This window comes from Pinus tabuliformis, chromosome 8, assembly GCF_031772625.1.
Source record: "Pinus tabuliformis cultivar Carrire ecotype Pingquan chromosome 8, CPIR1, whole genome shotgun sequence".
Classification (NCBI taxonomy): Eukaryota; Viridiplantae; Streptophyta; class Pinopsida; order Pinales; family Pinaceae; genus Pinus; species Pinus tabuliformis.
Genome location: NC_142294.1, coordinates 49,667,890 through 49,739,978, shown reverse-complemented (window position 1 = coordinate 49,739,978; position 72,089 = coordinate 49,667,890). Strand labels below are relative to the sequence as shown.

General features: G+C 39.6%; 1 protein-coding gene across 1 annotated transcript; it reads right to left on the bottom strand.

Moving 5' to 3' along the window:
- Positions 1 to 47,626: 47,626 nt before the first annotated feature.
- Positions 47,627 to 53,671, bottom strand: LOC149234088 (uncharacterized). The gene is made up of 6 exons (XM_089371738.1): positions 53,349 to 53,671; positions 52,995 to 53,127; positions 50,563 to 50,666; positions 50,248 to 50,419; positions 49,968 to 50,108; positions 47,627 to 49,818 (listed from the first exon to the last, which is right to left on the bottom strand). The coding sequence occupies exons 1-6, from the start codon at positions 53,399 to 53,401 to the stop codon at positions 47,977 to 47,979; spliced, it is 2,445 nt and encodes an 814-aa protein (XP_089227864.1). The 5' UTR covers positions 53,402 to 53,671; the 3' UTR covers positions 47,627 to 47,976.
- Positions 53,672 to 72,089: the final 18,418 nt, after the last annotated feature.

Here is a 72,089-nt window from a genome sequence, read left to right as displayed (position 1 = left end):
GCCAGAGCCAGAGCTAAAGCTGAGAGACAGAGCCAGAGCCAAAGCCAGAGCCATAAAGTCGGAGAGCTTCAAAGCCATGGATAAGATGGTGTTCTAAACCCATTGTGTTCAGTATAAACTAGTGGAGTTGAGCGTGGAGCTTGTAAAAGGACTTTTCCATAATCCCAAAGAGCCTAGTCGAGTTGCCTAGAGCTCAAGGAGACATAGCCTAAGAGTTTTAGGTGAACTCCATATTATATTGTTGTTATGTGTGATTGCATGTCGCTGCATTCTATTTGCTACTTTATTTGTTGTTATATGTTTTATATCAGTTTAAGCAAATAAACTTAAGGCACATAAACAGTTTAAAGACAAAAACAAGCATATACCTATTTTCAGGCACTTTTTAATTCCGCAATTGGTAATCATAAGATCTTGGGAATATTTAAGCTTTGGAAGTGGGAGAGTTTCTTGTAAGCTTGACAAGAAGCCTTTAGTGCCCCATTTTCAGATCAGGTGGTATCAGAGCCTGAGATTGATTAAACCCACCTTCAAAGAAGGTTATATCAGAATGCTTGATTGACAAAGCAAAGATTGCTTGTCTGAAAGGTGTTTGGGCAGTCAAGGATTGATTGTCTGATTGATTGTATGCTTGTTTGCAGACTAACTATCATTTGAGTTTGCAGAGGTGAAGGGAAAGCTATTGATAGCTCAGTCCAGGAAGGACAATAAGGAAGAAGGGTTAAAGGCATTCTTCTTATCCCAAAGGACCTCAAAGCAATCCTTGAAGCACAAGAGGTTTGTTGCAAAAGATTGCTTGAATAAGCTCTTTATTAATCTTGTTTGAAGTTCTTTTGTTCTTTGGCATAATGACAACTTCTATAAGTGAGTCCTCAAATTCTGCTTTCTTCACAAGATTCTTTGATGAAGACAAGAAGAAAGACTTGTTCACCATGATGGATATGGTGAGGGAAATGTATGAGGATGGAAGAAAGAGCAGCATACTTAGAGAGCAGTTGAATTTCGTGGAGGAAGAGAAGCAGATGCTTTCTGACAAATTGCAGGAAATGGAGAGGCAACTTCATATTGCAAATATGAACCTGAAAAGGATGCATGAGTTGGAGTCATAGATCTCTGTTGCCAAAGAATCCTTAGTCAAGTATCAGCATGAATAAGAAGTAAACCATTCCTGTTTGTCTTCAAATTCTTCTAAGAATGTTTGTATTGGTTCTTTTGAAAAACATACCAGAGGCATAGGTTCCAAGCTAATGTCCAAGATGGGCTATGAAGGAAAAGGCTTGGGTAAATGTGCACAAGGTATTGTTGAACCAATAATGGTTGAGGAAAGACCTAAGTATTTGGGTCTTGGATATGGACAGTCTTATGGAGAAAGTTCCAAAGCTGCCATGAAGGCCATTGAAACAGATCCAAGAAGGAGTTGCATTGCAGGTCTTCTACCTCAAGAGTGTGAAGATTGTGTTAAGGAGGAATGCAATAGCTTGAAACATCGTTTTCCGGATGCAAGTGTTCAGAAGCATGCACTTGAACCAGAGAGTTGTGGAAACTCTGACAGCCTTGAAGAGATTGATGGTTTCCAAGGGAGCTGCTTCTTCATTTGATTCACCTCCTCATGAAGGTAATAAAGGTGAAAGAGAAAGGTATAAATCTGGTTCTTATCATATTCCTTTTGATTCTATTCAACATGATAAATTTCCACATAGATATGGGAAAAGAATTGCATGTTCCTTTTGTGGTTTGGATACCATAATGTTTCTAGATGTTGGAAGAGAATGGCCACATACATGAAACTTTTGAAGGAAAAAAAGCAAGAATCCAAAGGTCCATTAGACAAAGCAAATCATGCAGTCAAGATGATGCACATGTGTTTCACTTACTGCCATAAGCAAGGACATCTTGTTGCAAAATGTTGGACTCTGAATCCAGAAATGCTTCCACAAAACTTGAAGAAGGTGGAAAGAGAAAATGGCAGAAATGGAAAGGAAGTTTCCATGAATGATGTGTTTCAGGATGATTCACATGTTGATGATGATGTGCAGACAAAGGTAGTACCTTTGAAATGGATTGGTAAGAAATGGTTAGAGTTCTTATCCAATTAAGATTGCATGTATATTGATGCATCTATTTGCATTTCTTTGTTAATGAGATGCAAGTTGCAGGGTTTTACCAAGAAGGTGAATGGAAAAAGTTGAGTAGGAGACTCACTTTGTTGTTGCAACATTATATTTCATTTCAGCTTCGAAAGTATAGTGTGCTTAAGCGAAAGTTGAAGGATGAAATGCATGCATGAGAATGATATTCATGAACACAGGGATGTTGATTATTTACTTGTATTTAAACATGTATGTGTAATTAATTTGAAGGGTTGGTTGCTTTGGCATGCATGTAATGCAATATTGACTTGAGAAAAGTTGATTTGGTCTCCAAGATGGAGATAATGATGAAGTGTTTCATCTTTTGAAAAGAATCCTTGAGTTATTTTCCACATCCTTTACTTGAAGGGTCATTTGTTCTAAAGGCATGTTTTGTGGGCTTGTTATCTAGTCCATCATTTGTATGCAGATGTAAGACATGGAGGTGTTCACTAGATGTGAAATATGTTTCTTTTGTTGAAGCAGGAGTTTAGGCCATCTAGTTGTTGTCTGTATTTCTGTTGTTGTTGTTGGCAGCTTTTCAAACAAGTACAAATGATAATTTTGTGAAGCAGATGTAACTTCACATTTGTTTGAGCCACCTTGGATCAATGATCAAGGCAGAGAACTTCAAATTACCTTCTGTGACCATCTCACCAGGAGTTCTACATGAAGTCAAGGAGGAAAACAGTTCTTCCCAGGAGGACCAGCAAATCAAGGAAGGAAAGTGGTCAAAAGCTTTGATTTAGAGACACTATGCAAGGCAAGTGTGTGGAGGCTAAAAGAAGAGGGTGTTGTTACTCTCATTTACTGTTCAGATCAGTATATCAGTCTTTTGGAGACCAACTTTTAGTGGGAGGCGTGATCCAAAATGGATATTGGATAGACTTCTAAGTCTAAAGTGTTCCTCACGGAGGAAAATGAAAGTCCAAGGATTCTCTTAGAAATAGCCCATTGCGTAGATCTTTTCATTTTGAATCTACTGCAACCTGAATGGGCTAAAATGGACTTCGAATGAAGGAGTTATCGCAAAAAGAAGTTTTCCTTTGTCCTTTGAAAAGGAGGAAAATTCTTATATAAATAGGAATTAAGGGAAAATGTGTTTTTAAACATAAAAACCCTTAGAACCCATCACATCGCATTATTTTATCGCATCGCAATAAACCCAGGTTGAAGGACTTAAAATAGGAACAAAGGCCTTCAGCGGACCCGACGGATTTATAAGTCAAATAGGGAAACCTTTTGAGTTCCGAAAGGAAGAGGCAGTAAGCGATATTTCGGGCGGGCTCCAAGAAGTAAGCGGTAATGGACGAGCTCCACCCGAATCCATACATCGACTGACGTGTGGCATGGCGAAGGAGAGAGGAAACCGCTTTTTCGGGCGGTTAATCCCCATGTAAGTTACGCGCCCGAAACGAACTGTCAACTGTTGGATTAGCGGTCACAGATCAACGATTAGGATCTAATCAGCGGATCAGCGATCAGCATGACCAAAGGGAAGACACCTGGGGCCGTTGCAATAGCGATATGCAATATGCCGATGTTCCGATGGGCCAATCAGCGATCGGCAAACCCCCGATACCAGGGCCAATGCAAATTGCAATTGCGACTTGCGATATGTCGAGTCTGAAGTTTAGGGAATAGATTTTGCCTTAGTTGTTTCCGTTTCACTGTAATCGCGTGCGCGTGTGGCAATGTCGACATGAGAGTTCATCATATACACATTTGAGGAATTTTCCCCTTCCTGGTTGCCCCCTGCAGAGGTACTAGTGTTCAAATTCAGGCCAACAAGTAATTGCTGCCCTTTGGGAAAAGTGTTAATCAGAACAGCTTGGGAGCTAAAGGACCCTTGTTGCACTAACAAGCGCTGAGCATCCTAAATCTTGGGGTAGAGGTGAGTCAAATGATCTCCATTGCATAACTTGCATGGAAATTTAACCTTCTTCTTAGACTCTTTTCTACCCTCACCGGCACCATTGCCAGGCTTGTTCGCATTACCCTTCCCTTCCCGATTCTTCTTCTTACCTCGTCTCTTCTTCTTCCCATCAGATTTTTGATTTCATTTGGGGTTAGAAGCCTGGACGGCGTTAATGGAGGTAGGCTGGGAGGGCGAAGGTGTAGATGGTGTTGCTTGATTAGAAGAAGCAGTTTGTAGAGACAACTGCTGCAATTGGTTCAAAAGGTTCACAGTATTTACGTCAATTGATCCAACTATACCTTTGGCATGAGGGTCGGGCTTCGATTTGGCTAAATCAACCTTAGATCTAGGAGCTTCAAGAAGGATTTTCTGAAGAGTCCCACACTGATAATATATCAATTCTAATCGCTGGGCTCGAAAAATAGCCTGCTCTTCCAAATAAACACCAGAAAGAGAAACATCCTTAAATATTTTCAGGTTGTAAAGATTTTAGAAACCATTCGAGATGGAACTCTGGTGGAATTTCAACTTTGATAAGCCTCTTTCTCCGTCTCCATTCCTGGATTTGATCCGAAATGTGCATTGTCGTGTCTTGATTGAAATTAGCCAGAAACTCAGTTCCGGTTTCATACAAGACAGGCAACTGAAAATGGTTTAAGAAAATATTATCCAAATCAGTGAAAGAAGTAAAGGTGCCCCTTGGCAACTCTATATACCACTTGGCCACATTCCTAGTTAGGGTGCACTGAAATAACCTCAAACTGATTGAATCATTTATCAGGGAGTTCGATGAGCACCATAAGTGGAATGTGGTCACATGGTCTCCCGGGTCTTCACCATTCTTCCCTTCGAATTTTAGAATATCCAATGGAAGTTTAGTTAGGACCGGATACCAAGCTGGATTGTAACTAATTGGATCATTCGTCAATTTAGTCAAGTCTAGCAGATTAAGCGTAGCCAAAAAAGGAAGTCGTGGAGTACCTTGGGAATTCCATCTGGACTAGGCAGGTTTCCCATACATCTGAAAAGAATGACGTAGATTTTGAAAGGCACCAGGTTGCCCGAAGTAACTTGTAGAACCTACTAAACCAAAGGGTGATCCTTGTGGTCTAGTAAAACTCGGAGTTTGACCAACTCGAGCCAAAAATCCTCCATAACCGATAAAGTTACCCCCTAACAAAGTATTGAAAGGCGCTGACAGCCCCTGATAAGGGTTCCAAGCGTTAGCAAAGGGTGAAAAACTTTGAAATGAATTAACTGAGGAATACGGCACATTCCCTTGTTGGCCAAAAAACGGATTCGCAGCTCCTATCCCACTAACCACAGGGTTTGTCCAACTCTAAAAGGGGTTACCACCTTAACTTGTGAAAGGAAAAGGCATAGACCCTACTGTCGGATTGAAATGTGGTATATGACCACTTCCAAATGGGAAACCCTGAAAAGAATCCGATCCACTCATCATGGATGTGGAGGCGGTTGATGGTATATTCAACAGAACTGAAGGAATACCTTGAGAGGGCATTCCAAAAGGGAAAAATCCAAAACTAGATGCATTAGCTTGAGAACTTCCACTCGTTGATGGAATGGAAGCAGACCTAAATAAGGAAGTGCTAAGAGTGTTAGAAGGGATGGAAATAGTTCCTCCCCCTTGCACAGATATGGGAGTCTGGATGCTCGCAACACTCGTGGTGGATGCCATGCTTCCAACAGTGGTCATCAAAGGGATAGATGTGTGTGGACCTGGGCTCGAAGGCCTATGAGTCGGAGTTCCAAAGTATAACAATACATCTAGATGATCAGGAGGGAGATGAGAATTCGGAGCCGCAACCGACTCTAAAAGTTCTTCTACTTCAATACTATATTCCGACTAGAAGAGTACTCGAGAAATAACTGGTGTGTTCCTCTCCAACTTTGTAGTAATACCAGGTCTATCTTGTGAACTAATACCCCCAAGCGGAGGATCAATCCCTGATGCACCTACTGCCACTGGTTGAAAACCATTAGAAAAATCGCTCCTACGACTTCTAGGAGAAGGCTCTGGACTCGTAGGTGAAAGCCCACGAAGTCTCCGAGACTGTCGAGATGGTCAATCAGCCACTTTGAATTATTTTTATAAGATCTACTTAAAGACTCAAGAAAATTAAAAGTTAGGCTGACTAGGAGCACAGAACACACACTAAAAATGTCCCTAAAGAGTTCAGCAATCAAACAACTTCCAAGTATTTCCGCTCCGGGTGATTAGGACCGGACACCAAAATACAAGAAAGTTAATAATAAGGGCCTTCTGAAAATAGACTAGGGTAATTATGCCCCAGGTCTACTAGCGAAGGTATCAGAGGTAGTTACGCTGACCTCCAGACAACAACCTTTTCCGATGTAAGCCCCCAAGCTTCGCAAGGGTGCCCTCCAAAAGTATTGCTAAACGTGATGCAACATCAACCTCAAGTGCCACGGGATTCCCCTCCGCAACCACCTGTGTGGATCCCTAGGATAGGCAACTAAAGACACCAACTTGTATCAAAAGCCGAGCGGAAGAGTCGTGAGGTACGATCCGACAAGTAAGAGAGGGGTATCTCTCGTCCTTATCTTCACGAACCCTCGTGCTTAACTCCCAGTCACGGAGCTTTCCTGGTCTCCATAACGCTATTAGATTTCACTCTTTAATCAGACTTCTATGTTTTACAAATTAGAGTGGCCTTTGAGAGTTTACTCTCCTCTCGCCTAATCCAAGGCCTTAAATAAACCTAAAACTTGTTGGTGTATTTTGATGACAATACAAAAAGTTCTAATTTATTTTATTAAGCGCTTGATTTTAAATAGTTGTTCTTTTAAGTCAAAGGGATACATGGAAATGAAACCAATGGTGTTTGTATGACGCAAAAGAAATTAATGAAAAACTAACTTATATGAAATGCAATCGTTTGTTTTTCGATGAAAAGAAATTTCTACTTGGGTTCTAAAAAATTTCTATAAAGCAAAATTTTTTTATTTTTTTTTCTTATAGCACACTTCACACTCACAAAAAACTAAAAAGACTATTGATACTTTAATAATGAAAAACTACCCTAATGCAAGGTGTACATGATAATGCAAGATCCTAGACTACTCTAAAAAGAACGAAAGCAATTGTTTATAACTTATTAATAAGCCAACTTAAGTGTTTGAAAAGAATACAAATTTCGAATACAAAATCTTCTCCAAACAAGAAGGACTAATCAAAAAGATCACAAATCACTTTCAAAAAATCAAAAGAAACCAAAATCAAACTTGGAAAAAGAAGACAAAAACAATGTTTTTTAAGGACTTTTATTTTTCAAGAAGCAATGAAAACAACCTTTTGAAAGCACTCAAAATGCCACTTAAAACTCAAAGACCAAAAGCAAAGCACAAGGAAACTTTGCAAGTTATCAATTCGACAACGAATGAAAACTTGAACAAAAAGAGTTTCAACTTGCATTAAACGACCCAAAAGGTAGCAAAAGAGCTTTGAGACACTGACCAAGAAGTCGGGAAAGAACCACTTTCAAATTCATCAAAAATAAACTTTCAAAAAGCAAGAAAAGGTGTAAGGCCACGAAATGACAGAAAGCAAAGCAAGTAGACCAATAATCAAGCTTGACACAAAGATTGAAAACAATCTGTTGTTCCAGAGGACCAGAACAATCAAGAACCTCTATAAGAAGTCTTGTTTGTCACAACACAAATCATAAAACTCACTCAAAAGCAAACCTAGGCCAAAATCTTTTCAAAGTAGAAGAGAATCCAAAACAGTAAGCTCACTGAATAATTAAATTCTAAAGACAAAAACTGACCTCTCAGAAACGAAACAGACCAAGAAACAAATATTTTTGGGCAGAAAGATTTGAAAAAAGCATGCAAAAAATGGTATACGCGACTGTGTTCAAGCACAGAGGCGTGTACACACGCTTCTGACAAAGGAAACTCGCGTATACGCGGGTTCACTTCACAGAAACGAGCATGTGTACGCTACTGTAAACAAACAAAAGTGCGTATACAAAGCTTTGCAAGAAAAATAAAAAATGAAGCCTGATAAAAAAGATCAGACTTAAGGTCTGAGATTCTACTGGACCAAACAATACTGTCACTACAAGCAAACCAAGAACTAAGCCTTGATTGACATTGAACAACCCAAACCAGGAATAACAAGATTGTTATCGCCAGTGGAGTCACCAATTTTGTTACAGGAATAAGTACCTGTTAAGTTATGGTATGTTCTATGCTTATAACAGTTTACTTCTTTTTCTTATTATATTCCACCGATTAGCAATCACATGTACATAAAGTAAAGTGCAGATCGAACATTAAACGATCGACATAAAACAAGCCAAGACAAGAGACACAAGATGTGGCAGCTAGCCAGGGACAAACCCCACAATGTGTGGGGAAACCCTTTGATCAAATCTTCTTTTATCTTCAATAATTCAGCAGAGAGAAATAGTACAATAAATCTGATTCATATCAGCAGTAGCAAACCCTAGATCAGTAGCATCAGCATTAGTGGCTTCATTATCAAACTAGGGCAGACGATATCTCACAAACCGACCGTCGGATTGACTTCATTCCACCACCAAAAGTTTCGGCTTTCATAGGAGGTTCAGATGAACCTACAGTGCAATTCAGATGAGGATATCTTCTAGGCCACGCAAGTCAATCTTTACTTCTACAGTTGCAGCTTCAGTTTCAGGAGTTTCCGCTTCAAACTAGGGCAGTCGATATCTTGCAAACCGTTCGTTGGATTGACTTCATTCCACCACCAAAAGTTGCGGCTTTCAAAGGAGATTCAGATGAACCTACAGCGCAGTTCCAAAGAGGAGATCTTCTAGGCCACGCAAGTCAATCTTTACTTCTGCAGTTGCAGCTTCAAATTCAACAGCTTCCGGCTTCACATGTGTGAGAGAGAGAGACCCATTTCAGCGCAGTAGAGAAGAGACTCATATCTGCGCAGTACAAAGAGAGAGATGTGATGAGATGAGTGAGTCTAAATGAGGAAAAGTCCTCTTATATTTATACACAACGTTGGTGGGTGAATAGATGCGACTGTTGGGCTTCTGAGCCTACATGAGTTGTAGGTCGGCTTGATAATAATTCCATAATCAAAATAAATTCATATCTCCATGAATACTTATCGGAATTAGATGATCTTTATATCAATCTTACACCTCTTGACGAGAGGAATCTAATAAAAATATTATCAGCCATGAATAAGATGACCCACATGAAGTTTTTCCCTGGCTGCCAATTTTAACACTCCCTCTCAACCATGGAGAACTTCATCTGCAATCTGTCTATCGGTTGTGACTATTCATCCATCAAATGCACTGCCTTGTATAGCCTGACCCTTGCCCTGCTCTGCTCTATTCTTCTGTGTCTTGTTCTGCCTGCACTGATTTGTACTATTTTGCTCTGTTCTGCTCTGCTCTTGCATTGTTATGTTCTGCTCTGCTTTTGTCTGAATTATGAAGAAGAAGAAATGATCGAGGATGTATCATACTGACTCAAAGTCAGTCTCAGAGTATGTACCACTGGTCCCAGACCAGTCTCAACCAACCCAAAGTCACCGTCATAGTGAGTACAACTCCAATGGTCCCAGACCAATATCATCCTACACTGACTCAAAGTCAGTCTCAGAGTATGTACCACTGATCCCAAACCAGTCTCAACCGACCCGAAGTCAGTGTCATAGTATAGTACAACTCCTACCACTGGTCCCAGACCAGTATCATTGATCCCAGATCAATGGAGGTCATCCTAGCGTAGGGAGTACAGTAGTTACAACGATGCGTCCATTGGTACTACTATGGTCCCTAACTTCATTTCCCTGCTCATTGATCAGATGAGAGGTACTTCCCATGAGTCCTAGACTGCATGGGTAGGATGCCTCGACAGGAGAACTAATCAATCTTGTCCTCACAGGAGAACACATCAATCCTGCTACAATTGCCATGGAGAACACATCAATCCAGGCCTCACAGGAGAACACATCAATCCTGCTACAATTGCCATGGAGAGCACATCAATCCAGGCCTCACAGGAGAACTAATCATCCTGCTACATAGGAGAGCGAATCATCTTGTTCCACAAGAGAGTGAATCATCTTGTCCCACAAGAGAGCGAATCATCTTGTTCCAGCGTGCACCACCAGGGGAGGGTGAGTCACCCTGTGGTCATATGTTGCTCCAGTAGGAACCGCAAGCCCTCGGAGCTCCTAGAGCTCAATGTATGTAACATGCAGGACCCTTGTACAAAGGTTTCTTGCTGACTTCAAGTCGTTTGGGAAAATCACAGATTAGATCTTTCCTCGGGGCTTTGATAAGGTGTATCAACCTGTACATCATCTTAATGTGATGGAGCTTCATTGCTCATTGACTTATCATATCCCAGATCATGTCTATCTGCTGGAGCAATTGACGAATACGGGATTCCTCAATAATCGAATCCCACCTCTGGTTGTTACAGAGAATCACAGTGGTATCCAATGTAAATCCAAACAGCTCACTGAAGAGCTTTCGCAACCAGACTGCCTCACACGAGGTTATGCTAGCAACAATATATCTTGCTTCGGCGGTGCTCAAAGCCACCGACTTCTGCTTCCTGCTCATCCAAGATATCGAAGAAGATCCCAAGGTGAAATAGTACCCGGAAGTGCTCTTACGGTCCACCACACTGCCTGCCCAATCAACATCAGTATATCCAAGTAGTCTCACATCTCCGATAGTGTATCTTAATCGATGAGAGATTGTGTCCTAAAGACATCTCAGAAGATTCTTGGCATCAATATAGTGAGGCTCAACCAAATATGAGCTCACAATGCTAACTGCAAAACATATGTTCGGACGGAGGTTCACCAAGAACATCAATGCGAATGAGTTTTTGAAACTCAGAGGCATTTCCCAAGTCTGGTCTGACATCACTACCATATAACTTCTAAAAGTTAAGATCCTCGAGGTAGTCACAGGCTTGCAGTCCATCATACCGAATCTTTCCAATATATTTACCACATATTTTCCTTGAGATAGGAAAATTTCCCTTGGCTTCTGCCACACTTCAAGTCCTTGGTCCTTCATTTCAAATTCAGAAGCCATCTCCCTCTTACATTTGTGAATGAGAGGGTTTGCACCTGTTAGAAAGAGGTCATCCACATACAACACCAGTATGAGAGGCTTGTCATCTTCAACCTTAAAGTAAAGGTTAGGATCAGCTTCACTCCTAGTGAATCCCAGCTTCATCAAGTAGCTATCGATCCTCTCATACCATGCTCGGGGTGCTTGCTTCAGCGCATAGAGAGCTTTCTTCAAGCTGCATACATGAGATTTTCAATCATAAATCTCAAATCCTTCAGGTTGCTCCACGTAGACCTCTTCTTTGATCGAGCCATACAAGAACGCAGTCTTGACATCCATCTGATGTAGGTTCCATCCTTGTGAAGCAGCAAGGGCTATGATTGAGCGGATGGTCGTATATCTGGAAACAGGTGCAAATATTTCATCATAGTCTATACCTTCCTTTTGGGAGAAACCTCGAGCAACAAAACGAGCCTTATACTTTTCCGTGCTTCCATCTGCTTCATGCTTTATCTTGTAAAGCCATTTTGAAGTAACAATTGTCTTGTCTAGGGTCTGGGAACTACTTCCTAGACATCATTCTCCATAATAGACTCATATTCTATGGTCATAGCATCCTTCCATAGTTAATGCTTGATGACATCTGAGAATGATGAAGGTTCATTTTGTATGATCGTGCTCATGATGGTTAGGTATCCCTGATACCTGTTAAGTTCCTTACTTTGATGGAAGGTTCCTCAGGGTGCAGCATGTCCTTCAGCATCATCAAGTATCCCCCTAAGCCATGAAGGCCTCTTCCTAGAAGAGGAAGGCTCATGTGGATGAGGATCAATCGGATCCATGGGTTCTTCTACATCAGGCATTGATTCATCATCCTTTTCTTTTGGTTTTTGGTGTCGGCTTCTTGAGAGCTCCTCAAAGTCGGAAGATTGATCACCTTGCTGAGAGCCATATCTTCGTCAAAGGTGACATCATGACTAATTATGACTTCCCTTTGACCGGCTACATAGCATAGCCCACGAAAATTCCCTTCTTTCCAGATGCTCCCAATTTATTTCTTTTCTCTTTCGGCACATGAAAGTATACAGGGCTTCCAAAAATTATAAAATGAGAAACATCAGGTTTCTTACTGGTGAATTTTTCTTCAGGAGTCTTGGAACCCAATGCTTGATGAGGGCATCGATTTTGTACATATACGGCAGTGTTTGCAGCTTCAGCCCATAGAAACTTTGGAATTCTTTGATCATGTAGCATGGCCCGGACAGCTTCCATCATCGTGTGGTTCTTCCTTCCCACCACACCATTCTGCTCAGGAGTATGTGGTGTAAAAGTCTCCCTCTTAATGGCAACCTCAGGTATGCCTGAGTAAACCAATTGTAATATATCGGAGGTCTTGCTTTGGCTTGAGGGGAATGGTCCCCTTTTGAGCTTTCCTTTGGCACATTCTGGACATACACCTTCTTTCTCTACTCAGAATTCAGGCATCCCTGTCACCATTTGTCTTACACTGAATATAGCTTTATAAGGAAGGGGGGCAAACCTCTAATGCCAAAGTTCAGACTGAAGAGATGTGTCATAAGACATGACACCAAGCAGACTTCCATCGACCTGATATAATGAATCAACTCGAAACCCAAGAGTGAAAGCATCTTTAACATTATTTTTCCAAAAGCAGCAGGAGGACCTTTAGGCAAGGGCATTTCCTGCTATTCTACCCTTGTTTGTTCTTGAATGAATCTAGCCATTAATTCCTCGAAACCAGGAATTACATTTTTGTTCAGAAGAGTAGTCTTGAACACATACCATTCAGATGGTAATCCTCCGAGAGTTGTGAGTGCCATTTCTCTGTCAGTAATGGTTTCCCCAATAGATAGGAGATCGTTCTTGATCTCGGTGATTCTTAAGAAGTATGCTTGCATACTTTCATCTTTACCCTTCTTGATTTCCCTCAACTTATTTCTAAGAAACAAAACTTGATTTTCATCATTAACTTTAAATAAACTCACCAATCTGTCGTAGATTTCCTTGGAGGTGTCTAGATCAGAGATGTAGGCCACCAAGCGCTTGTCGATAGAGTCTCGGATGATCTTCTTTGTTTTGACTTCTCCATTTTTCCATTTGTTCCAGGCAGAAACAGATGCATTTGATGAAGGCTCAACAATATTGCCTCTTACATGGTCCAGCACTCCTTGATCTTCAAGGGTTAGATCGATAGACATCTTCTATCCGTGATAGTCAGCTTTCTCACAGAGCTTGTCTTCGGCAGGAAAGAGTGTTGAGGACCCCATAGTTCTTTTAGGATAGCCTTGCCAATCTTCTCTTCAATGATTGCTCTTGCTCTTGCTCGGGCTTTGTCTTCACCTCAGCTCTGATACCATGTTAAGTTATGGTATGTTCTATGCTTATAACAGTTTACTTCTTTTTCTTATTATATTCCACCGATTAGCAATCACATGTACATAAAGTAAAGTGCAGATAGAACATTAAACGATCGACAGAAAACAAGCCAAGACAAGAGACACAAGATGTGGCGGCTAGCCAGGGACAAACCCCACATTGTGTGGGGAAACCCTTTGATCAAATCTTCTTTTATCTTCAATAATTCAACAGAGAGAAATAGTACAATAAATCTGATTCATATCAGCAGTAGCAAACCCTAGATCAGTAGCATCAGCATTAGCGGCTTCATTATCAAACTAGGGCAGACGATATCTCACAAACCAACCGTATGATTGACTTCATTCCACCACCAAAAGTTTCGGCTTCCAGAGGAGGTTCAGATGAACCTATAGCGCAGTTCAGATGAGGAGATCTTCTAGGCCACGCAAGTCAATCTTTACTTCTGCAGTTGCAGCTTCAGTTTCAACAGTTTCCGGCTTCAAACTAGGGCAGTCGATATCTTGCAAACCGTTCGTCGGATTGACTTCATTCCACCACCAAAAGTTGTAGCTTTTAAAGGAGGTTCAGATGAACCTACAGCGCAGTTCCAAAGAGGAGATCTTTTAGGCCACACAAGTCAATCTTTACTTCTGCAGTTGCAGCTTCAAATTCAACAGCTTCCGGTTTCACATGTGTGAGAGAGAGAGACCGATTTCAGTGCAGTAGAGAAGAGACTCATATTTGTGCAGTTCTGCAGTTGCAGCTTCAGTTTCAGCAGTTTCCGGCTTCAAACTAGGGCAGTCGATATCTTGCAAACCGTTCGTCGGATTGACTTCATTCCACCACCAAAAGTTGCGGCTTTCAAAGGAGGTTCAGATGAACCTACAGCGCAGTTCCAAAAAGGAGATCTTCTAGGCCACGCAAGTCAATCTTTACTTCTGCAGTTGCAGCTTCAAATTCAACAGCTTCCAGCTTCACATGTGTGAGAGAGAGACCCATTTCAACGCAGTAGAGAAGAGACTCATATCTGCGCAGTAGAGAGAGAGAGATGTGATGAGATGAGTGAGTCTAAATGAGGAAAAGTCCTCTTATATTTATACACAACGTTGGTGGGTGAATAGATGCGACTGTTGGGCTTCTGAGCCTAGATGAGTTGTAGGTCGGCTTGATAATAATTCCATAATCAAAATAAATTCATATCTCCGTGAATTCTTATCGGAATTGGATGATCTTTATATCAATCCTACACCTCTCGATGAGAGGAATCTAATAAAAATATTATCGGCCATGAATAAGATGACCCACATGAATTTTTGCCCTGGTTGCCAATTTTATCAGTACCCTAGGGCTTTGGGTTGAAACCCCAACAGAACAAGAGAAAACGACAGTGAGAAACACTCATACAACTCAGGAAACATGCTTATATAAACAAACTATGCGATAGTGATCATACCTATATGTCCTTCATTTGGGTAGTTCCAGCAGGGTTCAGACCCTCTGCAACTCCTGATGATCTTTGAATCTGCAAATCAACCAATCTGAACATACATAGCAGCATATAAATAAATCATCTTAACGAAATCAACTTTATATCATATAATCAAGATGATTAGTTATACATCAAAGTGACATTCATACATGAATTACAATAGTATATGATGCATAAACAAAGTTAATCTCAAGAACAAGACAGTGTTTCTTTTTATTGTAGAAAGCTATAACCAACACAAAGAGAATTCACCTGAGTCTTCTTCTTCCGGCTCCAAGCGGAACCGTCCTCCAGATCCGTCCAGTCCCAGTCTTCAACAGCCTCCTTCCATAACCAATACCATGATATCTCAAGCAAGTGGGAGAATATCAACACTCAAGGAAACAAAGGTTTCCTGAAACTTGGGGAAGTGCTTGAAGCACAGGGATACTTCAGACTCAGTCAGGGATAATCTCAGTATAGTAATTCTATCTCTTCTCCTCCTTAAGGCCTTCCCATAGAAGTCTATTTACACTTCTTCCAATTAGTTTTTTAGTTGCGAAACAGTTGGGCCATGGGCACTAGGAGGTAATCAACAGGTAAAACCCGCAAACTCCGCCCATAGTTAAGGAAATTTAATTTTTTTAAGTGTTTTAACACATATACGTAGGTTGGGTATTAACTAACCCACGTGTACATGCTTTTATCACAGGGAAAAGTAGCGTACAGGGAATAAAACATTGTTTTTAAAATATTTGGACCAAGTCTAGAAGGAGGGGTTGCCCTAGGCCATAAACCAAGTATCACAAATACCAAGGGTGATATTTGGAGCTACAACAATCATGATGAGTGTCTCAAAGATTTTTTGAAATTAACATCACACTCAATATTTAACCTTTGAAGGGAAAATTGATCTAGAATCATCCTTAAGAGGAGTACAAATCCTGATGCAAACTATTACTCAAAGAGGAATTAATATTAGATTTGTAGCAGCCAATATCACATGAACTTGTAGATTTTTAGTCATTATAGTATTTTTGGTAGAACACTGTAACAAGAAGGAAAATCGGTACACAAGGCTTAATTTGTAAGAATCTGATGCATCAAAATTCAGAGTGAAATAGTTGGAAAAGAGAATTGAATGGAATGTAGAGACACATGCAGCGCATTTTAAGGATTAGTTCTCATATCAGTACAGGTATCTTTCATCAGCGTTAGACTAAGATGTATCCATAAATCCATGAAAACACATCCAGCAGCTACTATTACACGTAATCTGAGAAGAATAATGAAGACAAATGGAACAAATACAGAAGGAGCACATACTATAGATTCAGATGAGCTGGAATCGCCAAAAAATTGTATTAATCTTCCACAAAGCATAACATACATTGCATTTGACAGTAAACATAACTTCTCTCTTGGAAAACACAAAATTTTGAACCCCTCGTTTAGTCTCATAAAATTGTTTTTATAGGGCCTCAGAGAGAGAGCCCGTTACAAAATATTATTTTTTATTTCATTACAATGGACAATCATAACAAAAACCTTAGCGTGATCAATGGCACAGTTGTACTAATCGAAACCCTAACTGACTGGCTGAAAATAAAATATTACATAAACATGAAATAAAAAGTGTCATAAACGACACGATATGTAGTATTAGTGGTCACAATGGGAAGGGTGCAGACGCTGCATAGAAGGCTCGATGATCTGGAGCATAGGAGGGTTGACGAACTGCTCACATATTTTCCACAGTGTTAGCATTGGTAGAGGAGCTTGAAAAAACCATTGATATGCAATCTTGACGTTAGTCGAGCCTATGTAGGTCAGTCTAGGGTGAAATAAGGTTTTGATCGTCCCCAACAGCTGAAAGTCCCACTTTAGATAGTTAACCACAGTCTTTCCATTCAAAGTAGCAGTGTTCTCATGAGAAGAGTCTACTTTGCTTTTGGCCTCCACTAATCTTTGACTATATTGTCCCCACTGGATAAACACTCCCCCAAATAGCAGCTAGGAAAACTTGCTCTGACAATCCTATCAAACTCAAAGTTGAAAGCATCCACATTCTTTGACACCACCTCTAGGTACTCCTCAACGTTTACCCTAGATTCCTCCTTCTTGACAACCTTGGAGATATCCATGATAACAGATACTCTGTCTACCACATATATGGGTCTCAATTCAGTGAGTGGCCTCTCATTCACAAACTGAATGAACCTTTTAGCAATATGGGAGTTATTTTATCCTTTTTTGGCTGATAAGACAAACCCTTAATCCTTGATAACAATCCTCTGCTCATCCATTAAGTTTATGTACTCCCAGTGGTTCTTCATCTCTCTAATGATCTTGTCTCATACTAGTTGCTTTGCTTGCATAATACTAGTTGCTTGGCTTGCAGCAAGGACATGTTTCCTTTCAGCTTTGCCTTGAGCTTAGAGATCTCCTGTTTTGCTACCTGTAGATTCTTGCCAATGATTTCTGCATTTGTCTTGGCAGTCTCCAGCTACTTCTCTTTTTGTGTTAATCTTTTCTAGGCAACATCTAGATCATTGTGCACCCTTTTAAGCTCCCCCTTTGAAAGTTGGAGCTCAGTGAGGGTCTTAGTGAGTTGTTCAATTGGATTCTAAGGGTATTTAGGCACTATCACTGCACATATATGTGAACTATCCTCTTTTGCAACTTCGTTGTCTGTTGCTTCAAGGCCACTATTTCATTGTTCGCGACGATGAGCTCTTTGGCCAATATCTCCTTCTCTTCTTCTACTTGTGCAAGCTCCTTGGATTGGACATGCTCACTACCTGGCATCTTCAACTTATGCCTCGACTCCTAGATTTTTGTTTGGAAGCTTTGGAGGAGAGATTCACACTTGTTAGTCCAATGAAACATCAAAGGCTTTAAATAGGGAACTTGAAGGCAGAGACTATGCCAATGGATGTTGAAGTGAAAACTTCATCTGATTTCTTTCTAAATCCAAAGCAGCGAACAGTTTGATCTAATATGGAACCGAGTGAGATGCCATTTGTTGTTGCATCTCCTCTCTCACCTTATTTATTTCTTCAATTTCCTTTCCAATAGGCCAACTTGATCCAGTAGCAGTTGTACTTCCTTTTGCACCTTAAACATCGACCTTTGAAGAGGATGAGGTAGCAGCCTGTGATGGTCCCTGTTAGCTTTGCTATGAACTTATGCATTTGGAGAACCAAATTACTACTGTGGCAGGGTTTTTTCATGCCTAAAAAGCTCGTGGCAATTGATTTAATCTTTCTCTCTTCATTTACTTTATACCCTTGTAACTCCCGCTACCTCCATTCCCTCCTCCCCTTCTGTTCTCCTTATTCACCCCTTAACCTGTTATTCCTATTTCCTCTATAATCCTTCATAAACCCCGTATAAGTCCTTTTCCTTCGGACCTCGGGCGCAAAGATAATCCATGACACTGTGGTCATATAGCCCCGGCACTAAGGTCTTAATCCTTTTAGGCTACGCACATACGAAAAAGTGTTATCGTCGTGCCTGTCCCTGTCACGTCAATCCAAAACATGCACTTTTAAACCTGGGCCGTCCGATCCTCCACCTCATGATCTGACGACATACGCTGCTCCATTCCCGCAAACCTGCACAAACGTTAGTCCGTGGGGAAGGCGGTTTCCCGGCGGACCTACCTGTCACATGTCGCATTTTTGTTGGATCGCGCGATCACATACGGATACCGCCTGCCTCCGATAAGCGGTGCGGGGAAACCGCTTACCGTCGTCCGCCTGTCCTCCTGCCCGTTAATCTCCACTCACCTTTTACACCTGATCACCATCAGATATGTTCAACCATGATCCAACGGCCCACATCTATCTCCACCCGTTTTCCCGATAGCTCCCTCCAATTCAACTGCAGGATCCGACGGCTGTTGTTTTTTCTCATCATGCCCATGCATGGATGTTATTTTTGTGCCTCCAACATGTATCATTCACCTGAAGGATGAAGCGATCAGCTACCAAGTACTCTGCACAGTTAATTTTTCAAAAACCGCATTCAACAAGCAGCATGGCCGAAGAATCAAAGTACAGCATCAAGCAGTTAAACGCCTTCAGCAGTTATGGGAATTTATTCATACAACATTCCACCTATTTGAGGAGTACACCCAAGTACCAAGAATGCCAAATTTTGTTCATTAAAGCAAGCAGAATGTAAAAGAGACTCCATTTTAGATAGTTAATATGGTTGGTGGTCCATTATGACCCCTCCATGCATAAGATAGCAGATATTTGTGTAATCAACCTCTATATATATTCAGAAGACATAATGTAATAGGGTTGATGGATATTTTTTTGATGTAAGGTTCAACTTCTGGAGACTGTAACCACTGTGATACCTACAGCATCTGGTCTTCATTTTCAGCTAATGCAAGCTTCTTTTGTTGTTAATTGCTCACTTTCCACTTCTTCTTTGTTCCAGGCTGTGCCTGTTATGCATTTTTCATGTGCTCTTGATGTTTAGCACTAGAGAGGTTGTCATCCCACCTCTATGTTAAAATCTAGTATGTATTATTGAATGTGTATGCAAGTTTCTATTGTTTTAATGCCAGAGAGCTGTCATCCTGTCTGTGCATTAAGAAATAGATTTGCAGACCTTTTAACTGGTTGCAGCCGGCCATCACATGGTCTTGTGCATCTGCTAGTGTGGCTAGTATTCTCCATGTTCACTTATTTTTCAAACTGTGAGTAATTGGTGGTCTAAAGCCTTGTAGTCTGGGGGTGTTCACCCATGTCTAGAGTTAAGCATAGTAGAAGTGGTTATCTGGATTGAATATGCATCATTCCTTCCATTCATCCATTTATTTCCAACATTTTTTGTTGAGTTTGTAATGTTCCCGAGCATCTCCGAGATACAACCTAAGAGAGTTTCTTGGGGTGATAACATTAATTGGCGTCGTTGCCGAGGAGAGGATATTGAAGCTCAGCTTCCCTCGGAAACAACACAGTGCCAGATTTTGATGATAGACAAAGTCTGGGCACATTTCTGGTTGTAATCATCTATCTGGCGACTCCATTGGAGGAAGACCAACCTTTGGCAACTCCACATTGAAGTTCTGGCTCAGTTAGTGAGACATACTCGAAGAAATCCTTATAAATCACCAGCTGAGCCATTGCCTAACCCTGAGAGGACTGTCAAATCGAAGAAAGCATCACAGAGAGAGGCATCAGGATCAAGTAAGCCTAAGAAATCTCATGCATCTCTAAAAGATAAATTTATTGTTGAAAATATACAGTTTGAAGATTTAGAGCTCAGCACTGTTAATAAGGAAATTCCTTCAGAGATTAATACAGCCCCTTGTTCAGTTAGTTCCCCTTTGAATCTTAGTCCAAAGAAAGTTTCCCATACAATCCAAAGCATCCCTTTGTCTCTGCCGTCCATTTCATTGTTTCAGACTGCTCAATCTGCCAGTGTTCTTCCACATACCTCAGCCATGGCAGGACAGCAAGCACCTACGAGGATAGAAAGAATTGTAGCTGCCAGGTATGGACCTTTGGTCCTACCCATTCCTTTGAATCTCATGCATGTGGGAGAATATCAAAAGTATATGCCCAAATTCACTGGCACAGAAAGAGTAACAGTAGAAGAACACCTTGAAGCTTTTTACAGTTATGTTGATAACTTAGATATAAGTGAAAATGATGTGTGGATGAGAGTTTTTGTCCAGAGCCTTGATGGAGAGGCCAGAAAATGGTTCAGAGAACTGCCCCCTAGATCTATTGTTGATATTGAAGATTTAGATGATGCATTTTTGAAGCAATGGGGAGATAAGAAAGACCTGCTATATTATCAAACTGAGTTTGGTAATCTAAAGAGGGAAAGTGGGGAATCTTTGCTTGATTTTAATAAAAAAAATCAATCGTATGTATAGTAAGATACCAGCTGAAGTAAAGCCTACTCCCACCTCTGCCAAACTCACTTATGCCAATGCTTTTGACTCTGATTTCTGCCTATTGTTGAGAGAAAGAAAATGTGCTACTCTGACACACATGCAGGATGCAGCCCTAGAAGTTGAGTCTAATATCATGGCTGTAGAAAAACTTAAAACACATGCCGATAGAAGGAGACAGAGAATTGAGGCTTCTTCTTCCTCTGCCTCATCTTAAGAGCCTAAATTAGATAAAATGACTAAGATGATAGAGTCATTAGCTGCAGATATATCTAAGCTGAAGGTTGAGTAGAATCCAAGAAAGACAAGGCAGTAGAACACATTTGCTCCAAGAAACCCAAATTCTTTCAGAAGAGCAAATGAACAGTTACAAATAATTCAGAGGGGTAAAGAACCAAATGAAGAACAGAAAGTTAAAGCTCCCTTCCAGAATGTAGTCATGGAAGAGGAAAAATTTGAAGAAGATGAGGATGAAATTCACTGCATGGAAGATAAAGGTAGTGCTTCCTTTTTGACATTGGCTGCATTTGAAGAATCTTTGTTGCATGAACAAGACAATCAAATGTGGGACAGAGAGGTTGTTCTGCAATCTGGCGAACAGCAAAGATATAATTTGAGATCACATGCAAAAAATGTCAAGGAGAATCCTGCCCAAAGAGCTGTTGTCCAAACAGAGTCATAGAATAACAGGCAGAGAAGACCAACTGCTGATCCAGTCATTCTCAAAGCTCCAGTTCAAGAGGTAAAAGGTTCTGATAGGTCACCTTCCTCTTTCAGCTTTGAATCAGAAGTTAAAAAGTTAAAAATATATGTGCCTCTGGTAGAGTTGGTAAAGAATGAAGTGTTTAGAAAGTCTATCCTTGAAGCTCTTGAGCTGGAAACCAAACAAACCTTCACTGACTCTGTCAATTTGCAAGATGATAAGCCTATCGTTGTGCTTAGCCCCATGATTGAACCTGCTGATAATAATTCCCCATCATTTTATGTCTCATTGACCATTCATGACAAAATCCTCCACAATTGCCTGCTAAACACAGGGGCCAGCCACAATTTGATGCCTAAATCTGTCATGGAAGAGTTAGGCCTTGACATCACTAGACCTTATCATGATTTATTATCTTTTGATTCAAGGAAAGTGAAAAGCCTAGGATTAATTAAAGACATGGCCATTACCTTAACTCAGCTGCCCATGAAGAGTATGATGATGGATATTGTGGTGGCATATGTCCCTCCCAAGTTTGGCATGTTGTTTTCAAGAGGATGGATTAAAATACTAGGTGGGACATTATAGAATGATCTATCTTATGCTACTGTCCTAGTTTTTGGAGGAGAAAGCAGGAGATTATACAGAGAAGCACAACTGGCATACATTATCAGTGATGAGAAGAACCCTACTAATCATTCTATATATGTTGTGGACACGGATTTTGGAGCATGTATTCTCCAAATAGAAGAATCTCAGAAGGCCTCAATGCAGATCAAGAAACCAATAATTCAGGCCTAGCAAGAGCAAGGAAGTCAGGTTTGGAAGATGTTCTTTGATGGAGCATGTTCCAGGGAGACTGCAGGAGCAGGGGTGGTGCTGGTATCTCCACAACAAGAAAGCATACAGCTGTCTTTTAAGCTGGCCTTCCAAGTCACCAACAATATAGCAGAGTATGAGGCTCTACTATTGGGACTGAACGCAGCTAAAAACAGAGGAATCAAGAACATAAAAGTGTTCGGAGATGTTGATCTAATCATTCAACAAGTAAAGAAAACATTTCAGGCAAAGCACCCAAGGCTGAAAGCATACAGAGATGAGGTATGGAGACTCAAAGATTTCTTTGATTATTTCTGTATTTCATATATCCCTAGAGCCAAAAATCAACTTGTTGATTCCCTTGCTGTGTTTGCTAGTTTGTTTATTCATCCCGTGCCTCCCAGACTAGTATATGAAGTCCAAATGAAGTATAGACCATCCTTGCTTGATAATGTCCAGCAATGGAAAGTTTTTAATGATGATGATGAAATAAATAGGTTTATGCAAGTCATTGATGAATTTTATGAAATGCAAATTGACCAAGAAAATGAAGCCTTGGAAGAAAAACCCCAATCCCAGCTTAGAAATAAAATTGGAAAAAATAGCATTTTCCAGCTTCCCAGCAATCATATTCCTAAGGGTTTAATTCCTCTAGAAAGATTGTTTGACCAAAATGATGTGCCTTACAAGGCTGCCCAAAAAGAGGATCAATCTGCACTCTGTAAGCATGATATAGGGAGTCCGGGTCAGCCTAGGTACATAAATCTGTCTTCACATCTGTCTGTTGACCAATGTTCTGAATACTGCAATTTAATGAAGCAATTTGCGGATGTGTTCACCTGGGAATATAGTGACCTGAAAACCTATGATAAAAATATTATTCAGCATAAAATCCCTCTTGAGAAAGACACCATACCTTTCAAACAGAAGCTGAGACCAATAAATCCTATGCTTCTTCCTCTGATTGAAAAAGAAATTAAGAAGTTGCTCACTGCCAAAATCATAGTCCCTCTCAGATATTCAAAATGGGTAGCCAACTTGGTGGTAGTGAGGAAGAAGAGTGGAGAAATCAGACTGTGTGTTGATTTCAGAAACTTGAACAAATGCTCTAAAAAAGACAATTATCCTTTGCCCAAGATGGAGCATTTGCTGCAGAAAGTCTCAGGAGCCAAAGTAATGTCTTTCTTGGATGGATTTTCGGGGTTTAATTAGATTTTTGTGCATCCAGATGACCAAGAGAACACTGCATTTACCACTCCTTGGGGCACTTTTATGTATGCCAAGATGCCTTTTGGGTTGATGAATGCTGGAGCAACCTTTCAAAGAGCTATGGATATAGCATTTGTGGGAGAGAAGGATAAATTTGTCCTGATCTACCTAGATGATATAACAGTATACTCCAGCAACCATCATGACCATTTGCAGCATTTGAAGAAAGTTTTCCTGAAGTGCATAAGGTTTGGGATTTCATTCAATCCTAAAAAATCACAATTTGCTTTAGAAGAAGGCAAGCTGTTAGGACATGTTGTTTCTGCTGCAGGTGTCCGAATTGACCCAGAAAGAGTAAAAGCAATACAGACCCTGTCTGTACCGAGATCAAAGAAGGATATTCAATCCTTTCTGGGCAAGATTAATTTTGTGAGGAGGTTTATACCAAATTTTGCAGAATTAGTAAAGCACGTTACCTCTATGTTGAAGAAAGGGTCAGAGGTCAGATGGGCTGATGAAGAAAGAAAATCATTAGTCTATTAAAAGAGCTATTATGGAGGCTCCCACTTTGATAAGTCCCGATTACAGCGAGTTTCATATATTTTCATTTGCCTCTGAAGACACCCTTGCAGCAGTTTTATTGCAAGCAGATGAAGAAGGTTTAGAGCATCCGGTGGCATTTTTCAGCGAAAACTTGAGGGATGCTGAACTGAGGTATGACATTATTGAAAAACAAGCATATGCTCTTATCAAATATTTGAAAGCTTTCAGAGTTTATATTTTGCATTCCAAGATAATTTCATATGTACCCTCTGCTGCAATAAAAGATGTCTTAACACAACCTGATGTTGACGGAAGAAGGGCTAAATGGATTGCAAAGATGATAGAATTTAATATAGAGCTGAAGCCCACCAAACTTGTCAGAGGTTAGGGTCTTGCCAAGTTATTGGTTGAAGAAAATTGCAGATCATTGGATATTGATTTTGTGTGCACGATTGCAGAAAATGGTCAAACAAGAGAAAAGGAAGCAGCTAAACCACAGAGAGAGCAGTCGGTGGCCGAAAATCTAGCTTCTTGTGATTGGTATTCTGCAATAGTTAAATTCTTGCTGAAACTAGAAATCCCTTCAGAACTTACCACAAGTCAAGCTAGAACTATCAAGCTTAGGGCAGCAAAATATTGCATTAATAAAAATCTGCTCTACTGGAGGGATCCATCTGGAGTGCTTTTGAGGTGTCTGGACAATGAACAGTCAATAAAAGTCATTCAGCAGTTTCATTCCAGTATGTGTGGAGGGCACCATTATTGGAAGACTACAACCCATAAAATCCTCAGAGCTGGGTATTATTGGCCCACTTTATTTTCTGATGTATTTTCATTTGTTAAATCTTGTGACAGGTGCCAAAGATTTGAAGGAAAGCAGCAGTTGAAGTCCCTGCCTTTAAAACCAATACATGCAAAAGGACCTTTTCAGTAGTGGGGCTTGGATTTTATTAGAGAAATCAATCCACATTCCAGTGGCCAGCACAGATGGATATTAGTAGCCACTGATTATTTTACTAAGTGGATTGAAGCAATCCCTACCAGGAAGGCTGATCATAATGTGGTCATGAAGTTTTTGACAGAGAATATATTTACCAGATTTGGTTGTCCACATAAATTAGTCACAGACAATGCAGCAGCCTTCAGAGCAAAAGAGTTGGTGGAAATGTGTGATTCAATGGGTATTAAACTGATCAATTCCACCTCATATTATCCTCAAGATAATGGTCTAGCAGAATCCTCTAATAAAAGCCTGATAAGGATAATCAAAAAACTGTTAGAGGACAACAAAAAGAATTGGGACTCTAAGCTCAAGTATGCACTTTGGGCTGACAGAGTGACCATTAAGAGATCCACAAGGAATTCTCCATTCAAGCTGGTATATGGCACTGAGGCTGTATTCCCAATTCAGTTAATTTTCCCCGTGGAAAAATTCCTTCAAACAGAAGAGCAGAATGAAGAAGAAGACATGGCAAAGAGGATCATTGATTTCGCAGAGGTATATCAGATTAGAGAACAGCTGATTGAAAAGGCTGCAGCACATCAGAAAAATATCGAGGAAGCTTTTGACAGGAAGATAAAAACTGATAATTTTCAGGTTGGAGACTTGGCGCTGAAGTGGGATGCATTGAAAGAAAAAAAAAGGCAATCATGGGAAATTTGATGCTTTCTAGACAGGCCCGTTTATTATTTCATAGATTCAAGGGAACAACACCTTCATACTGAAAAGTATGGGAGGAGAAGCAGTTTTTGATGGCCCAGTTAATGGGCGTTTTCTCAAAATTTATGTTGTCTAAGATCTCTTGGCCTTAAAGTTGTAAATATTTTGGTTTCATCAGTTTAGTGTAAGCAAAGTAGACTCCATGCCCAATGGAACACTAGGAATTTTGTTAATTTTCATCAGGAAAGCATTGATCTGTAGGTTCTTGAGACCTCACAGGGAGGATCTCATCCCCAGAAGGAGCTAGTGTTAGCTCTACTATGAACTTATGCATTTGGAGAACCAAATTACAACTATGGCAGGGTTGTTTCATGCCTAAGAAGCTCGTGGCAGTTTATTTGATCTTTCTCCCTTCATTTGCTTTATACCCTTATAACTCCCACTACCTCCATTCCCTCCTCCCCTTTCGTTCTCCTTATTCACCCCTTAACTCGTTATTCCTATTTCCTCTATAATCCTTCATAAACCCCGTATAAGTCATTTTCCTTCGGACCCCGGGCGCAAAGATAACCCATGAGACTGTGGTCATATAGCCCCGGCGCTAAGGTCTTAATCCTTTTAGGCTGCGTGCATACGAAAAAGTGTTATCGTCGTGGATGTCCCTGTCACATCAATCCAAAACATGCACTTTTAAACCTGGGCCGTCCGATCCTCCACTTCATGATTCGACGACATACGCTGCTCCATTCCCGCGAACCTGCACAAACGTTAGTCCACGGGGAAGGCGTTTTCCCGCCGAACCTACCTATCACATGTCGTATTTTGTTGGACTGCGCGATCACATACGGATACCGCCTACCTCCGATAAGTGGTGTGGGGAAACCGCTTACCGCCGTCCACCTGTCCTCCCGCCCGTTAATCTTTGCTCACCTTTCGCCTCTGATCACCGTCGGATCTGCCCAACCATGATCCGACGGCCCACATCTGTCTCTGCTCGTTTTCCCGATAGCTCCCTCCAATTCAATCTCCACCGTCTATCTGCAGGATCCGACCGCTGTTGTTTTTTCTCGTCATGCCCATGCATGCTCCATGTTGTTTTTGTGCCTCCGACCTATATCATTCACCTGAAGGATGAAGCGATCAGCTACCAAGTACTCTGCACATTTAATATTTCAACAACCGCATTCAACAAGCAGCATGGCCGAAGAAGCAAAGTACAGCCTCGAGCAGTTAAACGCCTTCAACAGTTATGGGAATTTATTCATGCAACATTCCACCTGTTCGAGGAGTACACCCAAGTACCAAGAATGTCAAATTTTGTTCATTAAAGCAAGCATAATGTAGCAGAGACTCCATTTTAGATAGTTAATATGGTTGGTGGTCCATTATGACCCCTCCACACATAAGATAGCAGATATTTGTGTAATCAACCTCTATATATATCCAGAAGACAGAATGTAATAGGGTTGATGGATATTGTTTTGATGTAAGGTTCAACTTTTGGAGACTGTAACTACTGTGATACATGCGGCGTCTGGTTTTCATTTTCAACTAATGCAAGCTTCTTTTGTTGTTAATTGCTCACTTTCCACTTCTTGTTTGTTCCAGGTTGTGCCTGTTATGCATTTTTCATGTGCTCTTGATGTTTAGCACTAGAGGGGCTGTCATCCCACCTCTGTGTTAAAATCTAGTATGTATTATTGAATGTGTATGCATGTTTCTGTTGTTTTAATGCCAGAGAGCTGTCATCCTGTCTGTGCATTAAGAAATAGATTTACAGAGCTTTTAACTGGTTGCAGCCGGCCATCACATGGTCTTGTGCATCTGCTGGTGTGGTCAGTATTCTCCATGTTCACTTATTTCTCAAACTGTGAGTAATTGGTGGTCTAAAGCCTTGTAGTCTGGGGGTGTCCACCCATGTCTGGAGTTAAGCATAGTAGAAGTGGTTATCTGGTTTGAATATGCATCATTCCTTCCATTCATCCATTTATTTCCAACATTTTTTATTGAGTTTGTAATGTTCCCGAGCATCTCCGAGATACAACCTAGGAGAGTTTCTTGGGGTGATAACAGTTCCTCCAAGGTCACATGGAAACCTGGTTGATCTGGCCGTGTCTCCACTAGCCTAGTTTCAAATTCCTCTTCTTCTATCTCTTGAATCTTTGCCTTCTTCATTGCATGTACATCCTCCATCTCTATATCTTCACCCTGGTCCACGACCCTCTTTTGGGCTTTTTCCTTGACTCTTGGAGGTTGGGTCTCCATTTATGTATCCATAGGCCATGAATCAAGGTTAGCTTTCCATTCAATTTCAGACCTATACTCATGTTCATAGGTCGAAGCTTTGATCTTCTCCCTCCTTTGAACAATGACACCATGAGGATCATAGTGCCAGACATCTCCTAGCTCGAAATTCATTTTCTTCAGTATTGATTCAGCTACCTTGAAGTTCTGCCTGGGGCTGACAACAAAAGGCCCCACAATTTTTCCAAATTTGAACATATGTCCATTCTTTGCAGGGACAAAGTGGAGCTGCTCCACGTTGACACTCTGGCTAATAATTTCCTAGGCAAAAATCCTCATAGGCATGAACACGAGTAGATGGTAAGGGGAAAGCTCACAACCATAAACCCTGATCTCAGTATGATCCTCAAAAAGGTACCAGTCCCCTACTCTGGTATCTTTGGTGAGCTAGATAATCTCTCTTTGCTAGGGGAGAACTTTGGGGGAGAAAAACCATGAATAATATTGTATGAGATGGCCATATAGGTGGGTATGAATTGGGAGTAACCATCAACATCTGGGTTCTTTCTAACAACAATGTCCCAGTCAAAAACAAACTTCCTCTGCTTGTTTCCATCCACCAAGCTGAGACCCATGCGCTCAAACTCATCTACATGGGTATAAACAAACAAGTAGAACAACAGAGAATAGTACCTAAAATAAGATGTAGGGGATAAATGGTGTAGCTAAAACCTTATGGTCACGCTGGAATATCAAATAAGTGGCTAGGCTGCATCATTTGCCTTAAAAACCCCAAGGTGGCTTTGTTGGCTATGCTGGCATCATCATCCCCCAGCAGATGGGAAATTAGAGACAGGATGGGTTGGATAGGTTCAGCAAAGATGGTGATAGGGAAGTTGTCAGCTATAGGCAGGGCTTGTAGGCCAGGGGCCAAGACCATCTGCAGGAAAGACTATTGTTCATCAACTAGGAGGGTTGAGTAGTGATACACTAGGGTGACATCAGTCAACTGCAGGGGTTCTAGAGAACTGGGGTAAACCATGGCTCTTTGGATTAACTCTGGGGCTACTTCGAGGATTTTTACTCCAGAGGAGGAAACAAAATAGTGTTTTTCGTCAATGTACGCTGCAGCTAACCAAGAAACAAATTCTAGAAAATGGTGCACAATGGGTGCGATTTAGTAATATAGACCAAAGACAACCACCCGGAATGGGTCCTCCCCCCTGACATGGTTGTCGTATAGGTCAAATTAGAGGTCATTAAGGTAATAGGCACAAGTTGGGTCAGCTATTTAAGCTTATGTATCTATGGGAGGTTCCACGCTGGACGAGGTCTTGGCCTCTCGGGCCTTTGGGGTCTAGGGGGCGACTTTCTTCATCTTACAAATCCCTTTAATGAATTAACAAGTGTACAACAGAGATTGGGATTCCTTGTTGTTTTGAAGTGAGTAGAAAACGACGTCGGACAAAGGTACTCAGTCGGTAAATCTTGAACGACGTTCTAGACGGGTGATTGGCGAGAGAGCGATGCAACAGTGGAAACATGTTTAAAAATGGAGGCGGGAAGGTTTTTATAGTTGGCGCGGGGGCAACAGTCGGGTGACGTGGGGTGACGCCATGGAGGGGACACACAGCAGGATGTGATTAGGTGATGGCGAGGATAGGTGGATAGGGGCGAGGTGAGTGGAGTTACTGTTACTTCCAAATTCGTGCTCGCTTGCAATGTTGTGTGGTCCCCACTCCAAACATCCTCTAGTGGGTCGGATAATGGGAGGGTTGTTAATTTTAGGTATGTTTTATGCTTAGAGCAATTTATTTCAATTTTTATGGTTAGCTCAATATCTTTTCCACATTAGTAATCACGTCAGCATAATAGTAAATTGCAGATAGAACATAAACATAAATCGCAGAAGACAAGCCAAGACAAGAGGACACAAAATGAGACGCTAGCCAAGGACAAACCCCAATGTGGGGAAACCCTTGATCAATTCTTCTTATATGTTCTTCAATAGTTCAGCAGAGAAAGAGAGAGATAGTACATTTACAACAAGATTCAACACTTTGACTTATCTAGATAAGAGCAAAGATCATCTCTAAGAAGATGATACATGAGATCAGTGGAAGGCATGTTGCTTCAACTGATTCTCCAAGGTGACTCCTTCACCTATCATTATGTTGCATCTTGTCATCATGTTGCACCTCACCATGCTGCACCATGCTGCACCATGCTGCACCCATCATTACAATGTTGGACCTCATGTTGTACACATCATACTACTGCACTGTTGTCCCATGTGCCATACTGCTTTCCCACTGTTATTCTCCAACAAGCATCATCGCCAATATGTCCCAATCTGTTAGCAACACCATGCTTCCCACCATGTACTTGATGTTGTTTTTGTCCTATTGTGCCACTGTTGCACAATGTAATAGTTGTCCTAATCATTGTGTTGTCCCAACATGTTGCTATCCTAACATGTTGTTGTCCCAACACGCTGTTGTCCCAATATGTTGTTGTCCCATCATTGTGTTGTCCAATGAGTTTGCAACACCATGTACCTTTGCTGCTATGTCACCGTTGTTGTCCCATCATTGTGTTGTGCAATGAGTTTGCAGGACCATGTACCTTTGCTGCCATGTCACAGTTGGAGTCCCATCACAACGTGCTATGCTTGCCACGCTATCCAAACATTCTTTCCAAGTTGTACATGCTTACACTGATTCTTCTAGCAACATTCTCATCATCAAATTATCCTCATACTTATACTTGAATGCTAGTGCACTGTTGTTGTTCAGAAACTCTGGTTAGGGAATCAATAGTACCCGAACAACCACCTCTAACTCTGCAACAGTCCTTGAAAAGGGTGCAGCTTACCTCCCTTGAGAAGTTGTTTTCCATACAGCTCTTCATGCTATCTAGGGCAGCCTCCATGTTGTCCCTTTGACCCTTTATATGGCGACTAAGACCTTGTTGTCCACACAGCACTTCACGCTACCTAGGGCAGCCTACACATTGTCCCTTTGACCCTTCATGCTACAGCTAAGACTTTCTTGTTTGATTGCGGTTAGGGATGAATTAGACCAGCATTTAGCGCTGGATTAGATCAACGTTTAGGGCTGGATTAGACCAGCCTTTAGGGAAGCCTTTAGGTCTGCGTTAGGGTTGCCTTTAGTCTACGTCAAGGGCTGCCTTCCATCTGCGTCTAGGGTTGCCTTCCATCTGCGTTTTAGGGCATCATCTCCATTAGGGAAGCATTGTATTCTTAGGATCTCTCCTCCCAACAAAACCCAAGACAAGTGGAGAGGAAGAGATCATAAGAAGTGTGTGTACAAATGACCTTCAAGGCACCTCTATTTATACTAAAATGTTGAGCACAAGTGGGGGCAATTTGGTTGCTCGCCGACCTTGACGAATTGTCTCATAACACAAATAAATTCATATCTCCATGAATACTTGTCGGAATCAGATGATCTTTAGATCAATCCTACACCTCTCGATGAGAGGAATCCAAGAAAAATATCAGCTGCCATAAATAAGATGACCCTCATGGAGTTTGGACCTAGTTTCCAATTTAACACTCCCTCTCAACTGGGGAGAACTCCATCCGCTAATCCATCTGCCAAACTGTACTATCTCTGCGATCAATGCCCTGCACTGCTCTGCTCTGTTGAACCATGAAGAAGAATAATTAATCAAGAATGTCTCATACCATTCTCTACTGACCCGAAGTCAATTCCATATGAAGAGAGTGTGTTATACCACTCTTACTGATCCTAAATCAATTCCAAGAGAGTGAGTCATATCAATCTTACTGACCTGAAGTCAGTTTCATTGATCCCAGATCAATATCACAAAAGTGTCTCAAACCACTCATACTGATCCCAGATCAGTTTCATTGATCCCAGATCAATGGAGGTCATCTTAGCATAGGGAGTACAGTAGATACAATGATGCGTTCATCGATAGTACTATTACGGTCCCTAACCCCATTTCCCTGCTCATTGGCCAGATGAGAGGTACTTCCCATGAGTCCTAGACTGCATGAGTAGGATGCCGCAACAGGAGAACCACTCATCATGTCCCTAAGTCGCCACGAGGTATCACAGGGGAAGGCTCAACCATTCACCCTATACACAATGCACCATTAGGGGAGGGTGAGTCGCCCTATGGTCGCGTGTTGCTCCACTAAGTACCCCAAGCCCCCCAGAGCTCCCAGAGCTCAATGCATGCATCATGCAGGACCCTCATAAGAGGGTCTCTCAATGACTCCCAGTCGTTAGGGAAAGTCACAAATTTGACCTTTACGCGGGGCTTCGACAGAATGTCTACGACCTGTACATCACGGTCGCAATGCGATGGAGCCTCCTCGCTCATCGATGTACAATATCCCAGATAAGGTAGTATCTGATGTCTATATGTTGGAGCAATCATAGAATACGTGATTCCTCAACAACTGAATCCCCCCCTGGTTGACACAAAAGATCACGATGGCATCCATCATGTGTACAAACGGCTCACTGAAGAGCTTCTGCAACCAGGTAGCTTCACACGAGGTCATACTCGTAGCTATGTATTCGGTCTCAGCGGTGCTCAAAGCAACTGTCTTCTGCTTCTTGCTCATCCAAGGTATCGAACAGAACCCAAAGAGAATCAACACTCAGAAGTGCTTTTGAGATCCTCCACACTGCCTACGCTATCAACATTCGAATAATCATGCAGCTTCACATTTCCAGCAGTGTATCTCAATCCATGAGATCTTGTGCCCTGAAGATATCTCGGAAGATTTTTGGCACCAATCCAGTGAGGCTCAACCAAATATGAACCCAACATGCTCACTGCAAAACATATATCCGGACAGAAGTTCACAAAGAACATCAAAGTGAATGAGTTTATGAAACTCAGAGGCATTTCCCAAATCTGGTCCGGCATCACTACCACATAACTTCTAAAAGTTAAGCTCCATCGAGGTAGTCACGGGCTTGCAGTTCACCATTCCAAATCTAGAATCCAACTCCCTCTTACTTCTGCAAGTGAAGGGTCTGCACCTGTCAGAAAAAGGTTGTCCTCATAAGGTGCCAGTATGAGAGGTCTATCATCCACAACCTTCAAGCAATGGTTTGGATCAGCTTCACTCCTAGTGAATCTCAGCTTCATTTGACAGCTATCAATCCTCTCAAACTAAGCCCGGAGTGTTTTGCCTCACGCCATAGAGGGTTTTCTCCCACCTGCATACATGAGATTTTCGATCATGAATCTCAAACCCCTTAGGTTGTTCCAAACCTGTGGACCTGTTATATGAGGGGAATGGTCCCCTTGTAGGATTTTCCTTCAATACATCTCAGACATGTACCTTCATGCTCCTTTTGAATTTAGGCATCCTTGTCACCATCTGACTCACATCGGGTAGGGCCCCATAATAAGTAGACCTCCAGTGCTATAAATGAGATGTGACAACTAACATGGTCCCCAATGGACCATCATGCAACTTGATATAAATTGCAAACCTTGAACCCATGAGTAAAAGCATCTTTGAAAATTCTATTTTCAAACACGTGCCTTTCCATCGATGAATGCCACCTGAAACCTTTGATTTCCATTGCCGAAATGGACACCAGGTTCTTCTTGCAATCAGGTACATAAAAGAGATTCTTGTAAATGAATCGAGTTATCCTCATTCAATTGAGGGGTAACATTCCCTACACCCTTTCTGGGATAGGTGGCATCGACTCCAAGTATAATGCCACAATTGTTTCCATCTCTACCAAATTCGAGAGAGTACCCTTCTATCCGATGAGGTGCCTGGGGTTCCCTGCTTTCTCTGAAGAGTCCGCTATTTCCTTGATGACCTGCATTACCTGTTATTCCTCCGATCATTGAAGATGTCCCTGAAATGATTGTTATCATCATCAAGTGATGTGTCCCTACCATTCAGACACTCCTTCGCATAATGGACAAACTTATTACAAACAAGGCATCTGCCTTTCCTTCCACCCTTAGATCCGAATTACCCATTGAAGTGATCTTTAGGTAGGCCATCAAAAGCTTCCCCTGCACCATTTTGATAATGTTCTCTGCTTCGATTTCACCCTTGGTGAATTTGAAGAGGTATGAGTGTTAAGTTATGGTATGTTCTATGCTTATAACAGTTTACTTCTTTTTCTTATTATATTCCACCGATTAGCAATCACATGTACATAAAGTAAAGTGCAGATAGAACATTAAACGATCGACAGAAAACAAGCCAAGACAAGAGACACAAGATGTGGCGGCTAGCCAGGGACAAACCCCACAATGTGTGGGGAAACCCTTTGATCAAATCTTCTTTTATCTTCAATAATTCAGCAGAGAGAAATAGTACAATAAATCTGATTCATATCAGCAGTAGCAAACCCTAGATCAGTAGCATCAGCATTAGCGGCTTCATTATCAAACTAGGGCAGACCATATCTCACAAACCGACAGTCGGATTGACTTCATTCCACTACCAAAAGTTTTGGCTTCCAGAGGAGGTTCAGATGAACCTATAGCGCAGTTCAGATGAGGAGATCTTCTAGGCCACGCAAGTCAATCTTTGCTTCTGCAGTTGCAACTTCAGTTTCAGCAGTTTTCGGCTTCAAACTAGGGCAGTCGATATCTTGCAAACCGTTCATCGGATTGACTTCATTCCACCACCAAAAGTTGCAGCTTTCAGAGGAGATTCAGATGAACCTATAGCGTAGTTCCAAAGAGGAGATCTTCTAGGCCATGCAAGTCAATCTTTACTTCTGCAGTTGCAGCTTCAGTTTCAGCAGTTTCCGGCTTCAAACTAGGGCAGTCGATATCTTGCAAACCATTCGTCGGATTGACTTCATTCCACCACCAAAAGTTTCGGCTTCCAGAGGAGGTTCAGATGAACCTACAGCGCAGTTCAGATGAAGAGATCTTCTAGGCCACGCAAGTCAATCTTTACTTCTGCAGTTGCAGCTTCAAATTCAACAGCTTCCGGCTTCACATGTGTGAGAGAGAGAGACCCATTTCAGCGCAGTAGAGAAGAGACTCATATCTGCGCAGTAGAGAGAGAGAGATGTGATGAGATGAGTGTGTCCAAATGAGGAAAAGTCCTCTTATATTTATACACAACGTTGGTGGGTGAATAGATGCGACTGTTGGGCTTTTGAGCCTACATGAGTTGTAGGTCGGCTTGATAATAATTCCATAATCAAAATAAATTCATATCTCCATGAATACTTATTGGAATTGGATGATCTTTATATCAATCCTACACCTCTCGACAAGAGGAATCTAATAAAAATATTATTAGCCATGAATAATATGACCCACATGAAGTTTTGCCCTGGTTGCCAATTTTAACACTCCCTCTCAACCATGGAGAACTTCATCTGCAATCTGTCTAGCGATCGTTACTATTCATCCATCAAATGCACTGCCTTGTACAGCCTGACCCTTGCCTTGCTCTGCTCTATTTTTCCTGTTCCGCTTTGTCTTGTTCTGCCCTGCACTGATCTGTACTGTTTTGTTCTGTTCTGCTCTGCTCTTGCATTGTTCTGTTCTACTCTGCTTTTGTCCAAATTATGAAGAAGAAGAAATGATCGAGGATGTATCATACTGACTCAAAGTCAGTCTCAGAGTATGTACCACTGGTCCCAGACCAGTGTCAACCAACCCAAAGTCACCGTCATAGTGAGTACAACTCCAATGGTCCCAGACCAATATCATCCTCCACTGACTCAAAGTCAGTCTCAGAGTATGTACCACTGATCCCAGACCAGTCTCAACCGACCCGAAGTCAACGTCATAGTATGGTACAACTCCTACCACTGGTCCCAGACCAGTATCATTGATCCCAAATCAATGGAGGTCATCCTAGCGTAGGGAGTACAGTAGTTACAACGATGCGTCCATCGGTACTACTATGGTCCCTAACTTCATTTCCCTGCGCATTGATCAGATGAGAGGTATTTCCCATGAGTCCCAGACTGCATGGGTAGGATGCCTCGACAAGAGAACTAATCAATCATGTCCTCACAGGAGAACACATCAATCCTGCTACAATTGCCATGGAGAACACATCAATCCAGGCCTCACAGGAGAACACATCAATCCTGCTAAAATTGCCATGGAGAACACATCAATCCAGGCCTCACAGGAGAACACATCAATCCTGCTACAATTGCCATGGAGAACACATCAATCCAGGCTGCCATGGAGAACACATCAATCCAGGCCTCACAGGAGAACTAATCATCCTGCTACACAGGAGAGCGAATCATCCTGTTCCACAAGAGAGCGAATCATCTTGTCTCACAAGAGAGCGAATCATCTTGTTCCAGTGTGCACCACCAGGGGAGGGTGAGTCACCCTGTGGTCATATGTTGCTCCAGTAGGAACCGCAAGCCCTCGGAGCTCCCAGAGCTCAATGTATGCAACATGCAGGACCCTTATACAAAGGTTTCTTGCTAACTTCAATTCGTTTAGGAAAATCACAGATTAGATCTTTCCTCGGGGCTTTGACAAGGTGTATCAACCTGTACATCATCTTAATGTGATGGAGCTTTATTGCTCATTGACTTATCATATCCCAGATCATGTCTATCTGCTGGAGCAATTGACGAATACAGGATTCCTCAATAATCAAATCCCACCTCTGGTTGTTACAGAGAATCACAGTGGTATCCAATGTAAATCCAAACAGCTCACTGAAGAGCTTTCGCAACCAGACTGCCTCACACGAGGTTATGCTAGCAACAATATATCTTGCTTCGGCGGTGCTCAAAGCCACCGACTTCTGCTTCCTGCTCATCCAGAATATCGAAGCAGATCCCAAGGTGAAACAGTACCCAGAAGTGCTCTTATGGTCCACCACACTGCCTGCCCAATCAACATCAGTATATCCAAGTAGTCTCACATCTCCAGCAGTGTTTCTTAATCCATGAGAGATTGTGTCCTGAAGACATCTCAGAAGATTCCTGGCATCAATCCAGTGAGGCTCAACCAAATATGAGCTCACAATGCTAACTGCGAAACATATGTTCGAACGGAGGTTCACCAAGAACATCAATGCGAATGAGTTTTTGAATCTCAGAGGCATTTCCCAAGTCTGGTCCGACATCACTACCATATAACTTCTAAAATTTAAGATCCTCGAAGTAGTCACAGGCTTGCAGTCCATCATACCGAATCTTTCCAATATATTTACCACATATTTTCCTTGAGATAGGAAAATTTCCCTTGGCTTCTGCCACACTTCAAGTCCTTGGTCCTTCATTTCAAATTCAGAAGCCATCTCCCTCTTACATTTGTGAATGAGAGGGTTTGCACCTGTTAGAAAGAGGTCATCCACATACAACACGAGCATGAGAGGCTTGTCATCTTCAACCTTAAAGTAAAGGTTAGGATCAGCTTCACTCCTAGTGAATCCCAGCTTTATCAAGTAGCTATCGATCCTCTCATACCATGCTCAGGGTGCTTGCTTCAGCCCATAGAGAGCCTTCTTCAACCTGCATACATGAGATTTTCAATCATAAATCTCAAATCCTTCAGGTTGCTCCACATAGACCTCTTCTTTGATAGAACCATGCAAGAACGCAATCTTAACATCCATCCGATGTAGGTTCCATCCTTGTGAAGCCACAAGGGCTATGATCAAGCGGATGGTCGTATATCTGGCAACAGGGGCAAATATCATAGTCTATACCTCCCTTCTAGGATAAACCACGAGCAACAAAATGAACCTTATACTTTTCCATACTTCCATTTGCTGCATGTTTTATCTTGTAAAGCCATTTTGAAGTAACAATTGTCTTGTCCAGAGTCTGGGAACTACTTCCTAGACATCATTCTCCATAATAGACTCATATTCTATGGTCATAGCATCCTTCCATAGTTAATGCTTGATGACATCTGAGAATGATGAAGGTTCATTTTGTATGATCGTGCTCATGATGGTCAGGTATCCTTGATACGTGTTAAGTTTCTTACTTTGATGGAAGGTTCCTCAGGGTGCAGCATGTCCTTCAGCATCATCAAGTATCCCCCTAATCCATGAAGGCCTCTTCCTAGAAGAGGAAGGCTCATGTGGATGAGGATCAATCGGATCCATGGGTTCTTCTACATTAGGCATTGATTCATCATCCTTTTCTTTCAGTGCCCTGGTGTCGGCTTCTTGAGAGCTACTCAAAGTTAGCAGATTGTCCACCTTGTTGAGAGCCATATCTTTGTCAAAGGTGACATCGTGACTAATCACGACTTCCCTTTGACTGGTGGTGAACATTTCTTCTGGAGTTTAGGAACCCAATGCTTGATGAGGGCATCGATTTTGTACATATACGGTGGTGATTGTAGTTTCAGCCCATAGAAACTTTGGAAGTCTTTGATCATGTAGCATGGCCCGAACAGCTTCCATCATCGTGTGGTTCTTCCTTCCCACCACACCATTCTGCTCAGAAGTATGTGGTGTAGTAGTCTCCCTCTTAATGCCAACCTCAGGTATGCCTGAGTAAACCAATTGTAATATATCGGAGGTCTTGCTTTGGCTTGAGGGGAATGGTCCCCTTTTGAGCTTTCCTTTGGCACATCCCGGACATACACCTTCTTTCTCTACTTGGAATTCGGGCATCCCTGTTGCCATCTGTCTTACATCAGGTAGAGCTTTGTAATGAAGGTGGGCAAACCTCCGATGCCAAAGTTTGGACTAAAGAGTTGTGTCACAAGACATGACACCTAGCAGACTTCCATCGCCCTGATATAATGAATCAACACTAAACCCAAGAGTAAAGGCATCTTTAACATTATTTTTCCATATACATACCTTGCCATTGTTGAAGGTTACCTTGTAGCCTCTGTCTTCCATTGCCAAGATGGACACTATGTTCCTTTTGAGGTCAGATGCATTTAATACATCCTATAATTTCTAGCCTTCTTGAATGCTTGTCCTCTTCCTTGATTCCCAGCTCTCCTCTTACCTTTGTTGTTGAATTTGTCATTCCTTTGATTGCCATCAGAGGGATTTCGAGTTGCACCACTGCATACTGTACCATGCTTCTCTAATCATGATTATCATCATGCTGCCCATGTCCATGATTTTATCCATCATAATGCTGCTCAAACTAGTGTGCATCATCATCATGTTATCCTATATGTCCATGATCTCATGTTTCCCTTTATGTCCATGATCTCATTCATCATGATGCTCATGATCTCATACATAGTGACTTGCTTTATCGCAAATGTAACATCGTTATTTTCTTCTAGCCTTAGGTCCAACCTTTCCTTTTGATTTAGTCCCGGAATTATTTATTTTCTTTGCATGAGAAGAAAAGGCAGCAGGAGGACCTTTAGGCATGGGCATTTCTTGCACTTCTTCCCTTGTTTCTTCTTGAATGCATCTAGCCATTAATTCCTTGAAACCAGGGATTACATTATAGTTCAAAAGAGTAGTCCTGAACACATACCATTCAGATGGTAATCCTCCGAGAGTTGTGAGTGCCATTTCTCTGTCAGTAATGGTTTCCCCAATAGATAGGAGATCATTCTTGATCTCGGTGATTCTTAAGAAGTATGCTTGCATACTTTCATCTTTACCCTTCTTGATTTCCCTCAACTTATTTCTAAGAAACAAAACTTGATTTGCATCATTAACTTTAAATAAACTCACCAATCTGTCGTATATTTCCTTGGAGGTGTCTAGATCAGAGATGTAGGCCACCAAGCGCTTGTCGATAGAGTCCCGGATGATCTTCTTTGTTTTGACTTTTCCATTTGTTCTAGGCAGCAGCAGATGCATTTGATGAAGGCTCAATGATATTGCCTCTTACATGGTCCAGCACTCCTTGATCTTCAAGGGTTAGATCGATAGACATCTTCCATCCGTGATAGTCAGCTTTCTCACGGAGCTTGTCTTCGGCAGGAAAGAGTGTTGAGGACCCCATAGTTCTTTTAGAATAGCCTTGCCAATCTTCTCTTCAATGATTGCTCTTGCTCTTGCTTGGGCTTTGTCTTCAACTCAGCTCCGATACCATGTTAAGTTATGGTATGTTCTATGCTTATAACAGTTTACTTCTTTTTCTTATTATATTCCACCGATTAGCAATCACATGTACATAAAGTAAAGTGCAGATAGAACATTAAACGATCGACAGAAAACAAGCCAAGACAAGAGACACAAGATGTGGCGGCTAGCCAGGGACAAACCCCACAATGTGTGGGGAAACCCTTTGATCAAATCTTTTTTTATCTTCAATATCCAGCAGAGAGAAATAGTACAATAAATCTGATTCATATCAGCAATAGCAAACCCTAGATCAGTAGCATCAGCATTAGCGGCTTCATTATCAAACTAGGGCAGACCATATCTCACAAACCGACAGTCGGATTGACTTCATTCCACCACCAAAAGTTTCGGCTTCCAGAGGAGGTTCAGATGAACCTACAGTGCAGTTCAGATGAGGAGATCTTCTAGGCCACACAAGTCAATCTTTGCTTCTGCAGTTGCAGCTTCAGTTTCAGCAGTTTCCGGCTTCAAACTAGGGCAGTCGATATCTTGCAAACCGTTCGTCGGATTGACTTCATTCCACCACCAAAAGTTGCGGCTTTCAGAGGAGGTTCAAATGAACCTACAGCACAGTTCCAAAGAGATCTTCTAGGCCACGCAAGTCAATCTTTACTTCTGCAGTTGCAGCGTCAGTTTCAGTAGTTTCCGGCTTCAAACTAGGGCAGTCGATATCTTGCAAACCGTTCGTCGGATTGACTTCATTCCACCACCAAAAGTTTCGGCTTCCAGAGGAGGTTTAGATGAACCTATAGCGCAGTTCAGATGAGGAGATCTTCTAGGCCACGCAAGTCAATCTTTACTTCTGCAGTTGCAGCTTCAAATTCAACAGCTTCCGGCTTCACATGTGTGAGAGAGAGACCCATTTCAGCGCAGTAGAGAAGAGACTCATATCTGCGCAGTAGAGAGAGAGAGAGATGTGATGAGATGAGTGTGTCCAAATGAGAAAAAGTCCTCTTATATTTATACACAACGTTGGTGGTGAATAGATGCGACTGTTGGGCTTCTGAGCCTACATGAGTTGTAGGTCGGCTTGATAATAATTCCATAATCAAAATAAATTCATATCTCCATGAATACTTATCGGAATTGGATGATCTTTATATCAATCCTACACCTCTCGACGAGAGGAATCTAATAAAAATATTATTAGCCATGAATAAGATGACCCACATGAAGTTTTGCCCTGATTGCCAATTTTAACAATGAGGAACCCATTGAGCATTTTTTCCTTTCCCAACTGTCTTCGGTGATTGCTCTTTCACTCTTGCTTGGCCTTTGTCTTCACCTCAGCTCTGATACCATGTTAATTTTAGGTATGTTCTATGCTTAAAGCAATTTATTTCAATTTTTACAGTTAGCTCAATATCTTTTCCGCATTAGAAATCACATCACCATAATAGTAAATTGCAGATAGAACATAAACATAAATCGCAGAAGACAAGAGAACACAAGATGTGGCGCTAGCCAGGGACAAACCCCAATGTGGGGAAACCCTTGATCCATTCTTCTTATATGTTCTTCAATAGTTCAGCACAGAGAAAGAGAGAGATAGTACATTTACAACAGAAGTCAACACTTTGACTTATCTAGATAAAAGCATAGATCATCTCTATGAAGATGATACATGAGATTAGTTGAAGACATGTTGCTACAACTAATTCTCCAAGGTGACTCATTCACCTATCAGTGTTGCATCTCGTCATCATGCTGCACCTCACCGTATTGCACCATGCTGCACCCATCATTACAATGTTGGACTTCATGTTGTACACATCATATTGTTGCACCTTATGCTACACTATTGTCCCATGTGCCATACTGTTGTCCCATTGTTATGCTCCAACAAGCATCATAGCCAAGTTGTCCCAATGTGTTAGCAGCACCATGCTTGCCACCATGTACTTGTTGTTGATGTCCTATTGTGCCACTGCTGCACAATGTCATAGTTGTCTTAATCATTGTGTTGTACCAACATGTTGATGTCCCAATATGTTGTTGTCCCATCATTGTGTTGTCCAATGAGTTTGCAGCACCATGTACCTTCGCTACCATGTCAAAATTGTTGTCCCATCATTGTGATGTCCAATGAGTTTACAGCACCATATACCTTTGCTGCCATGTCACAGTTGTTGTCCCATCACAGCGTGCTATGCTTGTCATGTTGTCCAGCCATTCTTGCCAAGTTGTACATGCTTACACTGATTCTTCTAACAACATTCTCATCATCAAATTATCCTCATACTTATACTTGAATGCTAGTGCATTGTTGTTGTTCAGCAACTCTGGTTAGGGCATCAATATTACCCGAACAACCACCTCTAACTCTGCAACAATCCTTGAAAAGAGTGCGGCTTACCTCCTTTGAGAAGTTGTTTTCCATACAGCCCTTCACGTTGTCTAGGGCAGCCTCCATGTTGTCCCTTTGACCCTTTATACGGCAACTAAGACCTTGTTGTCCACACAACCCTTCACGCTGCCTAGGGCAACCTACACATTGTCCCTTTGACCCTTCATGTTGCGGCTAAGACTCTCTTGTGTCACTGCGGTTAGTGCTGAATTAGACCAGTGTTTAAGGCTGAATTAGATCAGCGTTTAGGGTTGGATTAGACCAGCGTTTAGGGTTGGATTAGACCAGCATTTAGGGCAGCCTTTAGGTCTGCATTAGGGTAGCCTTTAGTCTGTGTCTAAGGTTGTCTTCCATCTGCGTCTAGGGTTGCCTTCCATCTGCATTTGGGCAACATTGTCTTCTTAGGATCTCTCCTCCCAACAAAACCCAAGACAATTGGAGAGGAAGAGATCACAAGTGTTTGTACAAATGACATTCAAGGCACCTTTATTTATACTAAAACGTTGAGCACAAGTGGGGGCAATTTGGTTCCTCGCCGACCTTGACGAATTGTCCCATAACACAAATAAAATCATATTTCCATGAATACTTGTCGGAATCGAATGATCTTTAGATCAATCCTACACCTCTCGACGAGAGGAATTCAAGAAAAAATATCAGCTACCATAAATAAGATGACCCACATGGAGTTTGGACCTAGTTGCCAATTTTAACACTCCCTCTCAACTAGGGAGAACTCCAACTGTTGATCCATCTACTAAAGTGTACTATCTTTGCCATCAATGCCCTGCACCGCCCTACTCTGCTCTGCTTTGCTGAACCATGAAGAAGAAGAATTGATTAAGAATGTCTCATACCATTCTCTACTGACCCAAAGTCAATTCCATATGAATAGAGTGTGTCATACCACTCTTACTGATCCCAGATCAGTGCCAAGAGAGTGAATCATATCACTCTTACTGACCCGAAGTCAGTTTCATTGATCCCATATCAATATCACAAGAGAGTGTCTCAAACCACTCATACTGATCCCAAATCAGTTTCATTGATCCCAGATCAATGGAGGTCATCCTAACATAGGGAGTACGGTAGATACAATGATGCATCCATCAATAGTACTACTATGGTCCCTAACCCCATTTTCCTACTCATTGGCCAAATTGTTGTCCTAACATGTTGTTGTCCCAATATGTTGTTGTCCCATCATTGTGTTGTCCAATGAGTTTGTAGCACCATGTACCTTTGTTGCCATGTCACAGCAGTTGTCTCGTCGTTGTGTTGTCCAATGAGTTTGCAGCACCATGTACCTTTTGCCATGTCACATTTGTTGTCCCATCACGTCTTGCTATGCTCGCCATGTTGTCCGGCCATTCTTGCCAAGCTGTAAGTGCTTACACTGATTCTTCTAGCAACATTCTCATCATCAAATTATCCTCATACTTATACTTGAATGTTGGTGGACTGTTGTTGTTCAGCAACTCTAGTTAGGGCATCAATAGTACCCTAACAACCACCTTTAAACTCTGCAACAGTCCTTGAAAAGAGTGCAGCTTACCTCCCTTGAGAAGTTGTTGTCCATACAACGCTTCACGCTGTCTAGGGCAGCCTCCACACTGTCCTTTTGACCCTTTATACGGCAGCTAAGACCTTGTTGTGCACACAGCGCTTCACGATGTCTAGGGCAGCCTACACGTTGTCCCTTTGACCCTTCATGCTGCGGCTAAGACTCTCTTGTTTCACTACGGTTAGGGTTGAATTAGACCAGTGTTTAGGGTTGGATTAGATCAGCGTTTAGGGCTGGATCAGACCAGCGTTTAGGGCAGCCTTTAGTCTGCGTCTAGGGTTGTCTTCCATCTGCGTTTTAGGGCATCATCTCCATGACTGCATTTTAGGGCATCATCTCCATTAGGGCAGCATTGTCTTCTTAGGATCTCTCCTCCCACCAAAACCCAAAACAAGTGGAGAGGAAGAGATCACAAGAAGTATGTGTACAAATGACCTTCATGGCACCTCTATTTATACTAAAACGTTGAGCACAAGTGGGGGCAATTTGGTCACTGGCCGACCTTGACAAATTGTTTCATAACACAAATAAATTCATATCTCCATGAATACTTGTTGGAATCGGATGATCTTTAGATCAATCCTACACCTCTTGACAAGAGGAATCCAAGAAAAATATCAGCTGCCATAAATAAGATGACCCACATGGATTTTGGCCCTAACTGCCAATTTTAACAAGGATGGACCCCGTGTTCCCCCGAGAATGAATCTGGACCATTGGATCCAGATCTGTGGATCCGTTTCGGGGCAGCGCTTGTTTAATGCCCAAGCAAGTTACCCCGCCCTAAAATGCTTCCAGGGGGCGTCCGAGCAGAGATGGACGACAATCCGCATGAGAGATGCCCGACTTTTAACCGACGATGCACGCGTGCATAAAATTTGCCCTTCTGCCCTGTTGCGCTTTCCCAATAGGGGTCCAATAAGTGGTTCCTATTGTTGAATTTAAGCTTCTGTGATCCATATCAGGTTTTTGGAAAGAATTTTCAGCGTACACTCGTTGGTTCGAAACACGTCGACAAATGCATTCGAATGTGATTTACGCTGAAAATTCTTCTCAAAAAGAAAGTGGTTCCTGGTTGTTAAACCTCCCAACACATCTCCGGGCCTTGATGGTGAGCCCCCACAGCTGATTTAGCTGTTTTGTGACTTTAGGAGGCTCTACCCATGATTCAGGAGGTGCCCTAAAAGGCATTTTGAATCTAAACTCTGGCTCTGATTTATCAATTTTTGCAGCACATGAGGAAGGGTAACAACACTGGAAGCCTCTTACAAGGAAATTTTGTTTTCTAAACTGCTATTTCGCAAGGACTTTTACCAAAACATCAAGAGTTCTGGTCATGACTCAAATCTCATTAAAGGACTGAACCAACCTTAATTTGTCACCCATGCGTCACTGCAAGCATGAACTGGATTTCCCATAACATTTAACAAGTCTCCAATTTCATGCTTAACAGGCCTTTCCTTTTTCCTGAATGTTTCACGTTGGCAGGATATCATGCTTATAAAACCATCACTGAAGTTATAATGCCCTTTCCATACAAAACATAGTACGCTAATCTTGAAGAAACCTGTAAAACAATAATAATAAGCTAAACCATTGCAAGGAATTTTAGAGAAAACTATTCCAAAATCTCCCAACACAGCCTTAACATACACCACATGGGTAACAGAAGACGCCTTCAATAGTGTGATAATCTGGCATGGTCTGGTTATGCAGATTATCAGTATTACTCACTGCACTAATCAATTCTTACATGCAAATGTGAAATATTTTAAATACTGCCTTCGCCTTGAACAAACAAAACTGACTGGTGTTTTTTCAAGCTCTGATAAGAATAATCTGTGATAGAAATTATATTGTTTCATGGATTGAAAAAAAATGTTCGAGACAGCGATGGTCACACAAATAAAATTCTGATATGTATGATTTTTTTGTCACTATAAAAAAATTCCACCCTTTCTCTGACCATGCTATCAATAGACAGTTCAATGAATAAAGTTTACATGTTTTTACTCACAAAACCTAAGTTACCAGGGCCAGGATCTGGATACGGAACACCATGTAATGTCATATATATATATATATATATATATTCACAGTTAAGAATCAAAACCATTCATGAAACACAACACCATTTATGAAACACAACATAGAACTGAAATAGTTAGGTATTCTAAAAAGAGTAAAATCATAATGCATCACGTCTCATTCAACAAAGACAATTGTAAATACAAAATTCAGTGTCTCAACAATGATCACTCTATTGATATGATAATCTAGAGCAGGTCTAACTACATATCCCGAAATGATTCTGCATTATGATCATCTGAATATTTCAACTCTACATCAGGATCAACCACTCATCTTCCTTAAAATCTGTCTTAAGTTCTAAAGATTCCCAGTTAGGTATGATGGCAAATAAATGCCATACACAGTTTGAAACTTTGACAACATGCTATAGTATATATATCATACTGTTTCAAGAGGAGCATGTTAGATGGATTGATCTAATTAAATTAGTAATCACACAGACATCCTCTGTACACAGAAAACTGAAAATTGTGTATATGATTTATAATATTATCTACATAGTGACTCAGACCTTTCCTGCTAGCATTATCGTATACAACCTACAAGCTATAGGTAATTAATTACTTAACTATACAGCTAAACAGCCTACAGGTTAATAATAAGTAATCTAAATAGAATATCTGCTACTTGGCATTTCAAACAAGTGGTCAACATCCTTTAAAAATACTTAAAAATAACTAAATTTGGATCCAGTGTGTGCAGGCTAGCTGGCACAGGATCTGATTTGGCGGCTTGGAATCCAGTTCCGGACTTGAAGGGTCTGTTTATGTGGCAAATCCTACGCAGATTTGGGCTGATCCATATCCTAATCCAGATCAGACACAGATCCACAGATCCAGACTCAAGCCACCACAGATCCAGTAACAAAGTACAAAACCGTCTGATGCCATACGAAATTGGAATTTCCAATTAGCTTAAATAAGCCCAAGTGATTAAGTTCAAAAGAAAATCAATTTATGCAACCTTATTTAATCAGATAATTAGATCGTTTAATAATTGTCTAAGGGGCATTCAGTTGAAAATAAAACAGTCCAATCCTTGCTTTGAAACTCTAGGAAAATCAGGCAAGATCAACACACCTCAGAAAGCTTCTATGCATGAAGAGAAAACATCTAGAGCAAGGGTGGAAAGAATAATATTACAAGAGAAGTCTGCCCTAGACACACTCCTAAACTTGCTTCCTAATCCCTTCTCTCAGTGTTCTCTCAGCTCCCAGGTTATTCCATTATACAAGACATCTGGTTACCTCTGATTCACCCCTCTTTTACCCATCCAGCCTCCAATTTAAAATTGCAACAGTTAGACAGCAGTTGCATGGTAACCAACATGGCATTACAAATCCTAATATATCTGTAATACAATATGCTCAATACAACATTTATTTATAAATTCTAAAAGACCGAGAAATTCATGGTCAATGAATTGCTATACAAGTATGGTGTGTTATGGATTATAATTTATGTCTGAAGTTCATTCTAGCAAAGTAGCAACTGCTAGTGTCTTGTTTACAACACACTTAATAAAATGATACCAAACCTTCTTTAAAAGTACAATCCCGTTGATAAAAATAAGCAAAAAGCCACTCAATCAAGATACCTCACATCCAAGGAGATAAATTACAGTGCATTATCTCTGCTCAACAGTTGACATCACATGCAGCATATGCACATGCATAAATATTTATACATTGTACCATACAATAAAAATACATAAGTGATTATGTTTTGAAACGCAATTAGCCTATTTTTCTACAAGCTCCGAAGCGAGCAGCTAAATCATCATCATCCAGTGGCAGTGAAAATCCTGTTTTTGCATTGGAAGCATTTTTATAATTATCATGCTGCTCTTTAGCTATCGTCGAGTCCTTACAGATATGCCATGGCGAGATGGTCTATGACTTTCTGTAGAAGGATGCTGCTTGTCTAGGTTGGCAGGGCACCAACTTAGTTTACCATCTCCCATATATCTGTACACCCCATCATCAGAAGCCAATGAATTGGTGTATTGGCCTCTTACACCATAATGAGACTCATTCTCGCCCATTTCTTCTTTGTATCCTAACGAAGTAGAGTTATCAGCAGATATATCTCCAGTGCTGTGTTTCAAGTGTCTCTTGGGAGGAGAATTGCTATCAGGTTGGGAGTCTAGAATGGATGTTCCAAGATGGTGTTCAAGTTTTGCTCCATCATTCAAAGGCTTCACCTCATCATCAAATTCAGTTTCATGTGGTGTACATGGCCTTGATCTTTGCATAAATAGATGCCTTTCACCTTCATAACCCTTACTAGGTGGGATAACCGTTATTTTAGATCCGTAACTATCAGGAACTCTTTGGATTTCATCTGCAAAATCTTGATCATGGTATTCTTTTCTGCTGACAACCTTTTCATATGCATCACTCTCATCATCAAACTGCTTTTGATTACCAAAGTGCTGAAAATCTTGGATTGGTGAATCCTCTTTTCCAAAGTTTCTATAACCCCCAAGTGTACCTTGGAAACTTGGACTGCCAGAGAAATTCATCTGGTGCTCATCTTCATCATCATCAGAGTCATCAAACATAGGCTGACTAGCTTTATGGGAGGAAGACTGTTCACTTGAATTTGATACTCTGCCGGATATTGACCTCTTCAATTGGGGTTCAACCTTATCCTTAAAAGTATCGTTGGTTTCATACTCTTCCTCACTATGTCTGTACTCATCATGATATTGTTGGTAGTGTTTGTTCACACGAGACAGATCAGCCTCAGACCAAGAAACTTGATCCCCTAAACATTCTTCTCCACTTTCAGAATCAGAACTTTCTTTCTGAATGGGATGAATTTTTTCAAAGCTTGACCTAGTGATGGGAACAACATTTCCTCCATTTCTCATCCTTGAACTTTCAATGTCAAATGGCTGATCATTGATTCTAGACTTCGTGTCTTCACCACCATTTCTCAATCCACTAACAGGCACCCCATATTTCCTTTCATTTTGATCCTTTAAAAGTGCTTCATGAAGCTCATCTTCACCTTCAGACGTCAACTCTCTTGGCTGATCATTGATTCTAGACTTGGTGTCATTACCACCATTTCTCAATCCATTAACAGGCACCCCATATTTCCCTCCATTTTGATCCCTTAAAAGTGCTTCACGAAGCTCATTTTCACCTTCAGACATCGATTCTCTTGAGTCATTTCTTTTCTTATTTGGGTTTGTATTCCCAGATTCAATTTTTGCAAGATCAACAGCAGCTCGTGCAGCTGCTGCTGCATAAGCAGCTGACTCAAAAGCTGCTTGAGCTGCACTGGCCACATCTGTGTATTTTACATTTCCTTGTTTCATACCCATGAATCCCTCAGCAGTAGTTTTTGTGACCATATCATGGTAATTCATCTTACCTTCCATCTGTTGTTTGGCATGTAAATCATCTTCACATATGTCAGGATCAAAACGTCTTGCCGGATCATGACCTTGCTTGGTAACAGGTTGAAACTGTTGTTCCCTCATGTTGCTAACATCAGGTGGAGGAGTTGGAGGAGAAGGCTCATAGGTACCCGAAGTCTTCTTTGTGATAGCAGCAGGTGCTTGTGATTGTGATGGCATCGAAAATCTTTTGTCTGACTCATTTCCTGGTATAGAACCCAGACTCGTACCACCTTCAGGTTTTAGAGTTGTCTGGTTTGGCCCAAAACAATTTTTTGATTCGTTCTGCATATTGAGAATGTCATAAGAACACAATCATAATGAAGACTGTGATAAAACTTGGAAAAATGTTTAAAATGATTAAACACATTCTTAAGCCAAGAAAATGCTCTTCGAAAATATAGATGAACTAAATAATAAATAAATGCACTAACCGGAATGTCTTCAGCCAACTTCAGCTTTTCAGTGTTGACTTCCTCAAAATTCCATTCAATACCATGTTCGGTGGCAATGTTTTTCATCAACCTCTGTTTTACCTCTACATTTGGTACTCTGGTTGACAACTTTTCAATGATCTAAGGAAGAAGATACAACCGCACTTCCATCAGCATTGCATTAGACATCCCTAGTTATTAAAAGTTCTATGTACATAGAGCATTCAATTGCATATTTGGGTCAACATTTAAAATGGCTACACTAATTATTTCTGCCTACCTGCCTGTTGACCCCACTGTCAGGACGCAATTCAATTGCAGATGTAGTAAATTCTTTTCCATATTTTGAAGCAAAAAGAGAACGAATTTCTTGCAGCTCCGGCAAGTCAGCACACCTTGGGGCAGCAAAAACCAAACTAGCTATTGCTTCTTTCAAATCATAAGGGCATTCCCTAATATAGTTGACAAGCAGTTAACAGCATACGATCAGAAATGTCAACTAAAAGCAATGCAGAGAGCTCTCCTCGCGTCTATGTTTTCTAAAGATTGCAAAGTGCAATACATCTCATTCAATAAAAACCTAGCTTTTACTTACTTTTGCTTTTCAATTGCTAAGAGTCTTCCAGTTATCATCTCACAAAACCCTTCAATGAGAATATATGCGGCCAGAATATTTTCTTCTCTGAATACGTGCTCCACCTACAGAAAAAGAACAAAGCTTCAATTTGGTAAAAGTTTGAGAATCAAATGGTTATGGCCTATAAACCACAAGCATAAAAATCAATTTTGTTCTCTATCTTTATTTTCATGTGGATGCATCTTCATAAATTGTTTCCTTTCAATATTGTCCAATTTACCAGCTATCTCCAACCTTTAGGAAATTTTCCTACATATGCATAGAAACAATTGTCTGCAACAAATCTTATGCCATTTAAATTTGACTGCACCTAAACAACCTACAAAAATGGGTGTTCAACCTTTCATCTAGGGTAAAATAACCACCGGCAATCATTATAGAAAGCTTAACTCTCCAAACCTGCACCTTGTAGAATAACTTATGGAATTCCGAATTATCATACTTTATTGGTAATAGTAACTCATTATAATTCTCATTATCCCAGATGACAGTCTTTTGCAAAATTTTAATACTTTACTGTTACCACTTTCATTTGAAAATTTTACGCATACACACAGTTAGTGTGCCTACAAAATGTAATTTTTATCATTTTCAATGAATGAAAATTATGGATTTTTTCCCACAAAAAAAAAAAAAAATTAGTAACTCGCTATAAATTGATTATTTCTCATAAGTCTTGAACTGTTAAAGTATAGGAAGAATAAGAAGCATACGGTTCTAATCTGTAATTTTGTACCATTATTTTAGTATCCTCAGACCGTGGAATGCTAAGCATAAGAACTTATTATAGAAGCCTGTTTCTAATAGTAATGCTAGACATTTTGCGCAATCCTATGAATTTCGATATTTTTCCCTCAAAATGAACATTTCTTCCATTTTCTTTTATATCTTTTTATTCACAATGTCCATTCCACATGTTGGATGCACTGTCCCATATTTAGTATACAAACTTTGTAAACCTGCATTCGAGAAAGGACAGAACTTAAGTACAGGCAATGTCTTAGGACGTCTCCTGAATTCATACAGCCTCCTAACAATGAGTTTCGTCATCTTCTAACGTTTGGCAAAGGCAGATCAAAAAATAGAAATATATGGAAAAAGCTAGAAAGAATACGAAGTAAAAAGCAGTGATGGGGAAATAATCAACAATCATGAGAAGAATCAAGGATGTCAGTGTACACCCATTATGTACCCATTATTATCTGCCAGATAGCGTAGACAAATTATACCAGGCATATTTTTATGAATAGAAAAATTCCATGTCTGAAGATAGGTTAGCATTTCACTTTTATTAAAGTGATTATGAAGCTCACCAGATCACCTCTAAATTACTATGATACTCATTTCGTATATTAGGTGAAACAAATCGCATGCTATTAATTAGGCCTTCCAAGGATTGGTAACAAGGATTGAAACAAACACAACAGCTTAACCTAAGAGAATGCTTATTAAAAACCATCGAATTGATATAATGAACACCATAAGCGAGGGGAAGCATGTTTATAGGGTGGACTGAATAAAAAACATACCAAATAGCAAATAGCAGAGCAAAAGGACTCTTACAAGATAGCAATCCATCTCCAGTTTCCACAGCAGTACGGATACAGGATCTTGGGAATGTATCAAATCCAACCATTGCTACTTTAGGCAAATTGACAGAAAATGCGACTGTCTATACTGTACAAAGTTACAAACCTAGCACTCTGATGTGATAATAACCTAAGCTATTCCAAAAATAACTGACATTTTGAGGCCACTCCATATTCCAAGGATATAGTAGAAGCATCAATATTAATCCGAGGACTGAACTACACCTACTGAACCCAAAGAAAGTCAATCAAATTTTCCAAATTTTAAAATCTGGGATTTCTTGTTGTTCATTGAGCTGTGGTCTAGTGATTGCCCTGATAATGGCCTAGGTTCAAATCCCAATGTGCATAGAACCCCAATAATTTGAATAATTTAGCTAGGTTTCGCAATCCCCACATAAAAGTGGGTTTACCATGACAATACAGAGTAGGGGATCAGAGCTCCCGGCCGATCAGAAAAAGCATTTACCCTTACTAAAACCAAACCCCGGATATTTTTCCATCTTTATACAAGCAATTTATACTATAGTTCTTTTGAATGACTCTAAAATCTTAGATTTGTTGTAGAAGTTGATCCTGTTAGTCCATTTTCCCCTACTTAATTTTGATTGGACAGTATTCCCCTTTCCCCACTTTAATGTGAGCCCGGAAATCAGGGACTTATATTTCCGCTAATTATAAATCCCATGCTGCTTTCCAATTAAAAATGATAACATTGCAGTATCGTGGCTTGCCAGTAAATTGCACATCTTCTTTAGAATTATGAGACAAAAAATTTCAAAATTAAAAACAAAAACACACCCTTAATCGAGCACTCTCTTCCTGGCCGTTCTGAAGGAGCTGAGCAACATCTTTCCTGAATTGCCTACACTGCAGTTCCCTTTTATTCTTCAGTATTTTGGTCCGAGAGACCGTCATCTTCAACAAGGTCTTGCTGCAAATCCATCCAAAACACCCAGATCAATGGACCAAAATAACACAGGAAATACAAGCAAGTAACCCAACATCGTAATTGACCTAGATGAACCGATCCAATGGTCTTCGAAATCGGAACCGATGACTCATAATTGCTAGTCATCACATCTATAAAACTGAGTCCCTTCCATCTGTAAAACCTGAGAAACACAATACTGAGTAAAATGAAGAGACAAATACCATTTTGAAGATTTGAATTTCTTTCCCAGTAATGTTTCCAGCTTTCGACCCATGTCCGCACTGAACTGCGCAGACCCTCAGAAACAAACAAACAAACCGCAGAATGATGCAAATAAATCAATCCTCAATTGCTATTCTACTTCTGGTCAGCAGAAATAAATAGCTCTGTTAAATTTCTGGTACACGTATAAATTGTGCATTTAAAAATTGCAAGCATATAGCGAGGGCGGAACCTTCCAAGTGATTCAGCTTGCACTTTGAATAAAGAAATCACTAGAACGAAACGCGCTCACGCCGGCAGTGGGCTCCATTGCCAAACTGCTAATCAAATGCAATCCCACCTCTCTCGTGTTATTATAAGTATAACGCGGATGACATTTTAACTGGCCTGTGGCCACCTCCACTCCAGCTGGCATATGTGCCAATCAACTACAATATACATATAATAGTACAAAGGCAAAACTCCTTTTCATACTAATAATACCCCCAACCAAAGCGTAAGCGTGTGCGCCCACATGTAATTATTTATCCTTAACTAATATTATCTCAGTTAATTATTATTATTATCTAATTTTAAAGTGAGGGAAGTTAGATATCAAATTGGTGTATGAGATTTTTTTGTTCCTTGGACAAGGGGAAGCTAGATATCAAATTGGTGTATGAGACTTTTTGTTCCTTAGACAAGGGGAAGCTAGATATCAACTTGGTGTGTGAGACGTTTTGTTTGTGGGATAAGGGATCCATCTCCGTAAAGAGATTAGACTGCTAAATGTACAAAGGCATACACATTGTACCCCTCTAATTTTGAACTTGTGACCTCTTAAGAAGAAACACATGTACATTCTACCCATCTGATTTTGAACCACATGTACTCTATTTCTCTGATTTTGAACATATGACTTTTTAAGAAAAACACATATATTTGACCTCTGATTCTCTTTGATTTTGAACCTATAATCTCTTAAAAAAAATACATGCTCTTGACATATGAATTATAAATTATAGATTATGTAGTATTGTTCATTAAAATAATTAAAAATTAGATAGATTGATTTTTCCCAATCATAATTTTACATAAAATTTAACCATTAATACAGTTTTAAATACTAAGGTCGTGATGCCCAATTATTTTGGGTTTGTTAGTACACTCACCAACTTTAAAACTCAATTAAATTAAATGGGATTGTATTTTCAAAGTGGTATGACCAAATTTTTCCAACAAAGAAAAAAACATTGTAAGTGAATCTAGCAGCTTTGAAACTCAATTATAAGGGAATTTATTTTTGGTAATGAAAGAAGCTCAAATCCTTGTGACCTTTTCATAACTTAGGTTTCTCAATGGATGGCATTTACAAGTGGACTCATATGTATATGTGGAAGGATAGGGCATCTTGATGTATTCATTGCCATTCCTTTTTCTTATTTCTGGTTGGGCTCACTTTATGGCACATGGCTCAGGGTTATTATTTTTATGTGGGAGTACTTTAGTTATTTTGTTTCTATTTTCTCTTATTTTTAGTTGTTTTATTATATATTTTGGTGTTTTTTTTATGGTAGTGATTTCTTGTTGGCATCACTTTATGGCACATGGCTCAGAGTTATTAGCTTTATGTGGGAGTACTTTAGTTATATTGTTTTTATTTTTAGTTGTTTTATTATGTAATTTGGTGTTATTTATGGTAGTGATTATTTGTGAGATTGATGGAGGAGAGTTAGAATGGTCTTGTTGGTTATGTTTGAGGTGTTATATTTGGTTTTTTTTTTGGAAATTTCAATTACATAATCTAGAAATTATAATCTTGATGTGTGATTGTTTTATGATTAAAAAATATTTGAGGTTATAGTGTATAATATGTAATTTTTTTATGATAAAAAAGTAGTTGAGAGGGAATGAATGGAGAATTATAAGAAGTAGTTAAATCATTTTCGCAATGGAGTAAATGGCATGAATTGTAAGAGGAGAATTTATTTGTGGAAACTTAAGAGAGATTTGCAACTCGTTTAGCTTAGGATTAAAATTTGAGATATGAAAATGATAAAAGAATGTAGGAAAGAATACATGATGATTGGTATTTGGCCTTGTAAAACCAAATTGACTTAGTAGACTCCAAAGTTGATAATGTTGAAAGGCTCTTTTGTCCATCATTGGTGAATTTTTGGAGTAGTCCACTTAGTTCTAGTCTCCATAAAAAGCTAAGTTCACTTTGGACTCTAGGTGATAAATCAGAGAAGAGGAAAGAAACAAAACTAAATCATTCAAATTATCTTTAAATGTTAAGATTTGTAAACATTGTTATTGAAAAATACCAAATTTCAGAGTTCTTCATAACCCAACTCATTAGTCTTTATTTTTAAATTAGTACATATGGTAAGTTTCTATTACTTTTGAATCCATGTGTCACATATAATGACATATTTGAATCCATGTGTTCACATATAATTATGTCATATTAGTGTTTGTAAAATTTAATTAGGAAATTTATACTCGTGCCATATTAGTGTTTATAGAATTTAGTTAGGGAATTTTAAAAACTTTTGAAATCTATATTTGAAGATTTTGGAGAATGACTATATTATTTTTTTATAATTATGAACAGGAACTACAATATTTTGATAGAAATTATTTCTTCATTATAATTATATTTATTTATTTATTTGCATTTTATGTTGAAAATGGCACCAAGAAAAGTTCTAATTTAATTTTTCCTTGAATTAAATTAGAAGAAAATTGCAATTCCACATCACATGACAACTTTTACAAGTTAACTAAGTTAGTTTGACTTAGTTGGTTTAGTTAATTTGAGTTGAGGATCTGACCTGAGTCATGTAGAGTGGCTCCTACTTTATAGGAGCCCTCCTTGAGTTTATTTTGAGTTGTAATTAATTAATTCAGTTAAAATAGTTCCAATTATTGGAGGAACTAGTAGGAGGTCTAGCAGTGGAGAGAAACTTCAGTGTTCAACCATTTAACTTATGATTCAGCCATAAATAACTCATGCATGTGTGATCTACGAGTTACCCAGTTGAGATTGGAGTTGAAGGGCAGTGTATTATCAGTTGTATAATTATCAGAATTGTATAGGTGGCGCATGCAGTCAAAAGAAGACCTATGATGTATTGCATATTTGTGGATGAGGAATTTCTCTAATTAATAGGGGCTAATTCTTAAGGAAACAACGCAAGGAAATAGGGACTTGGGCAAGCCAAAATTTGGTTAAGTATTAGCCTAGGCTTGTCTAGGAAGCTGTGAGATAGATAGAGATAGTGTAGAGGTTGTTTGGGCTTGAGCAAAGCTTTGTAATCTTCTCATATTTTCTGACTAATGCAATGTACAGATAGCAGGGGTTTTTAGATGTGGCTTTCCCCATGAAATCATAGCGTAATGTGTTGATTGAATTCTTTCTCTTTTATGCTTCATGATTTTGCGATCGTTAATTATTTTCTGTAGTTGGTAGAGTAGTTTCAAGTCTATAGTTTTAGTAAATTACAATTAGCAGTTTGAATTTACAAGGAATTTCTACATGGTATCAAAGCTGAAATCACAATAGAAGAGAAGAATATGAGTTTGTCTTTGCAAGAGGAATGAGTTTTGCAGATCTATTCTCCAGAGCTAGCAGCAGGATCAGGATGGCGTTCTATGGTTTGAGGCTCGAGTATGCCCTTGAGGGTAGCTCGAATTACATTGCTTGGAAGGACCAGATGGAAGCAGTCATGGAAGATAATGGATTAAAGGAATACATTGATAGCAATGTTTTGAAACCAATAGTTGCAGATGCACAAAACCTAGCAAAGTGGAAGAAGAATGTAGCCAAGGCAAGAAGGATCTTACTGGAAGGAGTTCGAGATCATATTGTCTCAAACCTCCATGGGAAGGAGACTCCATATGCAATGTGGAAGGCCTTGACAGACTTGTTTCGAAACAACAGTGACCACGGGAAGTTGGCAAAGAAGGGCAAGCTTCGGAAAATCATGATGGAGAAGGGTGACACAATACCACAGTACTTGAGAAGTTCACCCAATGTCTAAATGAGCTTGGGAGTGTTGGTGTTATAGTTGTTGAAGATGATTTGGTCAGCCTAGCACTTCTAGGCCTTCCCAAGAGTTGGCATAGCTACCAAGATTCAGTAAATAGGAGGGAGAAGCTACCAGAGTGGGGGTGTTTGTGGTCTAACTTGGTGTCAGAAGAGATAAAATGGAACACCAAAGATGGAAACCCATCCAAGCATGATGATGAGGATAATTGTGCCTTGGATGGAAAGGCAAAGAAAGGGAAATGGAAGAAATCCCAATCTAAAGGAGATTCTAGTCAAGTGGGAAAGAAGAAGGACTTGTCAAAGATTAAATGTTTTCATTGTCATGAGTTGGGACACTATGCCACAAAGTGTCTGCACAAGAAGGCCAACAAAAAACCCTCAGAAGGAGCAGCAGATGAAGCTCTTGCTTCACAATTCGAGTTGGATTTCACCCTCTTTGCATGCATGGTGACATCGATGATGGGTAGTGTGTGGTATTTGGATAGTCGACCCTCATTCCATATGACAGAAACAAAGAATTCTTCAGTGACTTGGACGAGAAGGACCTCCAGATGCACATCAAGATGGGAGATGATGGAAGGTATAGCGCAAACAACATCAGTACTATTATTTTTCAGAGGGAGTTTGGTTCTCCTCTCACATTAAAAGATGTCATGTATGTTCCGGGCCTAAAGAATAATTTAATTTCAGTTTCTATGTTGGAAGACCGTGGCTACAATGTGATATTCAACAAAGGAAAGGCTTTCCTTCATCACATAGCCATGGGACAAGTGAAGCGGGTCAGGGTTTAGGTGAAGAACTTCTACGAATTGGATGCAAAAGACTATGATTCCTTGAGCACGAAAGAAAAGAAGGTGTAGAGCTAAGACATCGATGAATTATGGCATAGGTGACTTGGCCATTTGCACCATGAAGCTTTGAAGATCATGCAACAGATTTCTACTATACTTCCCAAGGGTGCACTAGAGCAATGAGATATATGCAAAGGGTGTACATTAGGGAAGTACACCAAAGCCACCTTTCATGATAAGGACAGTCGAGCACAAGCGATCCTTGAAAGAGTTCACTCAGATGTGTGTGGATTGTTCTCGATAGCCTCCACGACCAAGCACAGGTATTATGTGATATTTGTAGATGATTTCTCATGTAAGTGTTGGATATTCTTCATGCAGAAGAAAGACCAAACATTCTCAATTTTTTGGGAATTTAAAGCACTTGTTGAGAAAGACATAGGCAAGAAAGTGAAGGCTCTCAGGAGTGATAATGGTGGAGAATAAGTGTTGAATGAGTTCAAGAACTTATTTGATTCAGAAGGCATTTGATGGGAGTTAATATCACCCCATAACCCATAGCAGAATGGGGTTGCAAAAAGAAATAACATAAATATTGTGGGACCTACACATGCCATGTTGCATGATCAGGTCCTACCATTGCACCTGTGAGCTGAAGCATGCAACAGAGTGGTATAGGTGCAGAACAAGAGTCCTCATCGAATTCTCGATATGAGTACACCAGAAGAAGTTTTTTCAGGTAAGAAACTAGATGTGGCACACTTTAGAATCTTTGGTTCATCAGTTTACTGTCATGTTTCCAAGGACGCAAGGAAAAAGCTAGAACCAACAGCAGATTTGGGCATATTTGCAAGGTACACTGATACACCTCGCAACTATGAGGTGTACTTGCTATCTCACAGGATGACAGTTGTTCATAGAGATGTGAAGTTCGATGAAGATAAGGCCATGAGATGTTCCCTTGAGAGGGAGCTTCAGTTGCATGCAGTTGAGGAGATTTTAGCTCCAAAGGAAGAACCTCAGGATGTTGTGGAGCATCCATAAGTAGAGGAGCAAAGAGTGGAAGCACCCAGTCATGAGGAGACATCCAAAGATGGAAGGAAGCACATTAGAGAAGCTGACAGATTGATGTATGATGCTATAGAGAATGTGTGAGCACCCACATCACAATGCAAGCAGATGAGGTCACCAAATCAGTACATTGGCTACATGGCTATGATGGGCGAGAGTGTGAAGACTGAGCCATCCTCATTCGAGGAAGCACTGCAGCGACCGGTATGGGTTGGCACCATGGTAGAGGAATATGATTCCATTATCATGAACAGTTCTTGGGAAGTCGTACCAAGGCTAGAGGATAAGTCAGTGGTAGGTTCCAGGTGGATCTACAAGGTGAAGCAAGAAACAAATGGGAGTGTCGAGAAACACAAGGATAGATTTGTGGCTAAGTGGTTCTCTCAGGTAGAGAGAATTGATTACGAGGAGACCTTTGCTCCAGTAGCAAGGTACTCTTCAATCAAATCTATTCGAGCACTTTCAACGCAGATGGGATGGAAGATACATCATATGGATGTGAAGCAGCCTTCCTCAACGGAGTGATTGAGGAAGGGGTGTACATAGAGAAGTCGAAAGGATTTGAGACCTTCATCAGAGAGTCACATGTGTACAGACTCAAGTGAGCGTTGTATGGATTGAAACAAGCTCCCCATGTTTGGTACACCAGGATTGACAACTATTTCACCAGTTTGGGCTTCACCAAAAGTGAGTATTATATGTCGATGATTTAATTCCAACATGTGATGAGAAGCTGCTAAAATCTTGCAAAGAGGATTTGGCAAGAGAATTCGAGATGAAAGACATGGGGCTCATGCATTATTTCCTTGGTTTGGAAATTTGGCAAGGAGATGGGGAACTATTTGTCTCTCAGGGCAAGTATGCCAATGAGACATTGAAGAAGTTTGACATGGAGAGTAGAAAAACCATGGAGACTCTGCTAGCAGGGAATTGGAGGAAGGAAGATGCCACTTTAGGCGAAGTGGTAGAGGCTATCATTTACATGCAGCTTGTGGGTTCACTTATGTCCTTGGCGAACACATGACTAGACATGTTTTTTTACAGTTAACTAGCTTGGTCAAGTATGGGTAAGCCAACCAAACTCTATTGGAAGGCAACTAAAAATGTGTTGAGATACCTCAAAGGCACCACTCCATTTGGTCTTTGGTACAGATAGACAGAGGGAGTGAAACTTCAAAGCTTCACATATGCATATTAGGCAGGGATTCCATACGACATGAAGAGCGCATCAAGGGGAATCTTCAACATTAGGTCAACAACAATTTCCTGGTACAACAGGAAATAGAAATTAGTTGCACTCAGTTCAACAGAAGCAGAGTACATGGCTGTTAATCAAGAAACATGTGAGGCTATCTAGATGAGGAAGATCCTTGTTGGGTTATTTGGTTAACAAGTGGATCCTACTGTGATTTACAGTGACAATCAGAGTTGTATCAAACTCTCCGAGAATCCAATTTTTCATGATCGGTCTAAGCATATCGACATCTGGTACCACCATCTATGAGATTGTGTACAGAGGTAGATCATGTTGCTAGAGTACATTCCTATAGAGGAACAAGATGTGAATATCCTGATTAAGGCACTGTCAAGAGGCAAATTCGAGTTCTATAGAGGCAGGATCAAGGTATTTGATAATCCCTTTCTCGCTAAGAGGGAGTGTTGAAAATGACACCAAGACAGATTCTAATTTAATTTTACCTTGAATTAAATTAGAAGAAAATTGTAATTCCACATCACATGAGAACTTGTACAAGTTAACTAAGTTAGTTTGACGTAGTTGGTTTAGTTAATTTGAGTTGAGGGTCTAACTTGAGTCATGTAGAGTGGCTCCTATTTTATAGGAACCCTGGCTGAGTTTATTTTGAGTTGTAATTAATTAATTCAATTTAACTAAGTTAAAGTCAATTAAACTAGTTCCAACTATTGGATGAACTAGTAGGAGGTCTAGCAGTGGAGAGCAGATTCAGTGTTCAACTAGTTAACTGATGATTCAACCATAAATAACTCATGCATGTGTGATCTACGAGTTACCTAGTTGAGATTAGAGTTCAAGGGCAGTGTACTATCAGTTGTATAATTATCTGAATTGTACAGGTGGTGCATGTAGTCATAAGAAGGCTTATGATGTATTGTGTATTTGTGGATGAGGAATTTCCCTAATTAATAGAGGCTAATTCCCATGGAAGCAACACAAGGAAATAGGGACTTGGGCAAGCCAAAATTTTGTTAAGTATTGGCCTAGGCTTGTCTAGGAAGCTATGAGACATATAGAGATAAAGCATAGGTTGCTCGGGCTTGAGAAAAACATTGTAATCTTCTCATATTTTCGGGCTAATGCAATGTACAAACCGCAGGGGTTTTTAGCTGTGGCTTTCCCCAAGAAATCATTGTGTAATGTGTTGATTGAATTCTTTCTCTTTTATGCTTCATGATTTCATGATTGTTAATTATTTTCCACAGTTGGTAGAATAGATTCAAGTCTATTGTTTGAGTAAATTACAATTAATAGTTTAAATCTACAAGGAATTTCTACATTTTACATATTTCATTTTTTAATAATATAAATAATCTTACAAAAAATAATAAGAAGAAGAATGTAATTTTAAATTCACTATCTAGACATTAAATTGGTGTATGAGATTTTCTAATTTATGAAATAAAAAATTCACTTCACAATATTAATATTCATAAAAATATACCTACTCTATTCTAAATTTGAAATTATAACCTTTAAAAACAAACACAAAAAAATCAACATGGAATTCACATACCAAAAAATGATATAACTAATTACGCAAGCTTGCTTTAATGACAAAGAAAGTAAACATGTTTAATGAATTATTGAATTGAGGTTTCTGTGATCCATAATAGTTGTAAGCAGAACTTCGACGAAAATCACACGAGGAAAGACCTTTGAAAGATTCATGTTTAAAAAAAACCTTTCATATCAAAGTCCAATCAATAGCATTGCACTCATGGTCATTAAGAGAGAAGTTTTCCAAAAGTTGGGTAGTTCCTATCAACAAACCAGAAACCCTTAGGTAGTTTTTTAACATTCGATGGTAAAGTCGATTATCATTACCTAACATGTGCGACATGTGTGGTTATGGAAATAGAAGGCCTTGACATTGCAGACCCTTTGGCCCACCTCATGATAAATTCTCTAACAACGAATTTGCCTTGCAAATAAAGAAATATTTGTGTGGCTTGGCTTAAGTCAAACATTTTATTTATAATCCTAAGGTCTATGCATGATTTTCCATTCTTTTGGGGAAATCCTAAGGTCTATGCATGATTTTCCATAGTGAAGCATACTTTTGGAGAATATTTGGTTGGGGTGCGTGCATGTTATCACTTATGTAACATAAAGGGAATTCGTATTTCAGGTTGATAAAGATGGTTGTGGACATGTTTATAGTGGATATGACTTTTTATAATTTTCCCGTTATAAAAGTTAAATAGTTATGAAGTTTCGAGGATGTTTCCTCTAGATTTTATTGGATATGACTATTATTATTTAAAATTAAATAGTTATGTAGTTTCGAGGATGTTTCCTCTAGATTTTATTGGATATAACTATTATTATTTAAAATGGTAAGTTTTATTGTTACATTTAAGGTGATTTTTTATTTAAATATTGGGAAATTTATAAGAGAGTATGTTTTATTGTTAGATAATTTTTTGCTAATATTTTAATAGATGTATTTTTTAACATTTTCCTTGACCTAAGAAAAAATAGCTATGAATTTTTGAAGATGATTTTTTGTTTTTTGTTTTTTTTTTTTTTTTTTTATATATATAACAATTCAAAATAGGTAGGATTTAATGTTACATTTGTTGGTATGCAATTTTTCATTAAGTTAATGATTATGGAGGTTTTTATTTATTTATTTATGTAAAAGAGTGAATCAATAAATTATAAGAGTAATCTGGTTAAGGCTTAAAGATGAAACCTTCTAAATGTTACTATAACACCAAGGGTACTTCCAAAAGTGCAGAAGTTAGATATACCAATAACTTATAACTTAGCAAGAGCCAAGACGTCCCAACCCTACCTGAGTGGACTCTATTCTAGGGAGTGCCTCCTCTTCGAGTCTTATGACAACAGACCAACATATCCCCCTATGGGAATTGAAACCAAGTGGAGAGTATAATAAATCGTTTTCCCAAACACTCGAGATAAACCCACAGTACAATGGTTATGAAGGTTTTCATTATTTGAATGGCATTTATGTAAAAATACATGAGTCCACAAGGGGTGAATGTGGTACTTGGTAAAACTGAACTATAGTGACATCAATAATAATTCCCTATTTTTGACAAGCAATCATGATATAACCAATGTCTTAATCCCTTACTAAGAATAAATATTTTAATGAAAATTGCAATTCTCCTTTACCATAATATGCTTCTAAGAACATAGGGGTGGCAAGTGCCAAGGGGATAATCCTTCATTGTGGGGGGAAACAATACCTAAATTATGAATGGGGTATAGTGTCAGTTATAAACAACCACGTATAGGCATATGCTCTCCATCTAGTACAATTACGTATGAATACAAATGGCATGAAGATTTTTATGGTTATCCATGATTCATCTATAAATCAAATTACTTGACACTAAGAAAACCTTATATGATTGTAAGTTGGCACATCTCATAACTAAAATAAAAAAGAGGTTCTCTAGTTCAAGGATATCAAGCTTTTCCATGTTCTAAGGGTCCTTCATTGGCAAGCGAAAATCCTTGCCAATATGGCCTCTAGACTACATGAAGGAACCTTAAGGGAAAAAGGGGAACTTCTTTTCCAAACCATCGTCTTGATTTAATGATTAATGTCAATATATGCAAGTTTCCACATTTCAAGCTCTCTAAACCGCATTTGTCAACTCAACAAAGAAATCATTTTCTAGTTATCTAGAGGCAGGATGCAACGTGCATCATCCTTATGGAATCCCCACACATGCTACCCTTAATGCAATGTTAGGGATTTGAAACATTGGAAGTTTTAATGCAAGATGAAGGTGGAATTATGTCTCATGGGGTAGGTGTTGAAGCAACAATCATTGAGGAATTTTAGTGGTTGTCACCTTTGACTCTATTTGAGATTTAATAGGCCTTCTTAATATAGCCCTATTGGTTTTCTCTATTGTTGGTCATGTTGTTTTGAAGCACTTCCCTGTGGCCCTAATCTTTGTTTGGTGCTTTGTACCAACTCTAGGATTGAGCTCTATGTTCAATAAATTCGGGCTTTTAGACTTGGTTCATAGTGCTAGTAGCTAGGGATTTGGGTTTCTCATCCTTTTGATTTTAGTTAGACTTCTTCTAGGGGCTAGTTTAAATTCTCAATTTTGGGTTTTGAATGAGGTTTATGGCAATTGTGTTTTTCCATAGAGGTGTCCTTTGGCTTGCAATAAATACACTTTGAGCTTTTTCTCTTTCTTTTACTTGGAAAGGTATGGTTCATCCTTTTATATTTGTTTGCTTTAAGACTTCCTTTTGGGTGTTTATTGTGTACACTATTCATACAATTGTCGAAGCCTTGGGATATGAATTATAGGAAAATTTAGGAAATGCATAGAGTTTTTTGCTAACATGAAGACTTCATTAATAGAAACATGATGTTCATATTCTCAGTAACAATAAAGATTCATGAAAATGAGCACCAGTGCATCTCTAATAATGTCATGATTATGGACATCCTCGTGTAACATAAAATGAAATTTTGGGTTTTGGAAGTTGAACCTTAATGTTTAGGAATATGGTTTTGTAATATTAATAAGTGTTTTGAGTCTACTACTTATAACTTTAGAATGTAAAGGAATTCTATCAAATAATTGAAGACATGGACTTCACCAATAATGAATTACAACCTACTGGTATTAGTCGAGATGCACAACAAGCATGCCTTTGAATAGTATCTTATATTATATAGAATAATTATAACTATCACACCTTGTACAATTCCACTTATGTAACATAAAGGGAAAATAACTATCACACCTTGTTAAATTCCACCTGCACTGATATTTTTAGAGTTTCCTGTGCATTCACTGGAATTAACTCTAAGAACAGTGCAGAGCTACACTCTGTCTACCACTATAAACTTGTGTAGGTGAATTCAAGAAAGTAAAAATAAAAAGTACATTCTAAAACCATAGTTGGTCGAATATTTCGCAACTAAAATCTTCTAGGTGATGATTATTCGAAATATAACCCTCAGATGATGCATCTTAATCCTTTTTCTCATGGAAACCTAATCCCTAAATTTAGGAGTCTCATCCTCCTCTTTTGGATTTGAAACTCCTTCCTCTTGGCCTATAAAATGACTACACGATAGGGGGGTTATGGGGGGTCAGAATTCAGAGAAGACAAAATTATGTTGTTGGTTTAAGATTGGAAAGCTTGTCATCTAAGGAGGAGATTGAAGGCATTTGGGAGGGACTTCACGGCATCAAGGCGAAGGTTGTAAGGCTCCACTTAATCTTTGATTAATACAAATGAACACTTTCTCCCATTGATTTGTCTTATTGGAATAATGAATGGTTTATAATGTTTATTAAGGAAAATTCAATTCCTAATTTCCTTGATCACTAGGTTAAGTTGGTTGGATTATTATATCACATGTGCTTTTGATCCTTTATGGTCGATGTTTGTAGGTCTTATCGAGCATTGAGGAGCTACATCAAATCACAACAAGGGATCTTCATCGAGAATTTCATGAAATAGGTAAGAGGCTCATCCATTAGCTTTAATTCTTATAATTCAAACAAGTTCAACTTAGGGAAAGGGTCAGTTCAATTGTCTTGCTTGTTTCTAGTTTCCGTCAAGGATCTAGGGAGATCACTCTTGTCCGCAAGAGGGATTTATCCGATGTAACAAATTGGCGACTCCGTTGGGGAACGTATTTGTTCTCGTCTTTTTCCTTAGTATTTCTTTATGGTTCTTCTGATCTATCTCGACCTGAGTCTTTATAATTAATGATATTTTAGATCTGTGTGGTTGATTCTTTGAATTTTTATTTTTTCTTGAGTTTTTTTACCCCTGCATTGTTTTCATTCACTGAAAAAGCATAGTTATGCGCTAGTTTAGCGTTAGCAATTGGGCGCATATGCTCTATTATGTACTGTTTACCTGCGCAAATCTTGAGAATTTTTGAAAATTTGGATTTTGCTTCAACCCAGACCTGAGTTTGTTTTTCTGGAAGTGTCATTACTTTTTTTTAGACTGTTTTATGTCTCTTCTGAACTCATTTGAGTGCTTTGTTAATGTTTTTGAGAATTAGATCTCTTTCAAGGAATTACTTAGGGTTTTGCCTGGTGGATTTGCTGATTGATCAAAACAAGATAGGTTGTCCTTCTATTTATGACATTCTTATTTTGTTCTATCAAATACACCAGTTAGCCTATTTTTTTTGCTCATTTGTGGTCAAACTCATTTTGAATTGAAAATTAGGGTTTTTGAGATCTCGTGCTTTTGTGAAGAAATTGTGATCATTTTTGTTTGATAAAGGAAATTGTTGCTTTCAATCTTGGAAATTTCTCATAATTACACTGTTATTATCATTAAATCAAAGCATTCATAGGGAAAATGTGTTTTTCTCCAACTCTCTTGATTGATTTCTATATGCTAGAAAGTTTTGAATGGTAAAAGATAAAGATCATTTTGTCTTATTTGACATTTAGGTAAATTTGGAATTTGGTTTGTTTCTTGCATTTTTATTACATTAAAATGAAATTGGTTGCTTTAGAAAAATTGGAAAAGTTGTGAGTTTTTGCATTTCATTTCGAAAAATCAAGGAAACTCTTTCTTTCCTCTAATATATAATTTCATCAAATTTGAAAGTTGTTATTGCATTTTTTAGTACATTTAAGATTTCGAGTTGTGTCATAACATCATAAGTTTCACCTTCATTACCTATTAAGTAAAGAACAACTTAATAATACAACATTAATTGAAATTCATCTAGAATTTTATATTTTTTAGGCCTCTTGCCACCTACAGTAGCTTAAGTATAGGGCTTTGGAATAGGGAAGGAAGTAAACTTTCCAAAGCTACAAATTAATGCAAGAGCATTCAACTCAGAAGAATCATTGTATTTTAGTAGACATAGGGGGGTCTTGTGTTTTAAGGAAGTTGGTTTCCTAAGTGTTGAATTAATGTAATTACTTAGGTTTTGATTGATTTTAATGAGAAGAGGAATTAATTAAGTATTGTGAGGCATGCTGTAAATGTTCTTGAATGAAGGGGAACATGAGAGAATCAGGATAGTTAAGAGTCCATAGGGACTAATATCTTTGGAAATTAATTGTGGATCTTGAATTAGGAATTAGTTCATGATTTATAGGATTGAGAGGATTCTTAGGTTTTAGTCGAAATTATTAAGGATCTGAACCATAAATTGGTTATAGACTCCTTTTGTATAAATGTAAGTCTAAAAGGCATAAAAATAGTTAGTCAAGTTAGATAGTGAGCTGGTTAGCTAGTTAGAGGTTGTGAGATAGAGGTTGGATTGTAAGCATACGGGCAGGTAGGAAAACAAAGGCAACTGATTAAAATATTAGGCCAAAGGGAGAAAGACTCTTATGTAAATACTTGTTTATTAATACAAACAACTCGATTCTGAGTTCATGTGTGTGTATTGAGTAATTGAGATATAGATCGTGTGTGATCTTGAGTTATTTTGCGTAACATAGGTTATAGGTGCAGAATCAGAGGTGAAATACAAAGAAGAGTAACAGAGAGGTGTTATGGCTTTACACACACCGACAGTACAAGAGGAAGCCTTTAATGTTACAGTGAAGGTGAAGGAAGCATAAAGGCGCGAGTGGAGTTAAGCTCAGGAGGAAGTTGTGTTGCAGAACAACCAAAGACCAGAACCCTGGAAGAAACCCGAAACCACAGAAGAACACTGAAGAAACAACATAAAAACAAAGTAAAGGGAAGGACGAAGAAGTGAGGTGTCGATACATAGGAACCATTGGATTGTTTAGATCAACGAATGTTAATGGCGGAAGAAGAATGGTGGAGGAATAGATCTAGATCGTCAGATCGATAAATTGGTTAGATCGATGGTGATCAACAACTGCGGGGGTAGGAGAGTACGGATTTCCTTGATCGTGGCTGAAGTCCCACACTCACTCCTAGCTGTCGATCTCATATTCAACGTCTTACGTCACAATCAATTGCAGGGGTTAAGCCTATTTTAATCAGTGTGCTAATTGAAGTCCCGCAAAACCATAGATCTGATGACCTCATATATCCAACGAATATCGGGTCATAAAGTGATCAAACTGTTAAAAGTTTCTAAATGAAAGCGGAATGTGTCAGAACCTTGAGGAATTCCAACAAAGGTTGGATACAGAGAACAATTGTGTTCTTGAAAGGTGCAGATGAGTTGAAGCCTAGAAGGAGCAGAGAGAAGTTCTCAAAGAGGTTCTAGAGACAAAGAACCAAGTGCTTGCCAAAAGACCAAGTACAAAGAAAAGCTTGGTGAGGTAAGTGGCAGTAGGGAGGTCTTGCTGTTGTAGAGGCTTTAATGCAGCTCATAGTGAGTGAGTGAAGAACTCATAGAGATGGAGAAGAAGATGACTACTGATAGTCATAATGGAGGTTCTGAGGAAGACCACAACAGAATAAAAGTGAAGAAAGAGAATGCCAAAGCAAATGGCAAGAGAATGATTCAAGAGGAAATTGACAAAGAGATTGCTAAGATGAAATAACAACTCAATGTATTGAGTATGATACTTGACGAAAGCCAAAGACTAGGTTGGGTCTTGAAGAAAAAGCCAATTAAGTGTCATAAGTTACAGAGAAGGCTACAGTGTAGGCAAGTGAAGAGCCTGGTGGAAGAACTCAGAGAAGTTGAGTTGGAATGGAAGTTTCCATTTTTGAAGCAGAACAGGGTGAAGATGAAGACTTGAAGACTGAAACCTTAAGTGAGACCAATGGGTCACATGATTTTAAATCTGAAAATTTTTGTATGTTTGCAGGTGAAACATGTGAAGAAGGACAATTTGTTGATATTGTCGTAAAGGAGGAAGAAGAAAGGTAGAATCTAAATTCTGTTCTAAAATAAGATGAGATAGATAGGTCTCATTTAAGTACATGTACACAGTTGGGAAAAGGTTTTACTTTTCAACATATTGCAAGGACTGAAAATACAGGAAGTTGGACTCATGAGGATGGCCAAAAGCAAGAAGAAGTAGAGAAGGATATCAAGCAATCAAGTGAAGGGCTTGATGAGATTGAAGAGAAGACCATTGAAATATTTTTGAGTCATGTAAAGGACTTGGAATAGTAGGAGGAATTGGTGATTGAGTCATCAAATGAGATCATGAGGTCTTGTGGTTTTAAAATTGACAAGTTGTGTGTGAATGCAAGTTTTGCAGAAGACAAACCATCTTATGGAACTGTCTTGAATGAAGCTGAAAGTTTCCAAGAAAAGTATGATGATGACTGTCTTTCAAATGAAGATCAAGTTGAGTTACTACAGTAGAAGGACTTCATAAATTCCTTGCTTAGTGGAGGAAATATCTTCAGTATAGATGAGATAGTTATGTCTTATGATAAGGAATTTGCTATTGGTAAGAACAATCAGGAATTGATTTTCTTAAATGGCCAAAGGGAGAGTGATGGACAGACATCTAAAATTATCACAGAGATGGAGGATCAGGATTTTATTCTAATCAAGAATGAAGAAGTAGTGCCAACAAGAAGTTATACTTGTGACAAAGAAGAAGATAGTGAGGATTGTACAAAGCTTTTAGGAGAAATTCCAAGTGAGATGGAAAATTTATGGCATGAGTTAAGTCTTTTGGAGAAAAGGCTAGAAAACCAAAAAGCAAGTGTCCAGGTTGTAAAATCAGAACTAAATGAGAATGAAGAAGTTCGCTACATTGGACGAGGACAGGAAGACATCATTGAAACAGATGGTGTGGAGGAGAGACTAGCTGACAGCCTCATGAATTTTTTTGAGAATTCAAAATAGCATACTGATGTGCTGACATAAGAGGAAGAAGTAGAGTAGTAAGTTGAATTGTTTCCAAAGGAAGAAAAGGCACAGAAGTCTTATGATTTTTATTTTAACATTTTTTTTATGATTACAGGTTTTGTTGCAGACAAGGATAAGAAATTAGATGTTGCAGTAGAAGATATTTTCAAGGATATTCAGGAATTTTGGGTGGAAGCAATATCTACAGCATTACCTAGAGAAATATTAAGAGTAATAGAAGAAGTTGAAGTAGAAAAGGCTAAGGAAAGAAATAAGCAGTTTGAATATGAATGGACAATGTATAGTGAGATGCAGAATGTGAAGGTGTCGAAGTTAGTGGATAGCAACAATGACTTGAAGCAGAGAGGAAGAGATAACAGTAAATGGCAGAGTATGGACCAGTCCAAGGATGTGCTGGAAATGGAGATTGAAGAACTATGGCAATTGATGATGAAACAATCTAGGATGAGGAAAATGACAGCATGAAGGATGATCAATCAAAACTTGAACCTGATTGACAAGGAGAGGAAGATGAAACAGAAGACAACATATATACAGTAGCAGCAAAGGTGAAAGGCATTTGGGCAATTACAAAATAAAGTTTGAGACCCTGGAGGTTTTCTATCAACATATGAAGGGGCATGATCAAGAGATCATGAATATTTTCTACTTTGGGAGTCTGATTGACACAGGAAAAAACCGCCTAAAGGAAATTTCCCTGACTTTCATAATAACCATACATGAATCTATGGGTTATGGCCCACCTATACAAATCAGAAGCGTTTACATTGGTGGGTTTTAACAAAAACCCAACCAATCACCAAGCAGTGCTTTAACACATAATCCACCAATGAATGGTTCCACTTGAATGCACAAGACCAGAACCCAAATAAATTAAACTCACGTCCATAAACTTCTCGGGTCAAATCTTTCCCAAGCTTTATCAGCTTCAATCTCCACCATTTATCTTCTACCCAATCTGATGGTTGATGGTTCACCCGATCAACGAAACTAATTGTTGATCCTCCACCAATTGATCAAGGCACGCTTGATCTAACGGTTAGTAACGATATCGTACGTATCACTTGCATGATGTTTACCCAACCTTACGAAGCCGATAAGGATTATAAATCCTTAATCTATAAATGTTCGGGTCCTTTCTGAGATTAAAGTTCGATCACTTTATGACCCGATATCCGTTGGATATACGAGGTCATCAAATCTACGACCTGCAGGTCTTCAACTACAACAAGGATTACCAAACAACTTAACCTCCCCAGTTGACTATGACGTAAGCGTTTGAAAATGAGATCGACGGCCAGGTTTTAGCATGGGCCTTCAGCCACGATCAAAACATCCATACACTCCTATCCCCGCGGTCTATTCCTCTACCATTCTTCTTCCACCATTCATATCTGTCGATCTAAACGATATGACGACTCCTTCTGCGCTTGTTCGCTTAAGATGGAATTTACGTCAAACACCCCTTAACTCTGCCTTACTCTATTCCAACTCATACAACAGTTAACTTGTTAACATTGAATCTCCATCGATCATTACAGTGATCGACGATCGATCAATGAACCAATAACAAGGGAATTAACTCAATAACACATAAACACACAGACATACAAATTCCACATAACAAATATTTATATTATACATAATCAATTAGAGTCTAAGGCATCTCAACCTTAGTCACAAATTCTCCTCTTGACTACATTGAATCCACACTCTGTTTACACAAATGTTTCATGTCCTTCTATATCACTCTTCTCACAATACAAACTCTCTTTATATAAGAAATTACATAAGCGTGAATCATCTCAGATCCACCTTTTCCTCTCACAAATC

What these genes read in the sequence shown, in the direction of transcription:
- LOC149234088 (XM_089371738.1), bottom strand. Translation starts at nt 53,401, where the DNA reads ATGGGTCGAAAGCTGGAAACATTACTGGGAAAGAAATTCAAATCTTCA. An exon ending in AAATTCAAATCTTCAAAATG is followed by an intron (nt 53,128 to 53,348) that starts GTATTTGTCTCT and finishes ATGGATTTGCAG; the next exon opens with CAAGACCTTGTTGAAGATGA. An exon ending in TTAGCAATTGAAAAGCAAAA is followed by an intron (nt 50,420 to 50,562) that starts GTAAGTAAAAGC and finishes CAACTATATTAG; the next exon opens with GGAATGCCCTTATGATTTGA.